Source organism: Globicephala melas, chromosome 8 (genome assembly GCF_963455315.2).
Source record: "Globicephala melas chromosome 8, mGloMel1.2, whole genome shotgun sequence".
Lineage (NCBI taxonomy): Eukaryota > Metazoa > Chordata > Mammalia > Artiodactyla > Delphinidae > Globicephala > Globicephala melas.
In genome coordinates, this window is record NC_083321.1 from 11,108,632 (window position 1) to 11,180,720 (window position 72,089).

Below are 72,089 nucleotides of genomic sequence, written 5' to 3' on the forward strand. Positions count from 1 at the left end.
CTAACACCCAACTTTTTGCCTAGTGCAAGGTCCACATGACAAGCCTCGGCTCGGCAATTTGTGAAGAAAACGTACCTAAAAGCGCTCTGCAAGACCTGCTTAACTGTCTACACCAGAGGGAAATTTCATGATCTAAAGGTCGCTCCCCTTCATTTGTTCCTGCAAAGCTCGGTGTGAAGACAGCTTTCCAGGTGAGAACTCATGCCAAAAAAAAAAAAAAAAGATAATCATTGCTTTATGACATCCTCTCCACTTAACATGAGACAAATCAAAATGCTCGTATTTTGTTCTGTTCAGAATACGATGACAAATACACCTAAGGAAAAGGAATAACTTCAACGTAAGAAACGTGTATCTGGCACCTGTTCTGTAAAAGGCAACTCGTTAGGTACTATGAAAAATTCTTGCAGTTTTTGGATCTGAACTAATACAGGAATGAGGAAAGACCTGGGCATTTTCTGGCACTAGGGGTGCTGAATGGAGCACTTAATGTGTGAAAACACTCTGAACGGCACCCTGCTGAATCCTCCTGGTTATATTTTAAAGTAGGCAGTTTTTTGTCTCCATGAAGGTTGCTGTACATAAAGTCAGAGAGGAAATGAGTAGCTGAGTAAGGACAAGAATACAGACCAGACCTATTGTTTATTTAAATCGTATAATAAACAAACTTACTTGAAAGCTTTCGCCTATATTGCTACTACCACAATCTATCTTTTTATTTGTCTGTGTCCTCTTATAAATGTATGCTTATGTATGTGGTATGTGAACTGTTTTAGGCCCTACATTTTCTCATTTTATTTCAACCCTTTCCCATGTGTCCATATGTATAGGAATTATGCTAATATCATGGAGTCGCACCATAGTTTATATTTCCTTACCCTATTGTTGAACATTGGGATTTTGTTCAGTCCTTGCTTATCTTTGTGTAGCTTTATCGGATTCTGCTGGGAGCTTTTTTCTTCTTTTGAATTGTTTTCTTTGGATTAATTTCTTCTTCTGGGAATAACTAGGTCCAAAGTTCTGAATTCACTCCCAAGGACACTGCCTGTTGTCCAGTTCTGCCAGCTCACAGTGAGTGTGTCCAATGCCCTGGAGAATCACAGTCTCAGTAGTTTTCAATCTACCTTATTTATGAGACACCAGGATTGGTTGTTGGTTGGTGTGTGCATCCTTGGAGGGTGGTTCCAAACCCTATACTTTTCAGGAAATATGGTAATATTACACCCCACAGATATTTTAATTTTGTTGAAGTATAGTTGATTTACAATGTTGTGTTAATTTCTACTGTACAGCAAAATGATCCAGTCATATATACATATATATATGTTTTATAAATATATATATATTCCTTTTCATATTCTTTTCCATTATGGTTTATCACAGGATATTGAATACAGTTCTGTGTGCTATACAGTAAGACCTTGTTGTTTATCCATCCTATATATAATAGTTTGCATCTGCTAATTCCAAACTTGCATTCTATCCCTCCACTACCCCCCTCCCGCCTTGGCAACCACAAATCTGTTCTCTGTGTCTGTGAGTCTGTTTCTCTTTCGTAGATATGTTCATTTGTGTCGTATTTCAGATTGCACACGTGGGCGATATCACATGGCATTTGTCTTTCTCTTTCTGACTTACTTCACTTAGTATGAGAATTTCTACGTCCATCCATGTTGCTGCAAATGGTATTATTTCATTCTTTTTTATGACTGAGTAATATTCCTTTGTATAATATATACATATATATGTATGTATATATATATACGTATATATGTATGTATAACTATATGTCACATCTTCTTTATCCATTCATCTGTCGATGGACATTTAGGTTGTTTCCATATTTTGGCTATTTTAAATAGTGCTGCTATGAACATAAGGGTGCATGTATCTTTTCAAATTACAATTTTGTCTGGGTATGTGCCCAGGAGTGGGATTGCTGGATCATATGACAACTCTATTTTTAGTTTTTTGGGGAACCTCCATACTGTTTTCCATAGTGGCTGCACCAGTTTACCAACAGTGTAGGATGGTTCCCTTTTCTCCACACCCTCTGCAACATTTATTATTTGTAGACGTTTTAACGATGGCTGTTCTGACTTCACCCCACAGATTTTTTTTTTCTTTTTTTTTTTTTTGCGGTAAGCGGGCCTCTCACTGTTGTGGCCTCTTCCGTTGCGGAGCACAGGCTCCGGACGTGCAGGCTCAGCGGCCATGGCTCACGGGCCCAGCCGCTCCGCGGCATGTGGGATCTTCCCAGACCGGGGCACGAACCCGTGTGCCCTGCATCAGCAGGTGGACTCTCAACCACTGGGCCACCAGGAAAGTCCCACCCCACAGATTTGACATTCATCTTTATGTTGCATCTTATACTCCTTGTGAGTTGCCTCTAGATAAAAGATAAGATTGGCCTTCAGGAATGCTATACTTTTTACAGTCTTAAGAGCCTCTGGATTCAATTCTATCTACTCTCTTGAATAAACAATCCAGTGATGTCTGGGTAGTAGCTCTTTTTTTTCTTATCATAGATGACACGGTAGCACTGGATTGCATTCTGAACGGCTGCTGCAACTTTCGTGTACCGTTCTACGTTCGGGACCCGTGCCTCAAAAACTAGCAGCACCCCCTCAAATAAAGAAAATCCCCTTGCCGTTTCCTACGTCGTGAATCTCTTCAGTTCTCCAGTTACTTCTTCTTCCTCTTGTGTCTCTTCGTCCTTTCTCTGGGCCTCCAGTTCCGTCAGGTCTTCATCAGTAAGCTCCTTATGTGGCACAGCACGGAGTTCAGTGAAGTCGTCTTATTGCAGATCTAGCTCCAGCTTCTCGCTGAGGGTCACTAAGTGGCTGGAGACCTCTTTGGACTCCTCATCCACCTTCTCAAATCCACAAAAGTGCACAAAAACTGCAGGTAAATGTTCTTCCCAACCCCATTCATGGTGACGGCTGTAACCTCACGACAAGCAAAGTCAATGTTTTTTATGGCTTTGTAGATGTTATCATCCTTCCAAAATTGTTGCAAGATTGTTCCTGATTCATCACTCACCTTTACTGCCAGGCGAAAAGTGTGAAATAAATAATATTTCTTCAAAGTCACTATAATTGAGACTTCCCAGGTGGTCCAGTGGTTAAGACTCTGCATTCTAATGCAGGGGGCCCAGTTTCGATCCCTGGTCGGGGAACTAGATCCCACATGCCGCAATGAAGATCCCGCACTCGGCAATGAAGATCCCACGTGCTGCAACTAAGACCCAGCGCAGCCAAATAAATAAATATTAAAAAACAAAAGTCATTATAACTCCTTGATCCATAGGTTGGATGAGCGACGCATGTTCGCATCTCTTAAAGTTCAAAACTTGAAATTTCGTATATAAGGGACTTATTGTATTCCACCTTGGCCAAAAACAGAAGTGCCCTTGCTATTCTAAAAGCACAAATTTACCCAGTTCTGGCCTGGAGCATGTCATCTCAGGCATGGTGGGTTTTAATACAACATCTTCTCAGAATACCTCTTCGGCGCCTTCATTAAAAAGTAACTTAGGGGCTTCCCTAGTGGCGCAGTGGTTGAGAGTCCGCCTGCCGATGCAGGGGACGCGGGTTCGTGCCCCGGTCCGGGAAGATCCCACATGCCGCGGAGCGGCTGGGCCTGTGAGCCATGGCCGCTGAGCCTGCGCGTCTGGAGCCTGTGCTCCGCAACGGGAGAGGCCACAACGGTGAGAGGCCCGCATACTGCAAAAAAAAAAAAAAAAAAAAAAAAAAAAATTCATGCAGTATACAGCACGTTAACTCAAGTGGGGAGAAGGAAGGGGGGGAGAAGAGGAGGGGAAAGAAAAGACAGTAAGGAAGAGGAGTGGTAGTAGTAATAACATAACATATGTTCAGTGTTTACTATGTGACAGATATTCTTTAAGCACTTATTTACTCTTTTAACGTATTAGCTCATTTAATTCTCACAACAATTCTATGAGTCAGGTAACACTATTATCCCATCTACTTTGAAGAAACCAGGGTAGGATTAGCTCATTTAATTCTGACAACAATTCTATGAGTCAGGTAATACTATTATCCCATCTACTTTGAAGAAACCAAGGTAGGATTAGCTCATTTAATCCTCACAACAATTCTATAAGTCAGGTAATACTATTATCCCATCTACTTTGAAGAAACCAAGGTAGGATTAGCTCATTTAATTCTGACAATTCTATAAGTCAGGTAATACTATTATCCCATCTACTTTGAAGAAACCAAGGTACAGAGAAGCTAAGTAACTTTCCAAGGTTGCACAGCTTATTACTGGTAGAGTCAGAAAAATCACTGATAGCAACTAAATTTCAAAAAAAAATGTTATATATACTTTAGAATGTGCTTGTTAATGTAAAGTGAAGTTAATGACTAGAATTCATCAAAGTTTTAAGAAGGTGAGCTGAAAAATTCAGAAGGCAGGCTCTGCACTTTCTGCCAGTCTCATCCTTCCTTGGAATGGCTGATGACTTTAGTGAAGAGGATGCCAATAAAGAGAGATGGAAGAGGGCTCTGGCAATTAGCAGAGAACTTGCTGCTTTTGTTTCTGAATCTCCTCCTGCTCTTCTCATTCCAGGCTGTTTCCTGGTTGTCTCTCCAGAACAGGCTGTCTTGCACGATGTTCCCATTGCAAGGTGCCCAGATGCTGCAGATGCTGGAGAAATCCTTGAGGAAGAGCCTTCCTACATCCTTAAAGGTGACAATGGAAAATTCTGAGGGGAGTAGGAATAGAAAGTTCCTGTGATGAAGGGAAAGAGAGACTAATATTTATTTATTTATTTTTTGCGGTATGCGGGCCTCTCACTGCTGTGGCCTCTCCCACCGCGGAGCACAGGCTCTGGACGTGCAGGCTCAGCGGCCATGGCTCACGGGCCCAGCCGCTCCGCGGCATGTGGGATCTTCCCGGACTGGGGCACGAACCTGCGTCCCCTGCATCGGCAGGCGGACTCTCAACCACTGCGCCACCAGGGAAGCCCAAGAGACTAATCTTTATTGAGCACCTATTCTGTGCCAGGCACTGGTGCACATTTTCTCTCATTTAATTTGCATAATCTCTCTACAAGGCATTTGCTGTTATGCCCATGTCACTGATGTGAAGGTGGAGGCTCAGTGAAGTGCTTCGCCCAATACCCCACAAATAGTGAGCTGCAGTGCTATGGTATAGACGTAGGAATGCCTGAGACCTGGCATTGCTTTTTGCTCCAAGCTGACTCAAAAAGTATTCCCTTGCTCCTTTCCAAGAAACGTTCCATAATAGCACTGGAAACTTGCCCAGAGTTCTCCTACAAAGTTAGCTGAGACTACATGTTAATTTTTAAATTTGTTCTCCTTAAAAGAACACTTGCCAGGTGAGAGGTTAACCGTCATGAGCCTTCTTTAAAATTAATGATAAGTCAATTTCTATTTCACTTAGATTTTCCAATTGCTCCGAACTTACGGCATATCAAGCTATTTTGTGCCTGACTCTGAGGACCTCTGTTAACCAAGTACAATTGATCAGAAATCTCAGGATTAAATAGACCATATACATAGATGCCCACATCCAGAACTGTTCGAGAGCAACTCTAATGATGGTCTGGGGTCCTCACCTGTGTTTTTCTTTAGCAACCAAAGGGATGGGGCCCATTCCAGTGGAATTTAAGTACAACCGTGTGTGTGTGAATGTGTGTGTGTGTGTGTGTGTGTGTGTGTGTGTGTATTTGGAGAACAACTTGTTTCCCTGAAAGTTTTTTGTAGAAAGAGAACTAGATTTCTACTGTTTTATAAGACACTCCTATAAGATGCATACATTTTAGATAAGATAAATGCATTCATCTGCCTCACCCCCAATAGATATGTTACTCCATCTTTCTGTATAAAGGAGAAAAATGTTAGCATTATTTTATTTGTGGATCATATGGCTTCATTTTCATTTATTAGAAATAGACTAATGAAACAACTCGCCCTGTTCTTTAACTACTGCCGAAAATGCTTTCAAATCCACTAATTTAATACTAAAATGTCACCCACTTTGGTGGATCTCACTAATATTAATCTCTGTTACCTAATATTTAACTACTTTCACTTGATAATCCTTAAGATCCAGGCAACCTCTCAAAGAGACAGTCAATTTTTCTTAGAGGTTACATCAGTTATACATGTTATGAATGCTTGCCTAAGGTATTTTTATGGTAAGTAGCTATTTTTGAAAATTCTTCAACCTAAAAGTTTTTCTTCCATGCTCTGTAGTATAGAATTTTGTGATTTAAATTTCTCTTTGGTCCTTGGGTTAAGTGGACCCCAAACATCTTGAGGAAACTCTTGGTGGTTCCCAAGTGTCCTTACTTGGAGCACCTCTGTGGTAAGATAAGGCGGCCCTCTTGGGTCCACAACTTTCATGAAGAAACAGCATTGGTTGTATATGAAAGATATACATTCTTACCCTAGTTGAAATCTAGAATAGCTGTTTGCCAGGTACCTTTAATGGAGGTATAACCTAGAACTCAATACTTGCTTGAGTCTCGTTGACAAAACGTCCATCTGTTCTTCTAAGTGTTGGATATTAAGTACATTTTATTGCATGTGTCAACTCCAGCTGAGTTCATGTAGAGTAGCTGCCTGGCTCACTACGTTCTGAGTTCAGCAGAAAAAAAAAAAGAAAAGAGTTTTAATTAATTCAGCCCGGAGAATAAGAAAGAGGAAGAACTACACATATTTTCAGATCCTGTAATGGATAATGTATTAATCTAAAGCAATTTTACACACCCCCAAATGCAAAGGCATAAAAAGAAACATCTATATTTTGCCAAACTATACGGAATTTCTATATCAAGCCTCCATTCATGGCTGAAAACAATGATTTCAGATAAGCTCAGGCAACTTAGATTTTTTTCCCCTTCTCTTTCTCCATAGTGTAACATCAATAGTCCACGTCGGGTGGAGGGTGGTAGGAGGGAAGGATGTTGGTACAGTCTTTGGTCATCATCTACCCATGGTAGAAGCCATTAAACTGCATACATTGTTTTTTGACCTTTGGTCGTTGGCACGTTTCCATGCTGGTATCTGCAGAGGCTTCATGTTCACAATAGTCATGTGGCCCATGGTGGTATCCACCGCTGCATTCCCCCACCCCCAAACCACCAGGACACTTAATGTCCACAGGCTATCTCATTCATCCTCTCCCTGCTTTCCCCTCTCTCTCAACAACCTATGCAAAAAGGCGGGGCTGGGGACTCAAGACTGGACCGAGACTGTGGGCTTCCGCAGCCCATTCTCTTGAGCATTTTGCTTTAGCCTTTGCTTATTGTGGGAGGAAATTACCTTTCCAGAGGGTACTGTGGAATACATGTTAAAGAGTTTTAAACATGTCCATATCCTTTGAACCAGCAGTTACCTGATGGATAATCTAAGAAAATATCAGGTGTCCATGCAAAGATTTCTGTGCAAGCATGCTCTGCAAAGAATTAGTTGTTAAAATGAAAATTTGGAAACAGCTGAAATGACCCTCAGTAGACAAATGCACAAATGAACCATGATACAACCATATAATGGAATCCTATCATTAGAACATAATTGAAAAATTTTGTATTTATGAACATAGAGATACACCCACAATTTATTCAGTGGTGAAAAATACCATGTATCAGATCATTTTACATTTGTAAAATTGTGTATCTCTACGAGTATGAATGGAAGAAAGTCTGGGAAAAGATAATATTAAATCCTACAAAAAAAAGAATGGTGTTCTTATGATCATTAACTTTATTTGTCCCAATATTTTACCATATACATATTTGATTTATATTAGATGGGAAGAAAAAGCTCTCATCTGAGGTTAAAAAAAGAAAGTAGCGTGTGGAGATTTTAGACACAGATGCCCTATTTGTCCCTTTACCGCTGTAAAATTTCACAATTTCATAGACATAAACCTGTCCTGGTCAAACAAGACACTTTGCCATCCCTTCCTAATAAGCTGACCCTCTCACTTTGTCCGGATACTGCAGGTTTATGGGACTGTCTTCCACATGAACCAGGGGAACCCTTTCAAACTAAAGGCCCTGGTGGACAGGTGGCCTGATTTTAATACAGTGGTTATCCGCCCTCAGGAGCAGGTAAGTTGCCAGATGTGGAATGAATTTGCATCTATGTTTGTATTTGCTATGTGCCTACCGTGTGCCCGGCAATGTGGTAGACCCTGGGGCTACAGAAATGAATTGCAGTGATAGTGAACAAGTCCTTGCCTTTAAGAACCCCACAGCCTGGAGGAGAATACAGGTAAGTAAATAAATTACAACTTAGTGTAAAATGTTCAAAAACAGAAAATGTACAATATATGGAGATAGCACAGGCAAAAGCTGATTAAACTATGGAGTTTGGAGATGGAGGTTACAGGATCAGATTAGATATACTTCTTAGTGGATGTTTCATCTGAACTGGGTTTTGTAGCTAAATATGTCTTTGTTAGGCTGACAAAGAAAGGAGGACAGTCTAACCAGAGAAAGTAACAAGGACAAAGATAGGAAGGTATGAAACAGGACAGTTCGTTGGCTGATTATAAAAAAATTTTTTATAATATTAGAATTTCCATATACATTTTGGGGAAACATTTAGAAATTAGTGAAACTAAATAGTTAATACATTTCAAAGACAAAAAACCCTAAGTTTATTTTAAAACATCCAGTAAAATTATAACTTTATAAAAATACAAATATATCTTTCCTACAAATAATAAGTTATTTAAAATCCATGGAATTAAACAGTATATAAAATGAAGAAATTTATATTAATAATTAAAACTGAACTGCAATAAAATTATTTGACCTTTTATCTTAAATGGGATCTTAAGAAACAAAATGTGTTAGTGGTATCATTGCTGACTTGTGAGTGTATTTTTGTGCAACAATTCCAACTATTTTTGAAAAGGTTTCGAATTCTGCACTCAAAATAATATTTTCCTGTTTCTTCTTCCAAATAATCACATCTCTTATTTAATAATTTGAGGGGATCTTTCTAAATAAGTGGTTTCTTTGTTTTTCTGTAATTACAATTTGTTCAACTCTTGTATTATTTTATGAAAGCATTTCTAATTGGTTTTCATCTTCTTTGTCTTAATTTAGTATAGATGGAAATGTCAATCCAGAAATGTCAATAACCAAATTTAATACTGTCATCTTCATAGCTTCTGTATTCTGCAAGTGTTTGAAATATAGAAACATTTATTCTTGCAACAGAAGCTTTTCCTTGTCAATTGCTTTTCTCTTCTTCCTGTTGAGGAAGATGAAAATATAGAAGAATCCTTTCTAAATAGTTGTGTCTTTGCTTGAGTTGAAATTTTAATACAATATATGGGTAGAGAATAGTATTGTTCTGTAGTTTTTCATCATAATTTGAACACCTGAATCTCCCATCTTGATCTCATGATTTAAATGATTCAGAAAAATTTCTAAAGCACCAATACAAACACCAATATTTTAGTACTTAAAAATACCACAGTATAGTAGAATTTAGAAAAAAGTATTACAATCATGAAAAATAAGACATTTGTTTTGCCCCCCTTTTCTCAATGATAACAGGACATGACAGATGACCTTGATCACTACACCAATACTTACCATATCTACTCCAAAGACCTCAAAAATTGTCAGGAATTCCTCAGCTTACCAGAAGTCATCAACTGGAAACAGCATTTGCAGATCCAAAGTAAGTATAAAAGGAATGGAATCTGTGCTGAACCACATCTCCATCCTGAACAATTTCTCCTATGACATATATCTCCTTTCTCCAAGCCCCAGACCCTCAGCCTGCTGTCAGTTTTTTTTACTCAGCTGCAACTATACCTGTAAAGGGGGAAAAACACCCTCAAAGCTTATACCTAATGGGCTTCATATAGAGGACTGTAATGTAATCCCCTGAGAGCTAAGGATTTATGGCATATTTTGTGGACATATCCAGCATGCCTTAGGGTGGTTGGGTATCAGAGCAGAGCTTTCCCCAGGGACTTTCATTCTCAGAATTGGAATGACAACTCATGTCACAGAACACCTCCTAGGTCATAAAGAGCAACTTATATGGTTATGAGCGTGGTCTCCAGAGTCAGACTACCTAGGATGGCATTTGCCTGTTACTTTGCCATGTGATCCTCGCCAGGGACCTGTCCTATCTGAGATCCTGACTTTCATATATAAAAATGAGGGTAATAATTGTACCTAGGACTTCCCGGGTGGTGCAGTGGTGAAGCATCCGCCTGCCGATGCAGGGGACACGGGTTTGAGCCCTGGTCCAGGAAGATCCCACATGCCATGGAGCAGCTAAGCCCGTGAGCCACAACTACTGAGCCCGCATGCCACAACTACTGAGGCTGTGGGCCACAACTACCGAAGCCCACGTGCTCTAAGGCCCGTACTCCGCAACAAAGAGTAACCCTCACACGCCACAACTAGAGAAAGCCCGTGCGCAGCAATGAAGACCCAACGCAGCCAAAAATAAATAAATAAATGAATGAATTTACTAAAAAAATAAATGATGGTACCTAAAACACAGCAGTGTTGAAAAGATTAAATGAAATCTTAGCTAGGAATTGCTTAGTGCAATACCTGAATGTTTCAGTTAACTTTCACTGCATAGCAAACCTCATAATTCTGTGAACCAACAATTGGACTGGGCTTTGCAAGGCAGTTGTTCTGCTGGTCTCCTCTGGGTGTAGCTATGCATCTACAGTCAATTGATGGGTGACTGTGTGCTGGTTACTCTAAGATGGCCTAACTTACAAGTCTGAATGATGGTCTGACTGTCAGTGCTGGCTAGGCCCTGGTGACGTCATGATAAGAGCACATGTCTTCGGCAGGCTAGCCGAGGCCTTTTCATGTGGTGTTGGCCTCAAGTTAACCAGAAGCACAAAGACATGGTGAGCTCCAATGTGCAAGCATTTTTAAGCCTCTCTCTGCATCAAATTTACTCTTTCCCATTGGTAACACAAGTCATATGGCCAAGGTCAGATGCAGTGCAGGAGGGGACTATTCCAGGGAATGGGTACAAGGAGATGTGGGCAAACTGTGGGCCATTACTGCAACAATCTACCGCATTGGGAACATAGTAAGTACTCCAGAGATGTTGGCAACTATAATTATTATTATTTTTAAAAATTTTATTTATTTTTGGCTGTGTTGGGTCTTTGTTGCTGTGCGTGGGCTTTCTCCTGTTGCGCTGAGTGGGGGCCACTCTTCGCTGCAGTTACGCAGGTCCCCCATCGCGGTGGCCTCTCCCATTGCAGAGCAGGGGCTCCAGGTGCGCAGGCCCCAGTAGTTGCAGCTCGTGGGCTCAGCAGCTGCGGTACATGGGCTCTAGAGCTCAGGCTCAGCAGTTGTGGCTCACGGGCCTAGTTGCTCCACAGCATGTGGGATCTTCCCAGACCAGGGATTGAACCCGTGTCCCCTGCACTGGCAGGTGGATTCCCAACCACTGCTCCCCCAGGGAAGTCCCGGAAACTATAATTATTATAACTCACTTTCTTTGATCATCAAAATTGCATGATTGGGCTTCCCTGGTGGTGTAGTCGTTGAGAGTCCGCCTGCCGATGCAGGGGACACGGGTTCGTGCCCCGGTCCGGGAAGATCCCACATGCCGCGGAGCGGCTGTGCCCGTGAGCCATGGCTGCTGAGCCTGTGCGTCCGGAGCCTGTGCTCTGCAACGGGAGAGGCCACAACAGTGAGAGGCCTGTGTACCACAAAAAACAAACAAACAAACAAAAAAACTGCATGATTATGTAGCCCAGAAAACTTAGTTCCAGTCCTGGTATTGCCTCTAATGGCATGACCATGGCTGAATGAATTTCTAGGCATGCTTTTGCTTTTCCAAAACAAGGAAAATTGCACAAATCCTGATTACATGAGCCCAGTCATACAGTAGCAGCACCGAGCCCATCACCAAAATTCTCTGACTAGAAATCCTCAGACACTTCTTACTCCACTGGAGAGCTTCTCCCTAGAATGGGCATAAATCATTGCATTTCTCCTTATAATCCCATCCAGGTTCACAGTCCAGCCTGAATGAAGTAATACAAAGTCTTGCAGCCACTAAATCCTTCAAAGTCAAGCAATCACAAAACATTCTCTATATGGCGATTGAGGCAATAAGGGAACTGGCTCCTTCCCTGCTGGATGTAAAGAACTTATCACTTAGCCATGGCAAACCCAAGGCCATGTGAGTTTGATAAAAGCTCTCTACGCTACTTACGCCTCTCACTGACAGAGCAGCCTCCCAACTTCTCTTTCTGCTTTTACTCTGTCTGCCCACAATCGATCTTCTTCAAAGCGGCCAGAAGAATCTTTTTTAAAAACGTAATTCAAACCGTGTTTCTCCCCTGCTTAAAATACCCCACCATTTCTTGTCTCACCTGGAGTACATCAGGCCTATGTCAACTTCTTTGACCTGTCTTGTCCTTCTAGCTCACTCAGTCCGACAACATCGGCCTTCTTTCTGTCCCTCTGTCATTACAAGCTCACTTATACTCCAGACTTTGCGTTCGCTGTTTCCTCTGCCTACTCTGTCTCTCAAGATACTAGAGGTAAGAACAAATATAAACCTCTAAACTCATGGACTTTGCTTTTCTCTTGGAACATCCATAGTGACCAAGAGATGTTTAAACTCTCATCGTTGGATCCTACCCACGCTGCCGTGGTGAATAAATTCTGGCATTTCGGTGGCAATGAGTGGAGCCAGAGATTCATCGAGCGCTGTATCCGGACCTTCCCCACCTTCTGCCTGCTGGGGCCCGAGGGGACCCCTGTGTCCTGGTCCCTGATGGACCAGACAGGAGAGATGCGGATGGGGGGCACCCTGCCTGAGTACCGGGGCCATGGTCTCGTCACCTACGTCATCTATTACCAGACCCAGGCTCTGATCAAACGTGGCTTCCCCGTGTATTCTCATGTAGACAAGAATAACAAAATTATGCAGAAAATGAGTCGCAGTCTGAATCATATCCCTGTGCCCTGTGACTGGAACCAGTGGAACTGTGTGCCTCTGTGAAGCAGCCCTGAATCCAAGACAGTTCGGGATGGGCCTGAGGATGCAGCTGGAGGAGCCGACGGGTGGGTGGAGGGAAAGAACCAATTGTAACTGTAATCGTAGGTAAAGGAGTGGACATCGTGTGGGTCCCGGGGCAGCAGTGTGAATGGTCGACAGGACCACCACCGTCGATGGGCTTGCCTTAGATACCTCAGCAGAAGCAGCATCCGGTCCTCCTGCAGTGGTTTCATACTTCTGGTCCCCAAGCTTCCAGTATCTCCACCATGCTTCTTCATCCGCTACATGTTGCCCCAAATGGCTTCCCCTGGGACTCTTAGGGCATGGGTTGGTAGACCCTTGCCAGTTTTTCCAGGGAGGGCTAACACTTCCTGGGCATTATGACTTATTCCTCTCTTTCTATGGCTTTTCCCTTAGTGAGGAGCAAGTGGACTCTACTCTTTAGGTCTGTAGACATTATCCTCTCCTCTGATTGCTGCTTTATAGGTATATTAAATATGTTATATACAAATATATATGGTATATTATGTTAAATATGTTATGCATGATATAGCAGGGAGAGTTATTAAGAAAAAGACTAACTTATGTTAGCCTGTACCCCCCCACCCTTCCACTCTGGGGAAAATGATTCAATATTGCTCCTAAAAGCTGAGCTTCCTAAAGTCACCTGAAACCCTCAAACAATAAAGAGATTTTGTGTTTGATTGTATAAGCTGAAGCTAAGTGGTTCGTGATGAGGAAACATGGTGTGAGTTAACGGGGAGAGGAAAGTGGGAACACCCAGCCTCAGGAAGGTGGGGCTTGAGAAGAGATGGAAGTTGAGGGGGTGGGGGTTATAGCATGGATGCCTACTGTTCCGCTTGACCTTGGCATATTACTTCAAGATGCCAGAACTCTGTGCGGTTCAGACCATTGTCTCATGGGAGAATCTGGTTGCTGGTGTGGAAAGATATTCTTCCTGGTTGGGACAGATTAGGTGGGAGAGTTTCCTGCCCCAGCCCTTCGAGAGAAACAGCACTAAACACCAGTACCGGGCAGCAAACAGAGCACCTGAATGAAGGTGATCACCTGGATTAAGAACTCGTTCCCTCTGGTCCACCTAAGCCTGAAATTAAGCTGTGGAATTGGGGATGAAGACCCCCACAAATATACATGCACGCGCACACCCACACACACGCACGCGCGCACACACACACCCACCCACCCACACACACACACACACACAGACACACTCAACTGAGGTTTAATTTCTTCGCCAGTTGAGAGAGAGAAGGCTCAGTTTAGAGCAGGTTTCTCGACTTTGGCGCAACAGACATTTTAGACTGGACAACTCTTTGCTGTAGGTCCGTCCTGTGCATTTGTAGAATGTTTAGCAGAATCCCCCACCTCTACCCACTAGATGTCATTAGCACCCTCCATCCCAATTATGACAACTAAAAATGTCTCCAGATATTAGTAAATGTCCCCTGGAGGCAAAGTCACCTCAGGTTGACATTTAGTTTAGTGGTTCTCAAAGTTGAGCCTGCATCAGAATCGCTTATCAGGCTTGTTCAAACAGGTTGCAGGGCCTCACCCCCAGATTTTCTGATTCAGTAGATCTTGGGGAGAGTTCCAGAATTCACATGTCTAGCAAGTTTCCAGGTGATGTTGATGCTGCTGGCCCAGCGACCATGCTTTGAGAACCACTGGTTTAGTGAAATAATAGAATACGTCTTATTCCCTAGACTATAGATGAGAATTCTGTTGCCATACTACTTTCCTTTCTGTATGAGTACAAGGTGATATCCCCTCCAAGAATTCCCTGTAGTCGTCAGGGAGAGAGAGGCTTTGTGGTTCTGAAACAGGGAGAAGGAATTCAGGCTTTGGTAAAGGAAAACACACTGGTGGCAGCGTATAGCGGGACGTTGTTGATAGCTAACATCTTGCCTCATTAGCTCCAAGACCTGGCCCCCCAACAGCCTGTAGGCTCCAGTGCTGGAACACCTCAGGCCAAACAACTAACTAGGCAAGGAACACATCCACCCCCATCTGCAGACAGGCTGCCTAAAGACTAAAGAGCCCACAGCCACCTCTGGGCTTGCCTCTAGACACGCCTAGCCCACCAGAGGGCCAAGACCCAGCTCTGCCCACCAGTGGACCGGCCCTTCCCTCCAGGAAGCTAGACCATGCCTCTAGACCAGCCCCGCCCACCAGAGGGCAGACACAAGAAGCTAGAAAACTACAATCCCACACTGCAGGCCAGATCCCACACTGGCACTGGCTGGGCCCTGGCCCAGCCCACTAGCTGGCCAACGCAACCTTTAGGACACCCTGGACCCCATACCCAACTGAGTCAAGAACCACCCCCCACCAATAATATTAAATGAGCTCTGGGATTCCAGAGCCAGACTCTAGGAACCAGCTGTGCCTACCAGTAGTCTGGCACTAACCCCAAGATCTGACTTAACCAGCCGGTGGGTGGGCAACAATCCCAGAGTCTTTGGGACCCTGACTCCGCCCACCAGTGAGCCAGCACTAGCTCCAGGGACCCCCTAGGATTCTGCAACTAGTCACCTCAGGACCAGACCCCACTATATAGCAGCCAGTTACATCCACACAAGGCAGGGCCTGGCAACCGACCAGCTGGGGGCCTACCTGACTGCCCACACACTTAGCCCAGCCCAACAGAGAAACCCACGTAGCGTTCTTAGGGGGAACGCCTAGAGCACATAGCTTGGGCGTCGAGAGGGGAGTGCACTGCTGGGACACAGGATGCCTCCTACAGAGGGCCACTTCCCCAAGGCCAAGAAATGTAACTAACCTACCACATACATAAAAATACAAATAGCAACTTAGAGAAAATGAGGCAGCAGAGGAATATGTTTCAGGTGAAGGAACAAGATAAAACCCCAGAAGAGCTAAGTGAAGTGGAGATAGGCAACCTACCTGAGAAAGAGTTCGGAGTAGTGATCACAAAGGTGATCAAGGAACTTGGGAGGATAGTGGATATACAGAGCAAGACGTTATAGTAAGTCCCCTACATATGAATGAGTTCCATTCCAAGAGTGTGTTTGTAAGTCCAATTTGTTCGTTAAGTCCAACAAAGTGAGCCTAGGCACCCAACTAACACAATCAGCTATATAGTACTGGACTGTAATAGGTTTATAATACTTTTCACACAAATAATACATAAAAAACAAACAGACACAAAAATAAAGAAAACATGTTTAATCTTACAGTGCAGTACCTTGAAAAGTTCAATAGTACAGTACAACAGCTGGCATGCAGGGGCTGGCATTGAGGGAAGAGGCGAGAAGAGTTACTGACTGGAGGAGGGAGAGGAGGGAGGAGATGGTAGAGCTGAAGGATCATCAGAAATAGGAGATGAAGGGCGAGGTGTCTTTTCCCCTCACTCCAGTCTCTCAATTGTTTTCACTTTTGTTTCCATTGTTATTGCTTGGCGTTTCTTAGCAGTACCGGCTACGTCACTGCTGCTTTTATGCTTGCTTCCAGACATCCTGGGCTTGAAAAAAGATACTGCACTACTGTACTCTATACAGTCCTGTACAGTACACAAAAGCACAGCCACTTGTAGAGGATGCACACACGTGACAATGTACGCCAGACATGTGACCTAACTTACGTGATTAGACATGGGACCATATGTTTGCATCTTTTGAAAGTTCGAAACGTTAAAGTTCATACGTAGGGGACTTACTGTAGAAAATTTTAACAAAGAGTTAGAAAATATAAAGAACAACCAAAGAGAGGTGAAGAATATAATAACTGAAATGAAAAATACACTGGAAGGAATCAGTAGTAGACTAAATGAGGTAGAAGAATGGATCAGTGAGCCGGAAGACAGAGTACTGGAAATTACTGCCACTGAACATAAAAAAAGAAAAAAAAAAGGAATGAAAAGGAGCAATCCAGTGTCCTTAAAGATGAAGAGAAGATATTTTATGGGAAACAAGACTTCCCAGCCTTTGGTGGGTTTATTTGGATATCCTTTTAACGTGTTGATTGCCTTATCGTTTGAGGTAGGTGGCAAAGAAATATCTGGGATACCCCAAGGTTTATGCCCGTGCCTGTCTAGAGACTTGAAGTCTCCAGACCCCGAGTGTCATCGCTCAATTGTCTTGGTAACTTTCTTATTTGTTTTAATTGCAGGATTTCCTGTCTAGGATAAATAATAATGCTATATCAAGGACTTTCATGAGGAAAAGATAACACAATGCATGTGAAAGTGCTTTACAACTGCTACGTGTTGTATAGTTACAGACTATTGCTTTAATACGCCTAAATCTAGTACCCTGGGTAATGGGGTAAAAACATGGGATTGGGGTCAGGAATGTATCTGAATTACGAGTATGGTTCAGCCACTCAGTGTATGATACTGGGCAAATCCCATCAACACTGTAGATCTTGTTTTCCCATTTTTTTTAAATGCAGATAAAAATACATGCACTTGTAAAACTAGATATGAAAAGGATTGCATAAATGCAAGTTAGAGAATTGGCTCAAGATTGCAGATGGAGCCCAGTTATCGTTTGCTGAATTCTCATCAAGTGATTGAATTAACATCAATAGGAGTCAGGGAAGAGAAAAAAGAATTTATTGATGCTCCAGGTGTGCTGGGTAATTCCTATAAGCTGGAGAATGAAAAGGAGTAAGACTATGGTGAAATAAAAGTGTAAGAAACCGGCACCTATAATACATGTGTGAAATGTCCACTAGAAGACCATGCAAGGCAGATCGGCCCCCAGTCAACAGAAGAACAAACTAGGATAAACCTAACTCAGGCCTGTTATTGGTCAGAGCTAGATTATGCAAGCGTGGCTGGTTGGCCTTTGATTCCATCCTGATTTTTGCTAAGCATTTTGCAAATGTGAGTGTTACCAGAGGAGAAGGCAGTGGGGGGTAGGGGAGGGGCTTTGGGGGCTGGAAGCTACAGAGAGCTCTGACCCTTGGAAGAGGGGTGGGCCTCACACAAAGAGGGCAAATTACCGCCACAACTTGTAAAGTTCCAGGCCCATCCTCCAAAATACCAGGGACGTGGAGCAGTAGCTCTTTTAACATTGTGACTAGGAACCCTCAAACTCAAAGATAAAAAGAAAACCAGGAATGACCAAAGAATTGACAAGGAAAGAAAGGCATCAAACTTGACCTGTGGATGAATTCACACCTGCTGAAAGAGAAATAGAGCAATTAGGAGACTTTAGAAAAGTATAGTTGTGGATATTTTATGTTACATTCTTAAAAAGGAATCCACTAGAGATTTCGGAACTTAAATACTGGAACTTTGAATAAAAATCTCAACGGATGGACTGAGTAGCAAAATGGACATGGTTGAAAGATAATTAGAAAGCTGAGAAGTTCTGGTAGAAGGTATATCTCAGAATATCACATAGAATGAAAATGGGATGGAAAATATGAAAGAAGATATAAGGGAACTGAACAACATTGACAAGTTTAAAGACCCATCTAAATGGCATTCCAAAAAATGAGAACAGAGCAAATGGAATGATGAAAATAATGTAAAAGGAAGAAAAAGAAGAGGTGGCAGGTGCACCAGAAGAAGCAGATTTTCCAAAAGTGAGGAATGATTTAAGATTGAAATAACTTACTTAAGACTGAGCGTGAAAAGAACTCATTAGATATATTACCGTAAAATTTCTGAGCACCAGGGCTCTCCTGGTGGCGCAGTTGTTGAGAGTCCTTCTGCCGATGCAGGGGACGCGGGTTCGTGCACCAGTCCGGGAAGATCCCACATGCCGCGGAGCGGCTGGGCCCGTGAGCCATGGCTGCTGAGCCTGCGCATCCGGAGCCTGTGCTCCGCAACGGGAGAGGCCACAACAGTGAGAGGCCCACGTACCGCCAAAAAAAAATTTCTGAGCACCAAAGATGAAGACAAGATCATACAAGGTTCCAGAGAGAGGGGATAAACTGAGGGGTTTTGATAAGAAGAATAAGAATCTTACTGACTTCAGACTTCTCCTTGACAGCCCCAGATACTTAGCAAACAGAGAAGTGATGCCATCAAGTTTCTCTGAAAGGTCTTAAACCTACAATCATAGAGACAGGCAAAATAGTATCTAATTAAAAGGACAAATTAAAGAAGTGTTTGGACATACAACAACGCAACAGGTTTAATACACAGAGAATCTCTCTCTCTCTTTGAAAATGAGAGAGAGAGTAGTTCTGTGGGGTTGAAACAAGCTTACTTACGCTCAGGAAACCTGCATTCTTTTCAAAAAATAGAGCAATTTTGTCACGTCTAAAAATTCTTTCATACCCTTTGCCAATCTACAGCCCTACCAGAGGCAAGGGCTGGTTAAGATCTCTTTAGTGATTAATTTTTCAGGTTCTTGAACTCTGTAAAATTAGCATCATATATTGAGTACCCTTTTATGCCTGGATTTTCCATTCACCAAACGTCTATGAGACTTAAGCCATGTTGTGTGTGTTGGTATTTCATTCATTTTATTGCTGAGTACTATCCCATTACGTCCCATCCTATATGGGTATGATCAGCTCATTGGCAGGCCCACGTCACAGGAAATAGCTCCGTCAATACGAAATTCCAATATTTTACAATCTGATCTAGGCAAATGTTGAAAAAGACTAGTTTAGTACATTCAATGCTACCTTCAATAGGAGCAGGCTGCCTTTCCTCACCAATTACATGATCAATCCTTACATGATCTAAAAGCAGGTGATTCTGGAAAAGAAATCTGAGAAAGACCTCCTTGGAGCCTCCCTGGAAGGGACTTTGTAGGTATTCTTTTTTTTTTTTTTAATAACTTTATTGGAATATAATTGCTTTACAATGTTGTGTTAGTTTCTGCTGTATAACAAAGTGAATCAGCTATACGTATACATATATCCCCATATCCCCTCCCTCTTGTGTCTCCCTCCCTCCCACCCTCCCTATCCCACCCCTCTAGGTGGTCACAAAGCACCGAGCTGATCTCCCTGTGCTACATGGCTGCTTCCCACTAGCTATCTATTTTACATTTGGTGGTGTATATATGTCAATGCTACTCTCTCACTTCGTCCCAGCTTTCCCTTCCCCCTCCCCATGTCCTCAAGTCCGTTTTCTATGTCTGCATCTTTATTCCTGTCCTGCCTCTAGGTTTTTCAGAACCATTTGTTTTTTTAATTTTCAGATTCCATATATATGTGTTAGCATACAGTATTTGTTTTTCTCTTTCTAACTTACTTCACTCTGTATGACAGACTCTAGGTCCATCCACCTCACTACAAATAACTCAATTTCGTTTCTTTTTATGGCTGAGTAATATTCCATTGTATATATGTTTCCCTTCACTGCAAATAATAACTTGTTTAGGTTATAAGGACAATCCCACCCTGACTCTATAATTTACTTCTTCCAAGTTATTGCTGGTTCAGTCAACTTAAAGAATCTCTAGGGCTTCCCTGGTGGCGCAGTGGTTGAGAGTCCGCCTGCCGATGCAGCGGACACGGGTTCGTGCCCGGGTCCGGGATGATCCCACATGCCGCGGAGCAGCTGGACCCGTGAGCCATGGCCGCTGAGCCTGCACATCCGGAGCCAGTGCTCTGCAATGGGAGAGGCCACAACAGTGAGAGGCCCGTGTACCGCAAAAAAAAAAAAAAAAAAAGAATCTCTACACATAGTGGCACCTTAAAAAAAATCCACAAATAATGGATATATATTCAACTGATGCTTTTATATGTGATTTTGAAGAATGATATTCAGAGTATCATATATGTCCATTATTTGTAGATTTTTTTTAAGGTGCCACCATGTGCAGAGATTCTTTAAGTTGACAACAAAAGAAAGTTTCATTAAAATAATTTCTCATCTTTAATCTCTAATGTCTTTAATCTCTACTTTAAAAATCTCTTTATTTTATTCTACACGCAGCTTACCCTGTTTGTAAAGCATCCACCAGTGCAGATTATAAAAACTATGTTTCAACAAGGGACATGCTGGACTTCCCTGGTGGTGCAGTGGTTAAGAATCTGCCTGCCAGTGCAGGGGACACTGGTTCGATCCCTGGTCCAGGAAGGTCCCACGTGCTGCAGAGCAACTAAGCCCGCGGGCCACAACTACTGAGCCTGCGCTCTAGAGCCTGCAAGCCACAACTATGGAGCCCACGTGCCACAACTAATGAAGCCCGCCTGCCTAGAGCCTGTGCTCCGCAACAAGAGAAGCCACCGCAATGAGAAGCCCGCACACCACAAGGAAAAGTAGCCCCCGCTCGCCGCAACTAGAGAAAGCCCACACGCAGCAACGGAGACCCAACGCAGCCAAAAAATAAATAAATAAATAAAATCTATGTTTTAAAAAAAAACAAGGGACATGCCACTGAATGTCATGACTATTCATGTGCTGGTGCTAGTGCTTTCAAACAAATTTGTTTTGTGGGACTTCCCTAGTGGCACAGTGGATAAGAATCCACCTGCCAATGCAGGGTACACGGGTTTGAGGACTGGTCCGGGAAGATCCCACATGCCGCAGAGCAACTAAGCCCGTGCGCAACAACTACTGAGCCTGCGCTCTAGAGCCTGTGAGCCACACCTATTGAGCCCAAGTGCCACAACTACTGAAGTCCATGCACCTAGAGCCCGTGCTCCACAACAAAGAGAAGCCACCGCAATGAGAAGCCCGTGCACCACAACAAAGAGTAGCCCTTGCTCGCCACAAATAGAGAAAGCCCACACGCAGCAACGAAGACCCAATGCAGCCAAAAATAAATGAATAATTTTTTAAAAAATTTGTTTTATGGTGCCCACTCTATTGCATTTTTGAGTAGGTTATAAATCTTGTTAAAACCAATAAAAATATGATTTCAGAATGTTTTAAAAAAATGATACTCTGATCAACTACTAGCCTTTAGGAATATTAGTAAGATACTATGAATAAACATTCATGGAATGTTTGCTGGAAAAATACTTTTGGAAAGTCTTGTTGATAAGAATCGACCAAACTTGATCAAGATTATAAAATACTGTCATTCAACCTAATCATTTGAATCACTCCAACCCTCAGGCAGACTAGCCCTTTATCAATGTTCAGAGGTATTTCCTTTGCAGTAATACTACAAATTAAGTTCCAAACACTCAGACATTTGAAACCTTGAGTTATTCCTAATGAAATGATAAAAGGTTAAAATTTCTCAGACATAAAAAAAAAGTGAGGATTGTACTAAACTGTATTACATTAATTTTATCAATGATGATACACTTTTTGGACAATACTATGAAAAGAAAATTCCTTGTGCTGTAAAGACAGACATACAAATATTCCTGAGAATCAGGAAGTGTTCTTCATGATATAACCCAGATATGGAACACCTACAGAAATAATAAATGTAACCACACCTTATGAGAGGCTCCTGGCTTCTTATCCTATGAGGGAATCAGGTTCTTCTCTTCTAAGCCAGGACTGTGGGAATCTTAGTTAAGACCATCCCAGTGTATTTCCTCCCCGACTCCCCCAGTGTACTATGGGTCCTTTCAAAGAGCCTGGAACTGTCAAGTACACCTGGAGTTATACCTGTTAGCTGATGGGACACCTCTAGCTGCACGTGGTCATCTGTGACTGTCCTTCATAATGACTATCATAATAAAGGACACACTTCAATCTATGCAGCCATCTCAAACTAGTTGATGTTCTTCAGCCCACAGAGTTAAGGATAATGGAACAGTCTTGAGTTTTCTTTGGCTGACTGGTAAGAATCTGTGCCATTGCAAACACAGTGGATTAACACCAAAGGAAAGCTGGAACAATCTATGTGTAAGATAAATAAAATTCTCCCTGGCTTTCTATGCTTATACAACAGGAAACTGTTTCTTTTCCTAAGTTAGTTCCCTGATACTGTAAAAGTAATTTGCCTCCATACTTCTGTCTCCGTTTGCAAGATACATTCTGTATGCTATCTGACTACAGACAATGTTTTAACATGAATTTGTTTTCCTTGGATACCAGGAATCCCAAATTAAGGCAAAACCTTATCTAACATTGTGACGTGTGCATCTTCGCTTATATATAATGAGCTAGTTAGGAACGGCCGCCTTGAGTCAACATAAATGAGGAATTTGGTGAGGAAGCTTCTAGGAAAATCTCACACTGTGTATAACTGTGTAGGATGGTGTAGTAGGACAACATGTCACCTGTTTCTGACATTCTTCTCTTCATTGTGTCACATTAGAATGATCATATCAAAAGGGGCTGGATCCATAACCACAGGGAAAAAGTATTTCACTAAATATTTTGAGAGATATTTACATATGCAGCTTACCCTACATGACGGTAATTTTGTTTTGCTTTGTTTCATTTAAGAGACATTAATATACATTTTATATTTGTCAGGCACTTACCTAAGCATTTCACAAATGTTAGCCCATTTAACTTAAAAAAACAAAAACCTAGGGAGGGATAAATTGGGAGATTAGGATTGACATACACACACTATTTTATATAAGATAGATAACTAATAAGGACCTGCTGTATAGCACAGGGAACTCTGCTCAGTACTCCGTAATGACCTATATGGGAAAAGAATCTATAAAAGAGTAAGTATATATATATATGAAAACCGATTCACTTTGCTGTACACCTGAAACTAACACAACATTGTAAATCAACTATACTCCAATAAAAAATAAAGTAAATAAATAAATAACAAAATAAAATTTATAAGAAAATTGGAAAAAAAAACCCCACAACCTAGTGAGAGTAGGTAGTATTATTTACCTCACCTATAGATGAGGAAACAGAGGCACAGAGAGATTAGACGACTTGGTCAAAGACACACAGCTGGTAAATGGTAGGATGAGAATACAAACCCTTAGTTACAATCAGACTCCCAAATTTGCAGAGGCAGCAGAACATGTGACCCAGAGGGAGGGACCAGGTGCCGCTGGATTCCACACCAGCTAACAGTTGAAGCTTCTCCTCGCTGCTTTTAAATAGACAAGGTCTACTTCAACAGCTTCAATTTAGCTATTTCTGTAGAAAAATTACCTAAACACACTTTGCAGTTCCTGGCTGTACTTGCCAGGGTAAAGGGAAGTTCATATTCTGGAAAAGTCTGCTGCTTCTCATTTGTTCCTGGGGACCTTTTTTCGTGGAGACAAGGTGAGGACTCATCTCATTGGAGAGAATCGCTGCTTTGTGACACCTGCCTCCTCATTTTCCTCTCACGACAAGGTGGGAAAAATCAAATGCTCTTGCTGGTTTCCAAATGAAGGGCCGAGCTTACTTATTGACACTTAGGTTGAAGAAAAGGGAGTCTATTCAATTTGAGAAATAATGCATTGCAGGTACTCTGTATACAGCAGGTGTACTGTGGAAAAAATTCTTGGAAGGATTAAACCAGGGTTCGTTCTAAGCAGATAAATGATATGGAGGGATTTGGGAAGCTGGTGGGTGAGTGGAAAAGTAATAACATTTGCAAGGAAGAATGCTGATCCAAGTAACATTTATCTAGCACCTAATGTGCCGAGATACTAAGCAAACATCGTTCTATTTAGTCCTTTAGGAAACTTTCTAAAGGAGGTAGCTTTTTCTTTAGATAAAGGTTAACCAGGAAAGTGAAGTCGTCTGTTCAAAGTCAAAGAGGAAATATGCAGAGGAATGTGGACTAGAATGCAGGCCAGATTTACAGTTAATTAAAATCATGTGAAGAAGAAAGTTAATTTAAAAGATTTTATCAATAATGCTACGGCCATAAAATGTCTTTTTATTTTTAAATTTATTTTTGGCTCTGTTGGGTCTTCGTTGCTGCGCGCAGGCTTTCTCTAGCTGTGGCCAGCAGGGGCTATTCTCCGTTGCAGTGCCCGAGCTTCTTATTGCGGTGGCTTCTCTTGTTGCGGAGCACGGGCTCTAGGCTCACAGGCGTCAGTAGTTGTGGCTTGCGGGCTCCAGAGCGTCAGTAGTTGTGGCTTGCGGGCTCCAGAGTGCAAGCTCAGTAGTTGTGGCTCACGGGCTTAGTTGCTTTGCGGCATGTGGGATCTTACTGGACCAGGGCTCGAACCCATGTCCCCTGCATTGGCAGGTAGATTCTTAACCACTGCACCACCAGGGAAGCCCCCATAAAATGTCTTTCAATATTTTGTTTTCTCTTCCAAATTTATCTTTCTACATCCTTAAAATTCTCGTATATGTTGCATATAGAATATGTGTAAGCAAAGATTTACCTATTATAATCAGGAATTATGTACTGTTTTATGTTCTACATTTTCTCCTTTTATTTTAGTATTCTCCTGTGTATATGTGTGTGTGTGTGTCATAGTTACTATGTTAATGGTTCCTAGAGTTGCAGCATACTAAGAGATCATAATTTATGTAATCTTATCCTAGTGCTAGACATCAAGATTGTGTCTTGTTTGTTCCTATTTGTTAATGTTGTTTTATAAAACTATTCTTTAGAACTCGTTTTCTCTGTTTGAATTGTTCAACATTTTACAAACATTTCCAATAAGGCAAAGGCTGGGTCTGAACTGTGGACTTTGCCCTTTGCCAAAGCTAAAAGCTCACCCTGACTGTACAGTGTTCTAGAGCCTCTTCAGTTTCAGTCTACCCTATTAACTGGACAATATGTTTGTTGGTGGCGGTGGTGGTACTTTCCACTGTGTGTATGTGTGCATGACTATATGCAGAGCAGTCTCACGTTATGTGATTTGCAGGTATTATAACAATGTTACAACCCCAGAAATTTGGCATCAAGCTCATTTTGCTTCTGCTTCATTTTACCTCTTACAAGATGCTTCTGGATAAAAGGTCACATTTGCCTCTCGGAATGTTAGACTTCCAATATCCTGAGGCTCTCAAGGAGATGGAGCCAATGTCTGGAGACATTTTTGTTTTTCACAATTGAGAGTGGAGGTGTTACTACTGATGGCTAGTGGGTAGAGGCCAGGGACATTACTGTATGTTCTACAGTACACAGAATTGCTTCCCACAGCGAAGAACTGTCTGGACTGAAATAGAAGTAGTGCTAAATATAAGGAACCCTGCTCTAAACTGATCAAGAAGTTTTTTTAAAAGAACATGAATTACCAGTAAAGTGTCATCATGAAAAGGTAAATTAAAACCACAATGAGACAACTCTTCACATCCATAGTTTAGCTAAAATTTAAGAGACCAGCAGTCCGAAAATGATACAAAAGAACTTATTTACAAAACAGAAACAGACTCACAGACTTAGAAAACAAATTTATGGTTACCCAAGGGGAAAGGTGTGGGCGAGGGATAAATTAGAAGTTTGGGATTAGCAGATACACACTACTACGTATAAAACAGATAATCAACAAGGACCTACTGTATAGCATAGGGAACTCTACTCAATATTCTGTAATAATTTATGTGGGAAAAGAATCTGAATAAGAATAAATATATGTATATGTATAACTGAGTCAGTTTGCTGTACACCTGAAAGCAACACAACACTGTAAGTCAAATACATTCCAATATAAAATAAACTTTTAAAAAATAATAATAAATTAAAAGATAAAAAGACCAACAGTCCAAAGCATTGTTGAAGTGTGGAGTAATTGGAACTCTCATGATTTGCTGGTAGGAATGTAAAATGAAACAACTACTTAGAAAACACTGTTTAGCCGTTTCTTATATAGTTAAACATATACTTTCCATTCAATCCAGCTATTCCACTCCTAGGTATTTACCTGAGATAAGTGAAAACATATAACCACTACAAAGCTTTTACATGAATATCCATTGTAGTTCTACTTATTATATCCAAAAAAGGAAAGAAAAGAAACAACCCAAACACCTAACAACAGACGGATGGATAAATAAATTGTAGTATATTTCTACAATGAAATAATACTCAGAAATAAAAATTAACAAACAACTGTTACGTGATCAAATTGTTTTAATCTTAACATCATTATACCACATGAAAAGTACGTAGTATGATTACATTATATTCAATATAAGGCAAACTAATCCATAGTGATAGCTGATCAGTTCCTGAGTAGGCTAGCAGTGGGGAGCAAGTGACTACAAAGAGAAATCAAGAAACACAGGGGATGAAAGGTGGTGATGGTTTCATAGGCATGCACATGTGTCAAACCCATAGAATTGTACCCTACATATGCTTTTAATTATGCCCATTTAAATTATTCAACAATAAATGTATTTTTAAAAGATATAACCACAGCTATAGTAATGCTGTCAAAGACTTTCCCCTCGTCAAACCAATAAGTGAACATAGGGAACAAAATGGCCTGTTGGTCCCCAAAGAACTGGAGAGCACCTGGGAGTGTGGGGCAGGATATACACATGGAAAAGTCAAGAATATTCACTCATTCAAGCAATCTCAAATCTGTTCACACAGCAGGTTCCAAAAGGTAAATGAGATCTTTGGAACCATAAGCATTTTCCCATTGAAAGTAAGCAACACTGGTTCCATCTCTACAAGTCTGTATCTTAACTGACCATGCCAAAGGGCATATGTTCCTAAAAAGAAGAAAGCCAAGAACATGCTGGACAGAGATCTGGAAAGGTGAAGTGCCTCAGCACAAAAGGACTAAGTACATCAATCTACATTTTTCCTGCTTCCTTCAGGGAATGATAATAATAATGACGTATTAATATTATTCTCTGCTAGGCACTCTGCTAAGAGTTTTACATGCACTTTTTCATTCATTTGGTGCCAGTGCGTGGATTACTTCATTTAATCCTCACGTCTATGATTCTTCCCAGGGCACTATTCTAACTGAAGATGTTCGTATCGTGGTCTGTGTTTAAGTTACATCCCATTCCTTCAATACAGAAGAACAACCCAATGGAATGATTTGAATTACTGTGTATTAACGGCCAGGGACAATATTAATAATAACAATAATAAAAATAATAATATTTTGAGTTAATATATGCTGGAAATTTTTCTATGCACTTAATATGTATTCATTCATTTAATTCTCATAGCAATTTTCTAAGATAGGATCTCCTTCCAGAGGATTTATTAATGAGGAAACCAAGGAACAAGGAAGTCAAGTAACTTTTTGAAGATTACATAGCTTGTTAATGGTGACATTGGGATAATCATGGACAAAGATGCACTTGCATATTTAAAGAATCTGTTTGTTCGATGTGACCGACGGGGTTTAATTTCCAAAATATACAAACAGCTCATACAACTCTATAACAACAACAACCAAAAAAAAAACCCAATCGAAAAATGGGCAGAAAACCTAAATAGACAATTCTCCAAAGAAGAAATACAAATGGTCAACAGGCACATGAAAAGATGCTCAACATCACTAATCATTAGAGAAATGCAAATCAAAACTACAATGAGATATCACCTCACACCAGTCAGAATGGCCACCATTAAAAACTTTACAAATAACAAATGCTGGAGAGAATGTGGAGAAAAGGCAACCCTTGTACACTGTTGGTGGGAATGTAAGTTGGTACAGCCACTATGGAAAACAGTATGGAGGTTCCTTAGAAAACTAAAAATAGAATTACCATATGATCCAACAATCCCACTCCTGGGCATATATCCAGAGAAAGCTCTAATTCAAAAAGATACAGGCAGCCCTATGTTCATAGCAGCACTATTCACAATAGCCAAGGCAGGGAAACAACCTAAATGTCCATCAACAGATGAATGGATAAAGAAGATGTGGTATATATACAATGGAATATTACTCAGCCATAAAAAAGAATGAAATAATGCCATTCACAGCAACATAGGTGTAAATAGAGATTATTATACTAAGTGAAGTAAGTCAGAAAGAGAAAGACAAATACCATATGATATCACTTCTATGTGGAATCTAAAATATGACACAAATGAACCTATTTATGAAACAGAAACAGACTCACAGACATAGAGAACAGACTTGTGGTTGCCAAGGGGGACGGGGCAAAGGGAGGGATGGAGTGGGAGGTTGGGGTTAGCAGATGTAAACTATTATATACAGAATGGATAAACAACAAGGTCCTACTGTATAGCACAGGGAACTATATTCAATATCCTATGATAAACCACAATGGAAAAGAATATTTTTAAATATATATATATATATATATATATATATCTGAATCACTTTGCTGTACAGCAGAAATTAACACAGCATTGTAAATCAACTATACTTCAATTTAAAAAAAGCATATGTTTGTTAAAATATATGTGTCTTTAATGACTAAAATTCAGGGTAGTATAAGAAAGTGAAGTGAAAATGATCAGAAAGAGAATCCTGTGCTTTCTGTCCGTCTCATCCTTCCTTGGAGTTGGTGAGGACTTTAATGACAGTGACACCAATAAAAGGCACTGAAGGAGGGCTTGGACGTAGGTATTAGGATAGAATCTTCAGTGCTTGTTTCTTTGTGTCTTCTATGAGGTGGCCCTTTCAGGACCTTTATGATGCCCTTCTAAACTCCTGTCCTTCATAGTAAGGCTAGAAATCTATGGTGACTATACTTTCTCCCCCTCTCCCAAAGCAGTTTTCTAGGCAAATTTATCTCACCTGTTATCTTCTAAGGTTCAGGTAAATGTGTGCCAATCTATTTCTATTGGTTCAGTATCTTCTCATTCCTGGCTGTTTCTTGGTCTTCTCTCTAGGCTAAGGTACCTGCGAAGATGCTCCACTTACAGGGTCCACAGATGCTGCAGATGCTAGAAAAATACTTAAGGAAGAGCCTCCCTGAGTCCTTAAAGGTGAGCATGGGACATTCTTAGGGAACCAAATGGTTGCGTCTTCTTGTAATAGAGGTGAGAAAGAGAATGAGCTTTTACTGAGCACCCATTCTGTGGCAGGAACTCACTCATGCTGCATCTCACATAGCACCTCTTGGCAAGGGAGGTCTATTATACTCATGTCCCAGAAGAGGAAACAGGTCTCAGTAATATGACTTGTCTGATACTTTTAAGTGGCCAAAAAAACGCTCCCTGCAGACTCAAAAACATTTCCTTGATTTCTCTTTAAAAGGTTGATCTAAGTACATATTAATTTTTAAACATTTGTGCCCAAGGCAAGGTTAACCACCATGTACCTTCTTGGAACATTTAATAGGTCAACTCTTATTTCTTTGAAATCCAAAAGATTATGCTCTATCCATGGAGGAGACCTAGAAATTATTATATACTATTCATTTTTTTATTGCAGCAATATTTGTTACAAAGTGGCTGGATTTATGCACGTTTTATTTATATTTTTATTTTTAACATTCAGAGGATTGATGAAACGAGTAAAATGCTTTTCTTTCATTTTTTATTTTTTGGCCATGCATCTTTGTGGAATCTTAGTTCCCCGACCCAGGATTGAACCCAAGCCCTTGGCAGTGAAAGCATGGAGTCCTAACCACTGGGCCGCCAGGGAAGTCCCTAAACTGCTTTTTAAAAGCTCCTTTTACACCTAAAGATAGAATCTTAAGTCACATGCAACCACTGCCCAGCACCGGCACCAATGGGGACCTCGAGGTCAGAACAACGCCAGTGCAGTTCATTAGTGGCAATAAAAAGCACTTATAGCCCTTACCTCATCCCAGCCACTGGGCTTTATCTGTGAACTCATATAAACTTCAAAACTCCCATATGAGGAGGGTGTCACTCTTCTCCCTATGTTGTAGATGATGCATCTGACGAAGGAAACTTAAATAACTTGCCCAACTGGTGACTGTTGAGGCCAGAAATATAATCCATTTACCCAATTTCAACTCACCTGAGCCTACCTGTATGCTGTGAGCAAAATAGGTCCTCCACTTCAGATGCTGTTAAGAATGAGGAGAAACTGGATCTCTCATGTATTGTTGGTGGGAATGTGAGACGGTACAGCCACGCTTGAAAAGCAATTTGTAAGTTTCTAACTAATCTTGCAACCAGCACACAACCAGCAATTACAGTCCTGCGCATTTGCCCCAGACAAATACCAGTTTATTTTCACACAAAACTATGCACATGAATGTCTATAACAACCTTATCCATAATAGTGAAAACAACTCAGATGTCCTTCCATAGGCGAATGGCTAAATGAACGGTGGTACATCCATACTGTGGAATGCTACTAAACGACAAAGAAGAAACGACCTATTGATACCTGCCACAATCTGGACGACGCTCCAGAAAATTATGCTGAGTAAAAAAAAAGCCAATCCCAAGGGATGACATGCTACATGAGTCCATTAATATAAAATTCTTGAAATAACAAAATTATAGAAGTGGAGAAGAGATTGATGGTTGCTGGAGGTGAAGGAGGACGTGAGCAGTGGAGGGTAACGGGTGTGACTCTGAAGAGCAATACGAGTGATGTTCGTGGTGATGAAACTGTTCCACATCTTGACCGTATCAATGTCAAAACCCTGGTTGTGGTATTCTACCGGCACAGAGACACTAGGTCTCTGCACTTTACCAAGTTCACACAGTAAGTGGCCAGGGTTTTATTCCAGGCAGGTTAACCCTTGAAGCCAAGTACTAACCATTATGGCTCATCCACTGGGCATAACGCCTTGGACATTGGTCGATAAAGTTACATATTTCAATTTCTATTATTAGTTTTGTCAAGAACATGCACCCTAATCCTACCATGGGAGTTAGGTTGATGACAGTGACATCGCATTGGTTCTGTGGCTAAAAGGGCAGACTCAGCGTCCAGCCTGTCTGGGTCTGTGCCTGCCTCTTCCACCGTCAAGCTGTATGTCGACACCACATCACTTAACTTTTACATGCTTTTGTTTTCTCATACAAAAAGGGAGTAATGAGGGACTTCCCTGGTGACCCATGGTTAGGACTTGGTGCTTTCACTGCCCAGGGCCTGGGTTCGATCCCTGGTGGGGGAACTAAGATCCCACAAGGCACACAGCCAAAATAAAAAGAAGGGAGTAATGAGAGCTCTAACCTCTTGGGGTTATTGTCAGGATGAGAAGACTTTTTGTTGAACAGGTGGAACTGTGCCTTGCACACAGAGAAGATATGCAAATATTAGCCACTGTTATTACAGATCAGACCATAAATTTACAGTGGGGTGAATTGTGGATGCATCTTAGGTGAGGCTAATGCTTTGAAAGGCCTGGCATAATTTGGGGTGAGTTGAATCTATTCACTTTTCTCAATCTTAACCATTTGTAAACCATCCTTTTACTCTGGGAAAGAGAAAGGTAAGCATTCTTCTACGGGTAGACTATCTGGCTTTATTTTTATTTGCTATAAAAGGACCAAAGAGACAATTGTCCCTGACCTTTAATTACTATAGCCTCCACTTATTGGTAGGAAATATTTACCTTTACCAGAGGATAATTTAAAAATATATGTTAAAAAGCCTTAAACATGTAGATAACTTTAGGCCCAGCAATCTCCCTTCTAAAAACCTTCCCTAAGCAAATATCAGGTACATATGCAAAGATTTCTACAAAAAGATATTCTTTGAAGGGTCATTGTTTACACTGAAAAGTTGGAAACACCTGGAGTGGAGTGTATCTGATATTTTTCATTTTTTGTGAAGTTTGTTGTGTGTGTACATGAATAGAAGGAAATTTATTAAAGATTTTATTAAATTCTACAATGGGAGAGTTCATAACTTTTATTCATAAGTTTCATTGGTCTGAATATTTTCTATATGAATATATATATATATATATATATATAAAATTTCTTTTTTTTTGCGGTACACGGGCCTCTCACTGCTGTGGCCCCTCCCGCTGCGGAGCACAGGCTCCGGACGCGCAGGCTCAGTGGCCATGGCTCACGGGCCCAGCAGCTCCGCAGCATGTGGGATCTTCCCGGACCGGGGCACGAACCCGTGTCCCCTGCATCGGCAGGCGGTCTCCCAACCACTGCGCCACCAGGGAAGCCCTATATGAATATTTTTTAAAGATATATTTATTGGGGCAAAAATTAGAACCTAAAAAACGGTCTGCAGAAATTCTCATTAGGTGCCTTCCAATCAAAAAATTTCATTATTTCATAGAAATAAACCTTGTCCTGATCAAACAAGGCACTTTGCCATCTCTTCCTAATAAGCTGACCCTCTCACTTTGTCCGGATACTGCAGGTTTATGGGACCACCTTCCACATGAACCAGGGAAACCCTTTCAAGCTACAGGCCCTGGTGGACAGGTGGCCTGATTTTAATACAGTGGTTATCCGCCCTCAGGAGCAGGTAAGGTGCCAGATGTGGAATGAATATGCATGTATGTTCGTATTTGCTATGTGCTTACCATGCACCTGGCAATGTGGTAGACCCTGGGATTATAGAAATGAATCGAGGTGTTGGTTAACAAGTCCTTGTCCTCAAAAAGCCCACAGCCTGGAGGAGATTATAGATAAATACACAGATAAATTACAGCGTCGTGTGAAACAGGCAGGATCAAAACACAGATAGCATCCTGCTGCTGCTTAAGACCAAACACACTTTGTTATTTCTTGCACCCAGTTTGTGGGAATAGAGGCAACCAGTGGGAGGTTGTGGTAATGTAGGATTATGTAGATGGTCACTTTTGTTAAAGGTATCAAAGGAGCATTTCCCAGGCTAGAATTTTGCATTGTAATAAATGAAACCCATTTTAAACCCTTAACCCAAGGGGAAAAAAATATTTCCTACCTTTTAAAAACACCAGTTTTGAAACCACACCGACTCATTCATGCTAACTCAAAACTTCTCATTGTGATACTGTCTTCCCATTGAGATACTGCAGGGTGTTATAACCTACTGTCATCAATAAAGCAAATAAAACAGGGCAGGAAAAAGCCTATATGTGGTAGAGGTTGCAGGGAGAGGATCAGAAATGCTTCTTAGTAGAAATTTTACCAAAACTGGATGTTGAAGGCAAATAAGATTTTTTACATGGTGTCGGGGAAGGACTGCCCTCAAAGCAGAGGAAATAGTAGTTGCAAGCCATAAGGTCTGAAATAACAGAGTGAACTAAGGAAAACTGAGGAGCAAATGACATAGTTGGAACTGTCGTTTACATATTGTATGATAATTTTTTAATTAGTGAAATTGAATAGCTAAGACATTTCAAAAATAAAACATATAATGATATTTTAAAATATCAAGTAAAAATCTAAAATGTTAATGTAAATGTATTTTATAGAACTTATATAGCAGTGAAATTGGTAAGAAATATTATTCAAAATAACCAAATTAAATAATCTGAAAATGAAGACTTTTAATTATTGATAGAAACCTGAGCTACTTTCAAAAATACAGTCTTAAAAATAAGAGTTGTCCAGCTTTACGAGCGATTGTTGACATATAAGATTTTGTAAGTATAAAATGTACAATGTGTAGATTTGATACACATATATCATTAAACGATTCCCACCATAGCTTTAGCTAACACTCCATCAGGTCACATAATTACCATTTCTTTTTTTTGGTGAAAACATTCAAGATCTACTTTCTTAGAGACTTTCAAGTACAGTTGACCCTTGAACAACATGGGCTTGAACTGCACGAGTCCACTTATATGCGGATTCTTTTCAATAATTACATGCTACAGTACGACACCACCTGAGGACGGTTTAATCTGTGGATGCAGAACAGCAGATACAAGGGCTGACTGTAAAGCTATATGTGCGGATTTTCAATTGCATGGAGCGTTGGGGTCCATAACCCCTGCATTGTTCAAGGGTCAACTGTATATAATACAGCCTTGTTAACTATAATCCCCATACTGTATATTAGATCCTCAGAATTTATTTATCTATCTGGCACAAACTAGAAGTTTGTACCTTTTGATATCTCCGCGTTTCCCCCACCTAAGCCTCCCCAGCCTCTAGTAACCACCATCCAACTCTCTGTATCTATGATTCAGCTTTTTAAGATTCCACACATAAAGAAGGTCATACAGTATTTGTCTTCCTCTGTCTGACTGATTTCACTTAGCATAACGCCTACAAGGTCTATCCATGTTGGCACAAATGGCAGGAGTTAATTCTTTCTTGTGGCTGACTGAAATTCCATTGTAAAGATATGCCACATTTTCTTTATCCAATCATTTTTTTCCCCATATTTTGGCTATTGTGAATAATGTTGCAATGAACATGGAGTGCAGGTATCTCTTTGAGATCCTGTTTTCATTTGCTTTGGCTATATACCCAGATGGGATTCCTGATTCATAGGACAGTTCTATTTTTAATTTTTGGAGGAATCTCCATACTGTTTACATAGTGGCTACACCAATTTACATTCCCACCAACAGTGCACAGGGCTCCCTTTTCTCCAGAGCTTCCCCAGTACTTGTTATCTCTTGTCCTTTTCTTTCTTTTTTTTTTTTTTAAAAATTAATTAATTTATTTGTATGTTTATTTTTGGCTGTGTTGGGTCTTCGTTTCCGTGTGAGGGCTTTCTCTAGTTGTGGCAAGCGGGGGCCACTCTTCATCGCGGTGCACGGGCCTCTCACTATCGTGACCTCTCTTGTTGCGGAGCACAGGCTCCAGCCGCGCAGGCTCAGTAGTTGTGACTCACGGGCCCAGTTGCTCTGCAGCATGTGGGATCCTTCCAGACCAGGGCTCGAACCCATGTCCCCCACACCGGCAGGCAGACCCCCAACCACTGCGCCGCCAGGGAAGCCCATCTCTTGTCCTTTAGATGATAACCATTCTGGTATGTATGTGGTCTTGATTTGCATTTACCTGATAATTAGTGATGTAAAGCACTTTTTCATGTATCTGTTGGCCATTTGTATGTCAATTCCTCTGCCCATTTTTAATGGGATTGTTTGGGGTTTTTTATATTATATTGTATGAGTTTTTAAAATATGTTTTGGGTACTAACCCCTTGTCTGATATGTGATTTGAAAGTATTTTCTCCCATTTGATAGGTGTCTCTTCATTTTGTTGATTTTTTCTTTGGCTGTGCAGAAGCTTTTTAGTTTGATGTAGTCCCCATTGTTGATTTTTTGCCTTCTTTTCTTGTGCTTTTGGTGTCATATCCAAAACATCATTGCTAAGACCAATGTCAAGGAGATTTATCTCTATATTTTCTTCTAGGTTTTTAAAGTTTCAGTACTTATGTTTAAGGCTTCAGTCCATTTTGAGTTAACTTTTTGAGTGGTGTAAGATTGGTTCTTCTGCAAGTGATTATTAAGCTTTCCCAATACCATTTATTAAAGAGACTATTCTTTCCTGATTGAGTGTTCTTGGCTCCCTTGTCAAATATTAGTTGATCATATATGTGAGAGCTTATTTCTGGGCTCTCAATTCCATTCCATTTGTCTATGTGTCTATTTTCATGCCAATACCTTACTGTTTTGATTTCTACAGCTTTGTAGTATAGTTTGAAATCAGAAAGTATGAAGCCTCCATATTTGTTCTTATTTCTCAGGATTGCTTTGTCTAGTCAATCTTTTGTGGTTCCATATAAGTTTTAGGATTTTTTTTCTATTTCTGTGAAAATGCTATTGGAATTTTAATAGAGGTTGCATTGAATCTACAGATGGCTTTGGGTAATATGATTATTTTAACAAAATTAATTCTTTCAATCCATGAAACCTTAACCAATTCATTAACCATAAATCCAAATGTATGTCTTTCCATTTGTTTATGTCTTCTTCAATTTCTTTCATCAAAGTTCTATAATAGGGCTTCCCTGGTGGCGCAGTGGTTGAGAGTCTGCCTGCCGATGCAGGGGACACGGGTTCGTGCCCCGGTCTGGGAAGATCCCACATGCCACGGAGCGGCTGGGCCCGTGAGCCATGGCCACTGGGCCTGCGCATCTGGAGCCTGTGCTCCGCAACGGGAGAGGCCACACCAGTGAGAGGCCCGCATACCGAAAAAAAAAAAAAAAGTTCTGTAATAGCCTTCTTTTTTCTCTTGTTATCATTCTTGGCTTAAAGTCTATATTGTCTGATACAAGTGTAGCTATTCCTGCTGTCTTTTGGTTTCTATTTGTATGGTATGCCGTTTTCATCCCTTCACTTTGAGCCTATGTGTTTCCTTAAAGCTTAAAGTCTCGTAGGCAACACAGAGTTGATCTTTTTTTTTTTAATCCATCTAGCTACTCTATATATTTTGATTGGAGAATTGAATCAATTTACACTTAGAGTACTTATTGACAGGTAAGAACTTATTAATGCCACCCTATTGTTTTCTGCTGTTTTGTAGTCCTCTTGTTCCTTTCTTCCTCTTGCAACTTTCCTTTGTGAACTGATGCTTTTCTGTGGCGGTAAACTTTGATTCTTTTCTCTTATCTTTTGTAAATCTACTGTAGGTTTTTGCTTTGTGATACCATGAGGCTTATGTAAAACATATTATAAATATAAGAGTCTATTTTACTCTGATAACAATTTAACTTTGATTGCATACAAAAACTCTATCCTTTTGCTCTCCATTTTATGTTTTTTTAATGTCACTATTTATATTTTTTATATTGGATATCCATTAACAAATTATTGTAGCTATAGATATTTTAATATTTTGTCCTTTAATCTTTATACTAGAGTTAAGTGGCTAAAAACCATAACATTACTATATGAGAATATTCTGAATCTGACTATATGCTTACTTTTACCAGTATGCTGTATATTTTCATATGTTTTTATGTTACTAATTAGCATCCTTTCCTTTCAATGTGAAGAACTCCTTTTGGCATTTCTTTTTTTTTTTTTTTTTCAGAAGGAATCGGAACATTTTATTCAAGCCAAATTTGAGGATTATAACCTGGGAAGAGCATCTCAGAAAGCTCTGAGAACTGTTCCCCTTTCAGTATTTCTTATAAGTCAGGTCTTTTGGTGATGAACTTCCTCAGTTTTTGTTTGTTCGTGAAAGTTAGTGAAACATCGAAAAAAATGTTCCAATTCTTTCTTAAAAAAAAAAAAAAAGAAACGCTAAAAGGAGTTCTTCAAGCTGAAAGGAAAGGATGCTAATTAGTAACATAAAAACATATGAAAATATACAGCATACTGGTAAAAGTAAGCATATAGTCAGATTCAGAATACTCTCATATAGTAATATGGTTTTTAGCCACTTAACTCAAGTATAAAGATTAAAGGACAAAATATTAAAATATCTATAGCTACAATAATTTGTTAATAGATGTCCAATAAAAAAACAAATATCACAAACAAATAGTGATAGCAAGATATTAAAAATGATATCTTGCTATCTTTTCTGAAGAACAACTTTGCTGGGTAAAGTATTTTTGGTTGGCAGTTTATTTCTTTCAGCACTTTGAATATATTGCCCCCATCTTCTCATGGCTTGCAAGGTCTCTGAGAAATCTGCTGATAGCCTTTTGGGGGGGTTTGACAGTTTTATTATAATGTGTCTAAGAGAGGTTCTCTTTAAGTTGACTGTTTGGTGACCTACGAGCTTCATAAACTTGTGTATCCAAATTTCTCTCAAGATTTGGGAAGTTCTCAGCCATTATTTCTTTAAATAAACTTTCTTCCCCCTTGGAAGTTTTTATTATTATTATTATTTTGCGGTACGCGGGCCTCTCACAGTTGTGGCCTCTCCCGTTGCGGAGCACAGGCTCCGGATGCGCAGGCCCAGCGGCTATGGCTCACGGGCCCAGCCGCTGCACGGCACGCAGGATCCTCCCGGACCGGGGCACGAACCCGCGTCCCCTGCATCGGCAGGCGGACTCTCAACCACTGCGCCACCAGGGAAGCCCGTTCTTCAAGCTTCTTAATGAGTTTTATGGAGGGATAGAGAAATAATTTTAAATGGATCATTTTTGCTTGGTTTGAAAATTTAAAGCAATAACTGAGTTAGGAGTAGTTTTGTTCAGGACATTTTTCATTGTTAATTGAATCAGGGAGTCCTTGACTTGATCTCATAATGTAAATAATCCTTCAATAAAATCAATACAATGAAAAAGCTAATATTTTAGTATTTAAAAGTGTCATAAGATAATGGAACCCTGAAAACGAATATGGCAATCACTAAATACAAGCATTTTGGTTGATTCTACTTTTCCCAACCCAAACAGGAGATGACAGATGACCTTGATCACTACACCAATACTTACCAAGTCTACTCCAAGGACCCTAAGAAATGTCAGGAATTCCTTGGTTTGCCAGAAGTCATCAACTGGAAGCAACATTTGCAGATTCAAAGTAAGGGAACTGGGATGTGTGCTGGCTACTGAGATCTCCCATGTCTGTATCTGTAGTGTCACTTTTCATTTTGGATGACAGCCCTACATCCTCTATATCTTTACTCCAAGTCCTAGACACTCAGCCTGCTGTCCATTCTTTCTCTCAGCTGCCACCACTACCTCCATAGTTGTTAGTTCACAAACTTATTTGGGAGCTTCCCAGGTGAAATCTGAAACCAGCCCCCATGTACATGTATGGCAAGGAGAGGCCTAAGAAAGGGGCAAACCACTTCCGATTGGTAGGTGGCAAGTTTAATAAGCAGGGGAACTTCCAGGCTTGTTTCCCACAGAAGACTGCAGGATGAGTATATCACCTCACCCACCTGCCAAAATCTTAAACATTTATATAGTGGCCTTAACTGGGTTCAGTCATGTACCCAATCCAGATATCTCAACACCACATTTCAATCTCAAGGCTGTGTCCTTGAAGCAGCTTCTGGGAGCTGGGAAGGCAAGTGGGAAGCACCTTCCAAGGAGGGGAGGGAGTGGGGAACCTCCAATTGCCTGGGTCCAGCTCATGAGTCAACAGGTAGCACGTCTTCTTGATGAGCTCCTCCAACAATAGTGAATTAGAACTTGAAGACTGCAGTACATGGGGTTTACATAGGAAATCATGAATAACATAATTTCTGAATAGCTAAGGATTCGTGGTTTATTCCAGGATCTATTAGGGAGATTGAATATGGGAGCAGAGCTTTCCTTCTGTCTCATCTCCGTTTTATCATTGTCTTATTTACGAAGGAGGAATTTAGTAGTTAAGAATGTATTTGGGAATTCCCTGGTGGTCCAGTGGTTAGGACTCTATGCTCTCACTGCCAGAGGCCTGGCCCAGGTTCGATCCCTGGTCGGGGAACTAAGATTCCACAACAAAGATCTCCCAAGCTATTGTGCGGCCAGAAAAAAAAAAAAAAGTATTCTCTGGAGTCAGACTACCTAAAATTGTGACCTTGTTGGGCCTGTTAGTAGTTATGTGATCTAAGGCAAGGAACAAACTCTCTGTGGATCAGTTTCCTTATATATAAAAATAAGGATTAGGGCTTCCCTGGTGGCGCAGTGGTTGAGAGTCCACCTGCCGATGCAGGGGACACTGGTTCGTGCCCCAGTCCGGGAAGATCCCACATGCCGCGGAGTGGCTGGGCCTGTGAGCCATGGCCGCTGAGCCTGCGCGTCCGGAGCCTGTGCTCCACAACGGGAGAGGCCACAACAGTGAGAGGCCCGTGTACTGAAAAAAAAAAAATGAGGATTAGAATAGTACCCAAAACATAAGCCATTTAAAGATTGAATAAGATCTTGAATGAGAAGTGCTCAGCATCATGGCTGATTTTATCAGTTAGGTTTTCAAACCATCCCCAGAGAGTGACTGCAAACCACAGTCATTTATTAGCTCATGATTTTGTGGGTCAGCAATTTGGACTAGGCTCAGCTGGGTGATTCTTCTGCTGGTCTCTCCTAGATTCACCCATGTAGCTGCAGTCAGCTGGGGGTTTTCAGTGAGCTGGTAGGACTAAGTTAGCCATAATCTCAAGTTTGGCTGTTAATGCTGGCTTTGTGTGTGCTGGCTACTGGCTGTGCTGATCAAGTGGCTTGGGCGGTGTATAGAAGTCACAGGTTCTCAAGAGCAGAGAGAAAAGGCAAACCTCCATGCATAGTCACTTTTCAAGCTTTTTACTGATTCATATTTGCTATTTTTCTATTGGCCAAAGCAAGTTTCATGGTCAAGCCCATAGTCAGTTAAGGAGAAAAAAATCAAGATAGTGAAGAGGAACAAACTCAGACCACTGTAGCAGCCATCTACTATACTGAGTGCATAGAATTTTTCAATCAATTTTGGTTATTATCTTTATACCTCATCTTCTTTGATGGTCATAACTGTACTGTGATGTATTCAGGAATTGTAGTATTATCCCAATTTTGAATTATTTTTAAATATGAGAGTGATTTGCCATTATCCCATAGAAGTCTTTTCATGATGGGACACGAGTTTTAATAATTCGAAACCTGCAAACTTTGCAGCCGTTGGACAGCTTTTTCCTGACACTTAAAGGAACAGTGATATCTCATATAATTCATTTCCTCCATCTAGGTTCACAGTCCAGCCTGGATGATGTGATAAACAATCTTGCGGCTATTAAATTGGGCAAGGTGAAGCGAACACAGTGCTTTCTCTATATGGTCTCTGAGACAACAAAGAAATTGGCTACTTCCTTGCTGGATGCAAAAAACGTATCACCCAATGGTGATAAATACAAGTCCATGTAAGTCTGAAAGAAGTTGCTCTGGGGAATTCCCTGGTGGTCCAGTGGTTAGGACTCTGCACTTTCACTGCCTGCCGAGGGCAGAGGTTCAATCCCTCTGGTCTGGGAACTAATTAAGATCCCGCCCGCAGGCTGCGCGGTGCGGCAAAAAACAAAAACAAAACAAAACAAAAAAGGAAGAAGCCTCATATCTGTCACCACTGAATTAGCCAGCACATTCTAGGACAGTCGCAGAAAAGCACAACGAACTGGAGCGCCTTTAAACAGCAGAAATTTATTCTCACAGTTCTGGAGGCCAGAAGTGCCAAGTCCATGGGTTGGCGAGCCTCTGTTCCCTTCAAAGCCTCTGGGAGGGAATCCTTCTTTGCCTCTTCCAGATTCTGGTGGCTCTAGGCATTCCTTGGCTTGTGGCTTTGATACCAACCAGGGTTCTTGGCCTTCCCCAATCAATAGAAACTGATTAGAGGCCAGACAAGAAGTTCAGGTAAGGCTTTATTGGGGCCCCTGCTGCAGCAGTGGGGAGAGAGAACAAACCACAGGGTCCCTGGTTGAGGCAGGGGGTCGAGCTGGCTCCTTATATGGGGTGAGGGTAGGGGTGTGTCCAGGGGTCGGGCCAGAGGGGTGGCTTAGGTGTTTTGCCCACCCCTCTGGTGGTATTGTGTGCAGGGGGCACGCGCAGTACCCAGCTTTTGCTCCCGACACCCTGTTTTTTGCTCCTGGCTCTTCAGAAGTGGGAATTGGGCGTTTTGGGTCTTTTTGTCCCTTTGTCCATAATTTGCCCCAAGTGCACATGCACACAGTTATTTTTAGTTTCTTTGTATTTTGTTGCCCGAGGAGAAGTTTGTCCAGGTGCAAGCCTTGTAGCACTGCAGCAAAGGGTTCCAGGTCCCAGCCTGTCTCAGCTTCATCTCTCTCATTTCTGAATTTGCCTTCACATGGGCTTCTCTGTGTGTGTCTGTGTCTTTTCTTCTGTCTATTATAAGGACACTTTTGATTGGATTAAAGGCCCACTAGATAATCCAGGATGATTTCATGTTGGGATTCTCAATGTACTTACACCTGCAAGGATGCCTTTTCTGAATAAGGTCACATTTTCCGGTTCCAGGTGGGCACACCTTTCGAGTGGACACACCATTCAACCCACTATACCTCTTACCTTCTCTTCCAGCTTTTGCTTTGGTCTCCTAACCATCCATTTTCTGCCAAGCAGCCAGAGTAATCTTTTTTTTAAAAAAATGCACATTAGACCATGTTCTTCCCCTGCTTAAAAGACTCGAGTACTTCCCATCTCACTTGGAAATAATTCGGAACTCCAACGTGACCCTATAAGAGCCAACACCCATCTACTTTTTAGACCTCATCTCCTCTCTTGCTTACTGCCCCCAACAACACTGGTCTTCCTCCTGCCATCGATCATTGTAAGCTCAGGCTTTTTTTTTTTATTTTTTTTTATTTTATTTTATTTTTTAGACAGCACGTTCTTATTAGTTATCTATCTTATATGTATTAGTGTATATATGTCAATCCCAATCTCCCACTTCATCCCACCCCCCCATCCCCCTTTCCCCCACTGCTGTCCATATGTTTGTTCTCCACATCTGTGTCTCTATTTCTGCCTTGCAAACAGGTTCATCTGTACAATTTTTCTAGATTCCACATATATGCATTAATATACGATATTTGTTTTTCTCTTTCTGACTTACTTCACTCTATATGACAGACTCTAGGTCCATCCACATCTCTACAAATGACCCATTTTCTTTCCTTTTTATGGCTGATTAATATTCCATTGTATATATGTACCACATCTTCTTTATCCATTCATCTGTTGATGGGCATTTAGGTTGCTTCCATAACCCGGCTATTGTAAATAGTGCTGCAATGAACATTGGGGTGTGTGTGTCTTTTTGAATTATGGTTTTCTCTGGGTATATGCCCAGTAGTGGGATTGCTGGGTCATATGATAATTTTATTTTTAGTTTTTTAAGGAACCTCCATACTGTTTTCCATAGTGCTTGTATCAATTTACATTCCCACCAGCAGTGCAAGAGGGTCCCCTTTTCTCCACACCCTCTCCAGCATTTGCTGTTTCTAGATTTTCTGATGATGCCCATTCTGACTGGTGTGAAGTGATACCTCATTGTGGTTTTGATTTGCATTTCTCTAATATTTAGTGATGTTGAGCAGCTTTTCATGTGCCTCTTGGCCATCTGTATGTCTTCTTTGGAGAAATGTCTATTTAGGTCTTCTGCCCATTTTTTGATTGGGTTGTTTGTAAGCTCAGGCCTTTTGAGTCAGCTTTTCCCTCTGCCCCCACCCTACCCAATCCTGACACACATGACTTCTTTTGCTGTTCAGAACTGCTCAAATGTCACCTTCCAGAGAGTCCAGGCTAGACCACTCCACCTAAAATCACTTCCCAGTTATTTTCCACACATGACCCACTTTTATTTTCTTTGTAGCACTTATGATTATTTGAAATTAGGTAATTTAGTTAACGATCTTACTTACTGGATGTTTGAACTCTCCCCAACAACGTTGCAAACCCACGAGAGAGAGCAGGTACCTTCCCTGTCTTGTTCACTGATAGATCTTCCACAGCTAAAACAGTGCCTGGTATATAGTAGGTATTTAATAAATGTGTTCAGTAAATTCACTTGACAAACAAATTTTTCCAATAAAGAGAATTTCAACAAATAATATATTTTCCCCCATTGATGTCCAGTCTAACACTGAATAGAACTGAACACTGACGGTGGAGATTTGAGCTAAAGATGCCCAGTCCCATGGCCTTCCGTCTGTACTGCTGGGAGAGTTTTATTCACTTTGTATCAAAGAACCTCTCTGGATCCCCTTGTCTGCACTGTAGGATAAACAGGATGGGAGATATTATCCCCATTTTCCCGACAGAAAACAGACTCAGATGATGAAATAGCTTGTTCAGGTCCCATGGATGGTTAAGGGCATAGTGGGCTTGAGTCTAGATCTCCTAGTTTCACCTTGTGGGCTCTTTCCAGGACACCCCCCAAAGCCCCTTTACAGCCTGCAGATGCCATCAGATTCAGTGTTCTGTGCCTTGGGGGCTGCCTGCACTTCATGTCACTGCCCCTTTCTGGACTTCAACCTCCCCACTTGTTCAACATGGTAGCCAAGGACCTTCGGACATCAACATTTTAAGCTCTGGCTTCACTGCTTGCTAGCATGTGCTTTGGGGCACTTGTTTATATCTCTGCAACGTTTTCCTTCTGTGTAAAATAAGGATAAGAACACCCGCCCTATCTAGGTTGGAAAGTTGCAGCGGAGGCCAAATGAAACAATTGTAGCTAATTTCTGTAGAGGATTTATTATCTGCCAGGTGCTTGTTCTAAGCCCCTACATCCATTGACTCATTTAAGCCTCACAATGATTCTATAAAGGAGTTGTGATTATCATCCTTATTTATTAGATGAAGAAATAGAGGAAGTGGGAAATGAAGTAATCAGCCCCAAATCACCCAAGGAGTCAGATTATGAATCTAGATAGCCTGGCTACAGAGCACTTATGCTTAAATATGCTCCTAATCCCCTCTCAGAACAATTGGGGCAGGGGACAAATAAAATACTCCACAGTACATGTGATATTGTTACCGAGCCAAACTTGGGTCCACTTGCAGTAAAGCCAATCTACTGACACCAGGTTGTGGTGAAGGAAAGTACAGCATTTATTGCAGGGTACCAAGCAAGGAGAATGGGCAGCTCATGCTCAAAGGACTCGAACTCCCCAATGGCTTTCAGGGAAGGGGTTTTAAAGTCAGTGTGAGGGAGGTTGCTGCAGGGTTGTGGTCAGCTTGTGCACAATTCTTGGATTGGTTGGCATCAAGGTGAAGTTTCAAGCATCATCAAACTCCTGGTTTCAACCAGTCTAGGGTCTATGTTCTTGAGATGAGCAGTTTTCATCTGGTGGGGATCTGCTTCCTATAAAAACAACTTAGAAATGTGTGTCAGGCCCTTATCAATATCTTGCAGAGAACTGTGAGTTCAGTGATTCTGCCATGTGGCAGATTTATAGTCTAAATTGTTGCCAGTTTCTCAGCCCAACAGCTCTTCTGTTTCTAGATCTTCACATTTTCTAATCATTAACTCTGTTAGCCTTTTGACACTGAAGGGAGGTCTGGGAGACTAAAGCAAAAGTTTTTATTTCAAAGGACAGGGATAAACAGGCTTGTATACAGTTTCAATATTATGAGCTATTCTTTCCCCTTGTTCCCAATAGCCATCAAAATGTGTTGAAACTCTCATCCCTGGATCCTACCCATGCTGCCTTGGTGAATAAATTCTGGCATTTTGGTGGCAATGAGAGGAGCCAGCGGTTCATCGAGCGCTGTATCCGGACCTTCCCCACCTTCTGCCTGCTGGGGCCTGAGGGGACCCCTGTATCCTGGGCCCTAATGGACCAGACAGGAGAGCTGCGGATGGCAGGCACCATACCTGAGTACCGGGCCCAGGGCCTCATCACCTACCTCATCTATGTCCAGGTTCAGGCTCTAGACAAACTTGGCTTCCCCATGTATTCCCATGTAGATAGGGCCAATCACATCATGCAAAAACTGAACTTCAAGCTGCAGAATATCTCTGTGTCCAGTGACTGGAACCAGTGGAACTTTGTGCCTCTGTGAAGCAGACCTGAACACAAGACAGTGTTGAATGGACAGGGCATGTGGCTGGAGGAGCTGATGGGTGATGGAGAGAGGAGAGAGGGAATAAAATGTAATCAATGGTAATGAAGGGTCCTGAGCTCTGAGGAAGCAGTGATGGGTAGTGAACAGGATAGCCTCAGTCTCTGTGCTCAAATACCTCCCAGGATTCCCTTAATTTCCTCAGTAGGAAACAGGCCAGGCACCCCAGCTGTCTGGCTGGTACAGCTCCTACACTTCCAGCATCCTAGTCATGCTTTATATTTAGTTGCATGCTTTTCTGCATTGTTCTTCCTGGAACTACTAGCTCACTGACCCTTTCCAATTTGCCAGAAGGATTGTAATAATTTGTGGGTTCTAGGACTTTTTCCCTCTGGCTTTCTATGTGTTGTTTTTAATTGACTATAGAGTCACATGTCTTCTGAGTAGCTCTTTGAATATCCTCCTTTCCCAGGTCACTTCTTAAGCCTTGTATTATAATCACATGAAATATACTATACACACATACCACACATTTCTATATCTATAGATAATGATGGTGTGTGTGTGTGTGTATAATGCAGCAGAGATAATTAAAACAAAAAGACTGACTGGCATTAATATCTTCTTTTGCAACTCCTACTTCAGGAAAGAGATACTAACGTTGTTTCTGTCCTCTGAAATTGCACAAGGTGAGAGCTGGGAGTTTCAGATTTACTGGGGGCTTACTGAGGACTAGCCTGGGAAACAGTTTCTCAGATAGCTCTAAGGAACTCCTCCAAAGAGGTAAGGGGGAAAAGAATGGTACAAATGAACTTATTTACAAAATAGAAACAGACTCACAGATTTAGAGAAGGAATTTATGGTTACTGGGGTGGGGTGGGGTGGGGGAGGGGGAAAAGTGGGAGAGGGGATGTTTAGGGAGCTTGGGATTGACATGTACACACCGCTATATTTAAAATGGATAATCAGTCCTAGCCATGGCAATCAGAGAAGAAAAAGCAATAAAAGTAATAAAAATTGGAAATGAAGAAGTAAAACTGGCACTATTTGCCAGTGACATGATACTATACATAGAAAATCCTAAAGATGCCACCAGAAAACTACTAGAACTAATCAATGAATTTGGTAAGGTTGCAGGATACAAAATTAATGCACAGAAATCTCTGGCATTCCTACACACCAACAACAAAAAATCAGAAAGAGAAATTAAGAAATCACTCCCATTTACCATTGCAAGAAAAAGGATAAAATATCTAGGAATAAACCTGCTTAAGGAGGTGAAAGACTTGTACTCAGAAAACTATAAAACACTGATGAAAGAAATCAAAGATGACATAAACAGATGGAGAAATATACAATGTTGTTGGATTGGAAGAATCAATATTGTGAAAATGACTTACTGCCCAAAGCAATCTACAGACTCAGTGCAATCCCTATCAAACTACCAATGGTATTCGTCACAGAATTAGAACAAAAAATCTTATAATTCGTATGGAAACACAAAAGACCCCGAATAGCCAAAGCAATCTTGAGAAAGAAAAACGGAGTTGGAGAAATCAGGCTCCCTGACTTCAGACTATACCACAAAGCTACAGTAATCAAGACAATATGGTACTGGCACAAAAACAGAAATACAGGCCAATGGTACAGGATAGAATGCCAAGAGATAAACCCACGCACATATGGGCACCTAATTTATGACAAAGGAGGCAAGAACATACAATGGAGAAAAAACAGCCTCTTCAATAAGTGGTGCTGGGAAAACCAGACAGCTACATGTAAAAGAATGAAATTAGAACACTCCCTAACATCATACACAAAAATAAACTCAGAATGGATTAAAGACTTAAATTTAAGATCAGACACTATAAAACTTTTAAAGGAAAACATAGGAAAAACACACACTCTTTGACATAAACCACAGCAAGAGCTTTTTTGACCCACCTCCTAGAGTAACAGAAATAAAAACAAAAATAAACAAGTGGAACTTAATTAAACTTAAAAGCTTTTGCACAGCAAAGGAAACCATAAACAAGACAAAAAGACAACCCTCAGAATGGGAGAAAATATTTGCAAATGAAACAACAAAGGATTAATCTCCAAAGTATACAAACAGCTCATGGAGCTCAATATCAGAAAAACAAACAATCCAGTTAAAAAATGGGCAGAAGACCTAAATAGACATTTCACCAAGGAAGACATACAGATGGCCAAGAGGCACATGAAAAGATGCTCAACATCACTAATTATTAGAGAAATGCAAATTAAAACAACAATGAGGTATCACCACACGCCAATCAGAATGGTCATTATAAAAAAGCTAGAAACAATAATTACTGGAAAGGGTGTGGTGAAAAGGGAACCCTCCTACACTGTTGGTGGGAATGTAAATTGATACAAGCACTATGGAAAACAGTATGAAGGATCCTTAAAAAACTAAAAATAGAACTACCACATGACCCAACAATCCCATTACTGGGCATATACCCTGAGAAAACCATAATTCAAAAAGAGACATGCACCCCAATGCTCATTGCAGCACCTTTTCCAATAGCTAGGACATGAAATCAATCTAAATGTCCATTGACAGATGAATGGATAAAGAAGATGTGGCACATATATACAATGGAATATTACTCAGCCATAAAAAGAAATGAAATTGAGTCATTTGTAGTGAGGTGGATGGACCTAGAGTCTGTCATACAGAGTGAAGTAAGTCAGAAAGAGAAAAACAAATACCATATGATAACGCATATTTATGGAATCTAAAAAAAAATGGTATTGATGAACCTAGTTGCAGGGCAGGAATAAAGAGGTAGACGTAGAGAATGGTCTTGATGACATGGGGTGGGAGGGCAAAGCTGGGGTGAAGTGAGAGTAGCATCGACGTATATACACTACTGAATGTAAAATAGTTGGCTGGTGGGAAGCAGCAGCATAGCACAGGGAGATCGGCTCGGTGCTTTGCAATGACCTAGAGGGGTGGGATACGGAGGATGGGAGGGAGGCTGAAGAGGGAGGGGATATGGGAACATGTGTATGCATATGGCTGATTCACTTTGTTGTGCAACAGAAACTAACACAATATTGTGAAGCAATTATACTCCAATAAAGATGTATTAAAAAAGAATAAGAAGGAAATTTGATAATACTTATAAAAAATAAAAAATAAAATAAAATAAAATGTATAACCAACCAGGACATACTGTATAGCACAGGGAACTCTGCTCAATATTATGTAACAACCTAATTGGGAAAAGAATTTGAAAAAGAATAGATACATGTATATGTATAACTGAATCACTGTGTTGACAACTGAAAATAACACAACATTGTTAATCAACTGTATTCCAACATAAAATAAAAAGTTTAAAAAAAAGAGGTAAGGGGGGAGGTCAGCATATATGTAATTTTGGAGAAGGGGGATGTGCAATCAAACAGACTTTTTTTTTTTCTTTTTTTCAGATCTTTATTGGAGTATAAATGCTTTACAATGTTGTGTTAGTTTCTGCTATACAACAAAGTGAATCGGCTATATGTATACATATATCCCCTTATCCCCTCCCTCTTGAGCTTCCCTCTCACCCTCCCTATCCATCCCTCTAGGTCATCACAAAGCATTGAGTTGATCTTGTGCTATGCAGCAGCTTCCCATTAACCATCCATTTTACATTTGGTAGTGTATATATGTCAATGCTACTGTCTCACTTCATCCCCAGCTTCCCCTTCCCCACCATGCCCTCAAGTCCATTCTCTACATCTGCTTGTTTATTCCTGCCCTGCCACTAGGTTCATCAGTACTGCTTTTTAAAATTCCATATATACGTGTTAGCATACGGTATTTATTTTTCTTCTCATGACTTACTTGACTCTGTATGACACACTCTAGGTCCATTCACCTCACTACAAATAATTCAGTTTTGTTCCTTTTTATGGTTGAGTAATATTCCATTGTATATATGTGCCACATATTCTTTATCCATTCATCCTTGATGGACATTTAGGTTGCTTCCAGGTCCTGGCTATTGTAAATAGTGCTGCAATGAACATTGGGGTGCATGTATCTTTTTGAATTATGGTTTTCTCAGGGTATATGCCCGGTAGTGGGATAAGCACACTTCTTGGTAAGTCACTGTTAGTCACAAGGAACAGATACCTCCGTGAATGATTTTAGTGCTTTTCTAAATATGGGAAGACATAAGAATTGGGGTTCATAAAAGTTTCTCTTGAAAATATCTAACTATCTGAAGACCTGTTCTGCCAGTTTTGCCAGAGCACAAGTGTCTCATTACTGACCTCTGCCCTGAATTATTTTCAGGGGGTGTGTTGAAGGTCAACAACTGCAGTGGCTAATGACTGGATCCTTGTAGAACCAGATGGCTAGTGACATTCTTTAGCTGGGATTTCTAAAAGCTGAGCTTCCTTAATCCCCCTCCTCCAGTCTGCATGTAATAAAGAGGTTCCTTGTGTGGTTGTGGAAGCTTAATCTATATGGTCCATGAAGGGAAATGAGTATAGGGAAAGGAGGAAGTGGGGGCACTCAGATCCAGAACAGGGAGTATCCATTATCAGGGACAGGGGTAGGGGAGGCTCTGTGGAGGGAGGAGACCAAGCAGCAGCACATTACTTTGAGATCCTTGCTCCCTCTGTGGTGTGACTAAGAGTCTTCTGAGAGATTCATTGGTGAGGCCACCAGAGAATTCATCTCTGAGTCTCCCTGGGAAGACTGTCCCAACACTGCCAGAGGAAGAGCACCTACTTGAAGGAGAAAAGAAAGAAAGAGAATGACACCAGTTTGAGACTTGGGACCACCACAGCCCAATTCCTTAACACATCAAAATAACAGCTGTGCCCTTTATACTTGAGTATCAGCTAAAGCACCACCCCCAGGATGGCCCTGACATCCGCAAAGGAGAGCGGCTTTGTGACCCTGGAGTAGGGAGAGGAGACCTCCTGACACTCAATAGAGAAAAAAGACCTCATCATACCAGACAGAGAAAGAGAGAGGATAAATGTCATGCTCCTCAGGCTATAGGGGGATTGATTACTACCTCTTGATGTGCAGCTGGGGAGAGAAAGGTTGATTTTGCATTTATCAGTTAGCTCACTTCAAATGAAATTATCTGAGAGGAGTGCTAATAACACACATTTGAAAGGGTTCACAGGTACATGAAAGGGGAGAGAAGGAAAAGCCTGCTGTAGTAGACATTACTCTGTTAGCTCTTCCAGCCCAAACCACAAATCTTGACGGTATTTGTTCTGCAGTTCCAAAGAGTTCTTTGAGTCCTTCAGGTCATATTTACTTTCCCCTCTAGGCTAAAGCTGCCACCAGATGATGAAAACATAGGGGTTCTCATCTACTCTTTTAAATTCACTCCATGAATTTTATTATTCTGTTTACTCGTCAGTTATGGCTCCAATTTTTAACAATTCCTTTTTAGTAGCCTGTAAGTTACATGTAGATCCATTTCTAAAGTTATTTATATATTAGATACTTTAAAACATCCTAAACTGTCTTTATAAATTCCATTTTCTTTTTAAAGACTTCAATCGTCTGGCAACAAATAGAACCATCCTAAATAGCATAATTGTCATAAATCTAATATTCAAAATTTATGAATACAATAAATTCAGTGAATCTAAGGTTATCTTAGATTTTTCAAATGTTTACATGAATTTAGTAATAGTCTAACTTAAAATCATAACTCTAAATAAATTACCAAGATACACATTTCTAGTTAAACTTAAAGGCAATCACTCTAATAGGTCAAATTCTCTCACAAGTAACAAGTATATAAAATATTAAATATGCAGAGCTTCCTTCCTAGCTAAAAATATTAGTACTGTGCATCTGATTCTACTAAACATCTGTATATTAATTCTAATTCTTATAAGAGTGGAAAGATGCATACTTATTAAGGAAGATCTTACCACCTTGGGTTATTGAAACTTTGACTACCAGCCAGACAGGAGAATGGCAGGATTGTGTTTGTCACCATAATGGGACACAATAAATATGATATATAGACATTATATCAGTAATATCATAACTTCAAGAAGAGAGTGGTCACTAAACTTACACCCCAGGAATGGAGTTATAAACATTATCCAGTTCTTCTGTCTACTCATATAATTCTTCATCTCCATCTAGACTGATCAACTGACTGGGTTTTAAATATTTCAGATATATAAATATATTTCTCAATTTAAATATACAGCCCCTTGAATTTGATGGATTCTTAAGAAATGCAAATATAACAGAGCTTTGTAGCTAATAAAATCTTTCATTCTTTCATATTCTTAGGACCATACAACTACTAAGGATGTTTAAAATGAACAGAATTTTGCATATTTCACATGGTTTTATCAGCTTGAGGCAATGTCCATCAAGGTCATTCTACTGTCATCCCTCTTGGAGCTAGAAAACACATTCTATCTAGATGGACACCTTCATCCAAGCAATCAAAATTACCACCAACACCATGTATCTTCATGTGATATACTGAGGAAAACACAGTCTCATTCATGTAGTATATCTTGCATAAACTTAATCAATTAATGAGGAAACAACCACTCAAATCCAAATTGGGGATATTCTGAAAAACACTGGCCTATACATGTATTTTCCAAAAAATATCAACGTCAGGAATGAAAAAAATCGAAACAACTCTTTCAGATTAAAGAAGACTAAAGAGAGCCTCATCCACCAGAGGGGAGAGAGCAGGAGCAAGAGCTACAATACTGCAGCCTGTGGAATGAAAACCACATTCACAGAAAGATAGACAAAGTGAAAAGGCAGAGGACTATGTACCTGATGAAGGAACAAGACAAAACCCCAGAAAACAACTAAATGAAGTGGAGATACGCAACCTTCCAGAAAAAGAATTCAGAATAATGATAGTGAAGATGACCCAGGACCTCGGAAAAAGAATGGAGGCAAAGATTGAGAAGATGCAAGAAATGTTTAACAAAGATCTAGAAGAATTAAAGAACAAACAAACAGAGATGAACAATACAATAACTGAAATGAAAACTACACTAGAAGGAATCAATAGCAGAATAACTGAGGCAGAAAAATGGATAAGTGACCTGGAAGACAGAATGGTGGAATTCACTACCATGGAACAGAATAAAGAAAAAAGAATGAAAAGAAATGAAGACACCCAAAGAGACTTCTGGGACAACATTAAATGCAACAACATTCACATTATAGGGGTCCCAGAAGGAGAATAGAGAGAGAAAGGACCTGAGAAAATATTTGAAGAGATTAGAGTTGAAAACTTCCCTAACATGGGAAAGGAAATAGCCACCCAAGTCCAAGAAATGCAGAGAGTCTCAGGTGGGTTAAACCCAAGGAGAAACACGCTGAGACAAATAGTAATCAAATTGGCAAAAATTAAAGACAAAGAAAAATTATTAAAAACAAGGGGAAAACAACAAATAACATACAAGGGAACTCCCATAAGGTTAACAGTTGATTTCTCAGCAGAAACTCTACAAGCCAGGAGGGAGTGGCACGATATATTTCAGGTGATGAAAGGGAAGAACCTACAGCCAAGATTACACTACCCGGCAAGGATCTCATTCAGATTTGATGGAGAAATCAAAAGTTTTACAGACAAGCAAAAGCTAAGAGAATTCAGCACCACCAAACCAGCTCTACAACAAATGCTAAGGGAACTTCTCTAAGTGGGAAACACAAGAGAAGAAAAGGACATACAAAAACAAACCCCAAACAATTAAGAAAATGGTAATAGGAACATACATATCGATACTTACCTTAAACATGAATGGATTAAATGTTCTAAGCAAAAGATACAGGCTCACTGAATGGATACAAAAACAAGACCCACATCTATGCTGTCTACAAGAGACCCACTTCAGACCTAGGGACACATACAGACTGAAAGTGAGGGGATGGAAAAAGATATCCCATGCAAATGGAAATCAAAAGAAAGCTGGAGTAGCAATACTCATATAAGATAAAATAGATTTTATAATGAAGAATGTTACAAGAGACAAGGAAGGACACTACATAATGATCAAGAGATCAATCAAGAAGAAGACATAACAATTATAAATATATATGCACCTAACATAGGAACACCTCAATACATAAGGCAAATGCTAACAGCTATAAAAGAGCAAAACGACAGTAACACAATAATAGTGGGGGACTTTAACACTTCACTTACACCGATGGACACATCAGACAGACAATGAATAAGGAAACACAAGCTTTAAATGACACATTAGACCAGATAGATTCAATTGGTATTTATAAGACATTCCATCAGAAAACAGCAGATTACATTTTCTTCTCAAGTTCACATGGAACATTCTCCAGGATAGATCACATCTTGGGTCATAAATCAAGCCTCAGTAAATTTAAGAAAATTGAAATCATATAAAACATCTTTTCCAACCACAATGCTATGAGATTAGAAATCAATTACAGAGAAAAAAACGTAAAAAACCCAAAAACATGGAGGCTAAACAATTTGTTACTAAATAACCAAGAGTTCACTGAAGAAATCAAAGAGGAAATCAAAACGCATCTAGAGACAAATGACAACAAAAACACGATGACCCAAAACCTATGGGATGCAGCAAAAGCAGTTCTAAGTGAGAAGTTTTATAGCAATATAATCCTACTTCAAGAAACAAGAAAAATCACAAATAAACAATCTAACCTTACACCTAAAGGAACTAGAGAAAGAAGAACAAACAAAACCCAAAGTTAGCAGAAGGAAAGAAATCATAAAGATCAGAGCAGAAATAAATGATATAGAAACAAAGAAAACAATAGCAAAGATCAATAAAACTAAAAGCTGGTTCTTTGAGAAGATAAACAAAATTGACAAACCTTTAGCCAGGCTCATCAAGAAAAAGAGGGAGTGGATTCAAATCAATATAATTAGAAATGAAAAAGGAGAAGTTATAATGGACACCACAGAAATACAAAGCATCCTAAGAGACTACTACAAGCAACTCCATGCCAATAAAATGGACAACCTGGAAAAAATAGTTCCAAGACTAAACCAGGAAGAAATAGAAAATATGAACAGACTAATCACAAGTAATGAAATTGAAACTGTGATGAAAAATCTTCAACAAACAAAAGTCCAGGACCAGATGGCTTCACAGGTGAATCCTATCAAACATTTAGAGAAGAGCTAACACCCATCCTTCTCAAACTCTTCCAAAAAATTGCAGAGGAAGGAACACTCCCAAACTCATTCTATGAGGCCACCATCACCCTGATACCAAAACGAGACAAAGATACTACAAAAAAGAAAATTACAGACCAATATCACTGATGAATATGGAGGCAAAAATCCTCAACAAATTATTAGCAAACAAAATCCAATAACACATTAAAAGGATCATACACCATGATCAAGCAGGATTTATCCAGGGATGCAAGGATTCTTCAATATATGCAAATCAATCAATGTGATACTCCATATTAACAAACTGAAGAATAAAAAACCATATGATCATCTCAACAGATGCAGAAAAAGCTTTTGACAAAATTCAACACCCATTTATGATAAAAAAAAAAAGACTCTCCAGAAAGTGAGCATAGGCGGAACCTACCTCAACATAATAAAGGCAATATATGACAAACCCACAGCAAACATCATTCTCAGTGGTGCAAACTGAAAGCATTTCCTCTAAGATCAGGAACAAGGATGTCCACTCTCCCCACTATTATTCAACATAGTTTTGGAAGTCCTGGCCATGGCAATCAGAGAAGAAAAAGAAATAAAAGGAATATAAATTGGAAAAGAAGAAGTAAAACTGTCACCGTTTGCCAATGACGTGATACTATACATAGATAATCCTAAAGATTCCACCAGAAAACTACTAGAGCTAATCAATGAATGTGGTAAAGTTGTAGGATACAAAATTAATGCACAGAAATCTCTTGCATTCCTATACACTAACGATGAAAGATCAGAAAGAGAAATTAAGGAAACAATCCCATTCACCATTGCAACAAAAAGAATAAAATGCCTAGGAATAAACATACTTAAGGAGGTAAAAGACCTGTACTCAGAAAACTATAAGACACTGATGAAAGTAGTCAAAGATGACACGAACAGATGGAGAGATATACCATGTTCTTGGATTGGAAGAATCAATATTGTGAAAATGCCTATACTATGCAAAGCAATCTACAGATTCAATGCAAATTACCAATGGCATTTTTTACAGAACTAGAACAAAATATCTTAAAATTTGTATGGAGTCACAAAAGACCCCGAATAGCCAAAGCAAACTTGAGGGGAAAAAACGGAGCTAGAGGAATCAAACTCCCTGACTTCAGACTATACTACAAAGCTACAGTAATCAAGACAATATGGTACTGGCACAAACACATAAATATAGATCAATGGAACAGGATAGAAAGCCCAGAGATATACCCACACACCTATTGTCAACTAATCTATGACAAAGGAGGCAAGGATATACAATGGAGAAAAGACAGTCTCTTCAATAAGTGGTGGTGGGAAAACTGAACAACTACAAGTAAAAGAATGAAATTAGAACACTCCCTAACACCATACACAAAAATAAACTCAAAATGGATTAAAGATCTAAACGTAAGACTGGATACTCTAAAACTCTTAGAGGAAAACATAGGAAGAACACTCTATGACATAAATCACAGCAAGATCTTTTTTGACCCACCTCCTAGAGTAACAGAAATAAAAACAAAAATAAAGAAATGGGACCTAATGAAACTTAAAAGCTTTTGCACAGCAAAGGAAACTATAAACAAGATAAAAAGACAACCCTCAGAATTGGAGAAAATATTTGCAAATGAATCAATGGACAAATGATTAATCTCCAAAATATACAAGCAGCTCATGGAGCTCAATATCAAAAAAGTAAACAATGCAATCAAAAAATAGGCAGAAGATCTAAATAGATATTTCTCCAAAGAAGACATACAGATGGCCAACACGCCCATGAAAAGATGCTCAACATCACTAATTATGAGATAAATGCAAATCAAAACAACAATGAGGTATCACCTCACACTGGTTAGAATGGGCATCATCAGAAAATTCATAAACAACAAATGCTGGAGAGGGTGTGGAGAAAAGGAAGCCCTCTTGCACTGCTGGTGGGAATGTAAATTGATACAGTCACTATGGAGAACAGTATGGAGGTTCCTTAAAAAACTAAAAATAGAACTACCATATGACACAGCAATCCCACTACTGGGCATATACCCAGAAAAAACCATAATTCAAAAAAACACATGCACCCCAATGTTCACTGCAGCACTATTTACAATAGGCAGGTCATGGAAGCAACCTAAATGTCCATCAACAGAGGAATGGATAAAGATGTGGTACATGTATACAGTGGAATATTATTCAGCCATAAAAAAGAATTAAATTGGGTCATTTGTAGAGATGTGGATGGACTTAGAGTCTGTTATACAGAGTGAAGTAAGTCAGAAAGAGAAAAACAAATATCATATAGTAATGCATATATGTGGAATCTAGAAAAATTGTACAGATGAACCTGTTTGCAAGCCAGAAATAGAGACACAGACGTAGAGAACAAATGTATGGACACGAAGGGGGGAAAGCAAGGGTAGGGGGGATGAATTGGGAGATTGGGATTGACATATATACACTAGTATGTATAAAATAGATACTAATAAGAACCTGCTGTATAAAAAAATAATAAAATTCAAAAAAAAATTTTAAAAAGAAAATGAGGTAGTATACCCCCTACACACCCAACACACACCATCAACTACTGGATTATTTCTAAACAAATTCCATATATCCTAATATTTTACCTGGAAATATTTCATTATGTATCTCTAAAAGATGACTTTAAAAAATATACTCAGTGCAATTAACATAGATAAAATAATTAACAATTTCTTTCTGTTGTAGAACATCTAGACAGCATTCAATTTCCCTACAAGCATCTCTTTATTGTTGATTTGTTTGAATAAAGATTCAAACAAGATCTGCCACTCTTTTTTTTTTTTCTTTTAATCTCTGTTCAATATATGTGTTGAAAAAATGTTGGGTTGTGGGCTTCCCTGGTGGCGCAGTGGTTGAGAGTCCGCCTGCCGATGCAGGGGACACGGATTCATGCCCCGGTCCGGGAAGATCCCACATGCCGCAGAGCGGCTGGGCCTGTGAGCCATGGCCTCTGAGCCTGCGCGTCCGGAGCCTGTGCTCTGCAACGGGAGAGGCCACACAGTGAGAGGTCCACGTACCGCAAAAAAAACCAAAACAAAACCCTGAGCTCCCCGAAAAGTTTCAGCCAAGCATTTTTAAAAGGCAGGTGAGGGGGGATCTCCCTGGTGGTCCAGTGGTTAGAATTCTGCACTTTCAGTGTTGAGGGCCTGGGTTCAATCCCTGATCAGGGAACTAAGATCCCACAAGCTGCCTGGTGTAGCCAAAAAAGAAAGAAAGAAAAAAAAAAAGCCAGGCGCAGTGGGCAGGGTGTGGTCACAGGGTGTGTGATCAGCTCGTGCACAGTTCCCTGACTGGTTGATAGTGAGGGAATAGGATGGTGTCACAGGGGTTAACATTATCGGTCTTTAGGCTCCAGGAGGCCTGGACCTAGGTGTTCATGGTCATCACGTGGTTAACATCTTCCATTTGGAGGGGGGTTTTCACACCTGTAAAATAACTCAGGAAATGTGCATCAAATACTGTTATCTAGGTACTTCAGAGAGGAGCTAAAGCAGAGGATATGGGGGAAGGCCCCATAGGGTCCTGCTCGGTTACACTATGACCACGAGAGCTACTAAAATAGTGTCATAACTTCCAGTACTTAGGTACACAATAGGCCTTCAATAAATACTTGAAGGCAGCTATAGGAATCAACTACATTTACATAGTTTAAATAACCTCTCTAACAACTAAATCAAGTGCTTTAACAGTCTGATTTTTCTTCACCAGTGGGCATTTCAAACAGCAAAGCCAACACCAGCAGTTTTGATATCAAAGGGAAAATTCCCTTATAATCAATTACACCTGAATATTCAATTTTTGCCAGTTAACAATCTAAATCGTCACCTCAAAATAATTTGCTCATGAAAAACATGATTCGTTTACAATTCTCAGGCCTCATAAGAGACCTCTGAGTTATAACCCTTGAAAACAGTAAGTTCTTTGTCAATATCAAATTGGCCATTTATTGGGGATTTTTCAGTGGGACCCCTTGGCAATCCCAATTCCCATTATCCTCCTCCTGCAATTCCACAAAACAATGCCCAAAATAGAATTCAGTGTCTGTAGCTACTGTATCTTGTCTTAATAATAATAATATGTATCTAATTCCACATGGGATGAGAGGAAATTTCAGGGAGCTCTCACGGCATAAGTGGCCTCATAGGCAAGTAGGTTTTGCAGACGTGCTGAGATGTGTGAAGAGAGGGCCAGACAGGATAGTAGCAGGAGCACAGAATCAGGAACTTAAGTGTGGGGCAGGCAGAAGGGACAGTGACTGGCTGATTTCAGTGGAAGAATGGAGCTGAAGCGGCAGGAGAAGTTAGAGATAACATTGGATGGGTAAGACAGGCCCTTTAAACCCTCTCTTCAGATGTCTGAAATTTAGTATGCAGAGGATTGACGAATGTTAAGCAGAGGATGGAATTAACAGAACTTGCTTCAAGGCAATTGATTTCAGTGGCAAGGAGAAGGAAGCAAGGTAGACAAAGTCTAAAAAGGAGAATGACAGTGAGGTGCTTCTCATGGTATTTAAAGTCAGAGCTTCTCAAATGATGCCTTGATTGGGCTATAGGTAGACTTTTCACACCACTGTGCAGAACAAATATAAATTTTCTGTGTCCATGATTTGAAAAACATTAGGAGTGACTGGATCTTAGCTCTTCCTGATGAGGATTTCACAGGGTGGGCCCTGGAGTCTGAACATTTTATGTTTCAGACTTAAAGTTGTGGGTAAGGGAATGAGTGAAACGTAAAATGAAAATGAACTTGTTTTTTAAAAGGAAGAAGCAATTATAAACATGATGTGCGAGGGATTGTTGAAAGAAAGAAAGTAAAAAAGGGAGAGACAGAGGGAGAGAGGAAGGGAGGGGGAGGGAGGGAGGGAGGAAGAAAGAAAGAGGGAAAAGGAAAAAGAAAGAAAGAAAGAAAAGGAAAGAGAGGGAGAGAGGAAGGGAGGGGGAGGGAGGGAGGGAGGAAGAAAGAAAGGGAAAAGGAAAAAGAAAGAAAGAAAAGAAAGAAAGAAAGAAAGAAAAGGAAAGAAAGAAAGAGAAAGAAAGGAAAGAAAGAAAGAGAAAGAAAGAAGGAAGGGAAGGGAGGTGGGGGGAGGGAGGAAGAGAGGAAGAAAGACAGAAAGGGAAAAAAGGAAGAAAAAGGAGAAATGGGACAAGAAATATCTGTTCCAATAACTAGAAAGTCTCACTGGCAACACTGAGGGGCCAGGGACTCAGGAGGGAAAGACAGAAATTCTCAGAAGTCTAAGCACTCCAAACATCTGAGAGAGTCAGGCATGGACAAGTAAATCAGATTATACGAACTGAGAATTTATTATCTGTTTCTGCCTCTAAATTCCTGTGTGATTTTGGGCAACTTATCTACCTAACTGTTGCTCAGCTTCCAACTATGTAACATGGGGATCATAATAATCCCTCCCTCATATGGTTATTTTTCAGATTAAATTAAATAATCCACGTAAAGCACCTGGAACAGGCCTTGAGCATAATTTTTACGTAATAAATGTTGACCAGTATTATTTTCATTTTCTTGATCATTATTGTCCTGTAGAAACAAAATCACAGAGAGATAAATGTCCTGTGTCCAAACCTGCTTATCCATCTCTAGGAACGGTAGAGCCTGAAAAGCCATTGGATGTAAATTCCCATTTCTCTTCCGGCTCTGCTTCCCGCTTCCCTGAATTAGTCCAGATGATACATTTTCTCACTATCCTACCATAGTCTCCCTGTCCTGCACCACTTCTTGGGAACTCAGTCCCTTTGCTTGATTTTCATACATTAAAAATTAAGAAGGACACAAGAGCTTTTGGTGTATAGCAGACTTCCTGATATCTGAGGTAGCAAAGCAAACATCAAGTGGTTGACCAAGAGCCATCCCTTATCTAAATTTTTTTTTTAAGAAGTTGTTGGCGGTAGGAGTTTAGTAAATTAATTAATTTATTTTTGCTGTGTTGGGTCTTCGTTTCTGTGCGAGGGCTTTCTCTAGTTGTGGCAAGCGGGGGCCACTCTTTACCGCGGTGTGCGGGCCTCTCGCTATCGTGGCCTCTCTTGTTGCGGGGCACAGGCTCCAGACCCACAGGTTCAGTAGTTGTGGCTCATGGGTCTAGTTGCTCTGCGGCATGTGGGATCCTCCCAGACCAGGGCTCGAACCCGTGTCCCCTGCATTAGCAGGCAGATTCTCAACCACTGTGCCACCAGGGAAGCCTCCTTATCTAAGTTTTTAACAACCTGAGTACCTGTACATTTCACCCATCGGGATTCCTCTTTCCCATCTCATCTCTCTTCCACACTTTAACCCTTCTGGATCACCTAGTAGAACTCCAAGTCCTTCTCTCTCTATTGTGCAGAGAAGTTGGCTCTTGTGTGTCACTAACTCAAGTTAAGTCCCATCATTTTGCCTTTCCAGCAGCTATTAGGATACACAGCTTAAAAAAACAAAGGATTTGCAGAGACATTGCAATTTCTCCTAAAAATTTCTCCTCTTTAGATAGCGATTGTAGTTTAAGAGGGAAATTTTTCCATCAGTTACACTTTTTTTTAATGTTCACATTTATTTCAAATGAAAAAAAAATTATTGCAGTACAGTTGATCTACAATATTGTGTTAGTTTCAGGTGTACGACATAGCGATCCAAACGTTTTACAGATTATACTCCATTTAAAGTTGTTACAAAAGAAGAGCTGCATTCCCTTGGCTGTACGGTACATCCTCGCAACTTATTTATTTTATACACGGTAGTTTGTACCTCTTCATCCCCTACCTCTATTTTGCCCCTTCCCCCTTTCCCTCTCCCCACTGGTAACCACCAGTCTGTTCTCTATATCTGGGAGTCTGCTTCCGTTTTGTAATATCAGTTCCTTTGCTTTATTTTTCAGGTTCCACATATAAGTGATATCATACAGTATTTGTCTTTCTCTATCTGACTTACTTCACGAAGCATAACACACTCCAGGTCCATCCATGTTGTTGTAAATGGCAAAATTTCATTATTTTTATGGCTGAATATTATTCTACACCTGTTACACTTTTATTAAAGTTGTTGCCCTTATCTTATGTCACTACTACGCCATGAGCTCCTTGAGGTCAGCAAGCTGTGTCCCGTCCCTGTGGGTCTTCCTTCCTTTCCTGCAGCCCCACACCACCCGTAACCTAGCACACTCAGCAGAAACGTGCAAAGAGAAGGTGCTTAGCAACAAGTGACGGGGTGGTGGAGAGGAAAGAGACTCATCCTCCAAAGCTCTCTGATACGTCTGTTGATTGAGGCACATATGGCGATTCAAGAAATAATTGGGGGCTTCCCTGGTGGCGCAGTGGTTGAGAGTCCGCCTGCCGATGCAGGGGACGCGGGTTCGTGCCCCGGTCCGGGAAGATCCCACATGCCGCGGAGCGGCTGGGCCCGTGAGCCATGGCCGCTGAGCTTGCGCGTCCGGAGCCTGTGCTCCGCAACGAGAGAGGCCACAGCAGTGAGAGGCCCGCGTACCGCAAAATAAAATAAAATAAAATAAAATAAAAAAAGAAATAATTGGTTCAGATGCTAACATTAAAAAAGAAAAAAAAGGTCATTTTGATAATCACATTCACATTTCTCTTGAAATCTCAGATCTGGCCAAACGAGACCTTCTGCCCACAAGGCAACAATCAGAGCTCAATACGTTGCCGTCCCCTTGAGTGTGTCACATACTCTCCCGAATGCCATTGAGTGAAAGCCAGCCCGCCATACCCGCAACACTATTTACATCAGCTGCTTGTCACCAGGAGGTATGTGAATTTCCTCCACTCCTGCCCTGGAGGAAAATCTGACATGAGTCCAGTTGAAGTCTTCTAAATTTACCTGCCTTTTTTTTTTTTTTTAGTTTTCTGCCCCTGTCAGGTTTTCTCCTGGTCATGACATTTTTGCAATACATTATGCATTACTGTTTTATTATTTGCTCACTAGACAAGGTCAGTTTGCCCTTTCAGTTGCTCTTCTTTTGGAAATATCAGCCTAAAACAGAGCAAAGGGCAATTTTAGGTAAGCAAAAAAAAAAAAAAAAAAGAGTTTATTTGGGAATAGCAGAAGAATTGCATTTCAGGACAAGCAAACTATGGTTAAAACATAGACAAGTCCAGGGGCTTCCCTGGTGGCACAGTGGTTAAGAGTCCACCTGCGATGCAGGGGACACGGGTTCGTGCCCTGGTCCGGGAGGATCCCACATGCCGCGGAGCGGCTGGGCCCGTGAGCCGTGGCCGATGAGCCTGCGCGTCCAGAGCCTGTGCTCCACAACGGGAGAGGCCGCAGCAGTGAGAGGCCCGCGTACCGCAAAAACAAACAAACAAAAAACATAGACAAGTCCAGAGAATAAAAGAGGAGAGCATTCTTTTATAGAGGAAAGGAGAAAGTTGGGAGGGGTTGTTCTAAACAAAAATTCATTGGAGGACAATGAGAGTTCGAAGTGGCGGAGGATCTTATTGGTTGCAGACCAGGGGAGCCTGCGTTGCTGGGTAAGAGGAAATCTTCCTTCTTCCTGCTGAACTATGCAAGCTGTAATGAGTAGCACGTGCATGAAAGCCCTCCCTTCATGGCTTCCCAACTCCAATTTTGAGTTCCCCTTAACATATTCTCACACTAATGACATGCCAGGTCAACTACAGTGACAGCATAATGACTGCATTTCCTACCTGGAGCAATTAGCCCTAACCCAGACCTACTGAGTTTGTGGTTCAATTTTCAATGCACATTTTTCCAAGAGAACAGGTTGCAAAAATCAGGTCTTGGCAGTAAAGCATCATTTATTTATTCTGCATCAGTGTTAAACAAGACTCAGCTCACCAGATTCTGCAGACTAAATGTACACCAACGAAATGCCTTTTACCTGGAAAATAACTACAAAGGCTGGAAAGCTGGACGCATAGGCCTTATGCAGTTTACCCAAATCATACTTGGCCAAAAGAAAAGGGAGTCTTCATGTGTGGTAACCTGAGATTTTCAGGAGAAGTGGAGCGGGGGAGGTGCGGATGCAATCTCTACAGAGGCTGTGATGCTGTGAATCTTTGCATAGGTCAGACTCATGGTGTTGCAGTCCTAATTTAGAAACATGCAAATTTATGCTTAGTCCCTCATCTCCTCCTCCTCTCTTTATGCTTCTCTCTCAAGGATCTCAGGATCCTTATGTTGCCCAATCTGCTAAGCGTGTGCAAAGTTACAAATTCCTCCCCAAAACAGTCACATTCCCTCGGAATAGCTTATTTGGGGACTATGAAGGGGAACACGGTAAAAAGAAGATTCTATCTTTTCAAATGCATGAGTAGTTAGTGGAAATAAGGGTAGTGCAATTACCAACAGAAGTGGAAAACTTCACCAGTGGAATCCTCCTTATCAATTTGGAGACCATCTTAATGGTCCCAGAGAACTCAGTGATGTTGCTGGAGCCCTGGACCATTACACGGGATGATTTTGAGTCTCCCTTCTCCCAGCTCTTCTCATTTCCTTAATGTTTCTTGGTCCTTTCTCTAGATTAATGTTTCAGCCAAAATGCTTGCCTTAGATGGTATCCAGATGCTTAGAACATTGGAGAAATCCCTGAGGGGGAAAAAAACCCTGAGTCCATGAAGGTAAAGATGGGAGCTTCTATGGGCGAGTATGAAGCTCAATCTCTATTGTGATACAGTCTATGGGGGCCAGCATCCCATGACTCATGCATGCCCTTTCACCTTAACCTCATAATATTCCTGGAAGGAGACACCAATATTCAAAGATTATGAATAGGGGGGGCTGAGGCCTGGGAAGGATGAGCAAAGACTAGCAAATAGTAGAGCTGAGGTTGGCCTGACTCACATTTATCTGACCCTGAAACACTCCAGTCTTTCCCAGATAAGATTTCATGGCAGAGGTGATTTTTACAGGTTATCTCCTCAAATCAAACAAGCGTGCAAACTTACGTCCAAAGTTAGCTTTGATTATTCTCTCAGACATTAGGGAGGATATGCTGACATGGTATTTATTTGAATAGTGTGACAAATCATATCCCGGAATTTTCCAAACAACATACATATGGACATCAGCTACAGTCAGTATTCTGTGGACTAAGGGGGTCACTGGTGGAGACTTCAGAACCATTGGTTCTCATTTGCTCCTCATTCAATGCCTACTAATAGCCAGGTTCTGTGCCAAGCACTAAGGAGGTAGGCGGAGATAAGACACAGATAGGCTGTACCCTCCAGAGTCCTCTAGTCAGAGGGGACAGGGAGGGGCTTCCCTGGTGGTGGTGGTTAAGAAGCCGCCTGCCAATGCAGGGGGCACGGGTTCGAGCCCTGATCCAGGAAGATCCGACATGCCGCGGAGCATCTAAGCCTGTGCGCCACAACTACCGAGCCCACGCGCCTAGAGCCCATGCTCCACAACAAGAGAAGCCCGTGCACCGCATCGAAGAGTAGCCCCCGCTCACCGCAACTAGAGAAAGCCCGCGTGCAGCAACAAAGGCCCAACACAGCCAAAAATAAATAAATTAATTAATTAATTAAAAAGAAAAGAAGGGGACAGGGATAATAAGGAAGTAACAACACTTGTCCATCAACAGATGCATGAATAAAGAAAATGTGGGATGTATATACAATAAAATACTACTCAGCCATAAGAAAGAATGAAATATTGCCATTTGCAATGGACAGACTTGGAGGGCATTATGCTAAGTGAAATAAGTTAGACAGAGAAAGACAAATACTCTACGATATCACTTATATGTGAAATCTACAAATACAACAAACTAGTGGATATAACAAAAAGGAAACATACTCACAGATATGGAGAACAAACTAGTGGTTACCTACCACTGGGGAAAGGAAGTGCAGAGGGGCAAAACAGGGGAAAGGAATTAAGAGGAATTAATTGGAATATAGCCAATGTATTATAACTACTCTAAATGGCATATAACCTTTAAAAACTGTGAATCACTATGTTATACACCAGTAGCTTATATAATATTGTACATCAACTATATCTCAGTATAAAAAGAAAAAGGAAATAACTATACAAATAACTATATAATTGTAACAAGAGCATGGGAGTATACATACAGGCGGCTAGGAGAACGTACAAGTGGCTCCTAATCTCCTCCAGCAGCTGGAGATCAGCACATCCTTTCCTGGGAAAGTTATTTTAAGCTGCCACCTGCAAGAGAAGTAGGGATTGCCTTTTAATTGGAGTGTTTAATATATTTACATATATTATAAGTTAATAATTATATATTAATTTAATAATTAATATATATTTAACTTGTATATATTATATATAATCCAATAATTAATCATTAAATTAATTTAATATATTAATATTAATATATTAAATATTTTAATATTTAATATAGTTACATGTCAGCATTCAAAATAAACAGAAATCAATGAAGGTATCAAACTTGAAGTCCCAGTGAGGTAGATTATTAAAGAATGCTAGAATTCACAAATTTATAGTAGATGAGAAGGACATTCCAAGGAATGTGAAGTTTTCAGGTAAAATTATACCTGTATCTATACCCATTTATCTATTTATCTGATTTATGATTTCTTTTAGACTTGTGCCCAAGATTCCTGAGGGAGCAAGGTGGGGAGACGGGGTGAGAGTGAAAAGTAAGGGAGCTGGCAGCAGAGACTCTCATGCTGCTATTAGTTTTCAAAATATCTGATCCTCACAAAATCCATGTGAGGTAGACAGGTGAGGTGATATTGTCCATCCCTACTGTACATATGTGGAAACTGAGAATCAGGGAAGTGAGGCAGCTCCTCCAATATCACACAGCTACTGGGTGAACTAAGACTTAAAGAATTAAGACTTTAAGTCAGCCTTTGGGGATCCAAAGTTCACTGCTCTTTCAACACAGTGGCTTATCCTGAGAATCTTGCTTCTCTGTCCTTCTCCTGTAGGTTTACAATCCAACTTGGATGAGGTTATAAAAAATGTTGCCTTCACCAAATCAGTTAAGGGCAAGCATGCAGACCATCTTATTTTTGTGAATGCTGAGCTACTGCAGGAACTGTCTTCCTCTCTGCTATATTTAAAGAATTCACCTCCCAGCACTTCCAAACCCAAGGACTCATGAGTTGGTTAATGAACATATGCGGCCATTTCTTTACAGTTTAGGTGACTGTCCAATCTGGTTAGGAAAATAGAACATTTCTGTAAAGTACCTTCTGGTTTCCTACGGATTTGTACTTTAAAAAAATGAAAAATTTCCTAGGGGACATGCAGTCCCAATATTTATTGGGTGTTATATTCCTGGAAGAGCTTTGATACTTTAAAATTTCACAGGCATTATTTTTCAGATGATGAAAGCAAAGATTCTGAAGGAGATGGTATCTAAGCTGAGAAAAGAGGGGACATTTAAGAGTTGACCAGATCAAAAGGGGATGAAGAGTATTCCAAAAGAAGGAATCATATTTTTCACTTATTCATCCATTCAAGCAGTATTTATTGAGCACTTACTATGTGCTCAGATGCTGGGGAAACAGTACTGAACAAGACAGGCAAAGGCTGTGTCACAATAATGCAGCTGCATTACAGGGAGGAGAGCTGTATACCACTTTGGTCCCTAAGTCTAAGTGGTGTTAGGAAAGACTTGAAGGATGAGTGGAAGCAAGCCAAGCAGAGAAAGATGGGGGAGAGAATGCTCTGAGCAAAGGTAATAGCAAGCAGTGTTCTAGGCCTGAAGCAAAACAGAGCTTAACATATGCACTGAACAGAAAGTACAGGATAATCTGGAGCACAGGTAGGAAGAAGGACATGGTGAGACATGAGGCTGACTAGCTAAGGAAGGAAAAAATTATATAAAGTCTTGTAAGTCATATCAAGGATGTCAGACTATGCTAAAGCTAATGGTTAATGAGAGGCTGTGGAAAGTTACTATGGAAGGTATATTAATCAAGATAGTCTGAATTATATTGCAGTGTCAACTCCAAAATCTCAGTGCCTTAAAAAGACAAAGATGAGGGACTTCCCTGATGGTCCAGTGGTTAAGACTCCACGCTCCCAATGCAGGGGCCCAGGTTCGATCCCTGGTCAGGGAACTAGATCCCACATGCATGCCGCAGCTAAGAGTTCACATGCCGCAACTAAAAAATCCTGCATCCTGCAACTAAGACCCGGCACAGCCAAATAAATATATATTTAAAAAAAAAAAACAGACAAAGATGATTTCTCTCTTACTCTTGATCACTTTTGCAATTCAGATGGAGGCTCTATCCCATGTATCCCCATTCTGGAACCATTTCAAATGTAGCTGCCCACCATGGCAGAAGGGAAAATCAAAAGGATGGTATATTGTGCATTGATTCTTAGGGCTTTCTACCCAGAAGTGACACACATAATTTCTGCACTATTTATAACAGCCAAGACATGGAAGCAACCTAAATGTCCATGAACAGATGAACGGATAAAGAAGATGTGAGATATATATATATATATATATATATATATATATATATATACACACACACACACACACACACATATACATGCCACTGTATTATACATGTATTCAATGGAATATTACTCAGCCATAAAAAAGAATGAAATAATGCCATTTGCAGCAACACGGATAGACCTAGAGATTATCATACTAAGTGAAGTAAGTCAGACAAAGACAAATATTATATGATATCTCTTATATGTGAATTTATATAAGAGAATTTATATAAGAGATGTTTAAACTTTCATCCCTGGATGTTACTCGCTGCCTTGGTGAATGAATTTTGGCATTTTTTTTTTTTTTTTTTTTTTGCGGTACGCAGGCCTCTCACTGCTGTGGTCTCTCCCATCGCGGACCACAGGCTCCGGAAGCGCAGGCTCCGCGGCCATGGCCCACGGGCCCAGCCGCTCCGCGGCATGCGGGATCCTCCCAGACCGGGGCACGAACCCGTGTCCCCCGCATCGGCAGGCGGACTCCCAACCACTGCGCCACCAGGGAAGCCCGAATTTTGGCATTTTTGTGGGAATGAGAGGAGCCTAAGATTTATGAAGCACAGTATCCAGACCCTCCCCAACTTCTGTCTGCTGGGACCTGATGGGAATCCTGAGACCTGGACCCTGAAGGACCAAATTGAGAGCTGTGATGGAGATGCCATGCCTGAGTACCAAGAACCTTGTCCCGTATCTTCTACTCTCAGATCCAGGCTCTGAATAAACTGAGTTTTCCTATGTATGCCCGTGTGGACCACGACTTCCCAGTTATACGAAAGGTCAGCCAAAGCCTGAAATGGATGGCCATGCCCTGTACATGGCACCTGTGGAAGTGTGTGCCCTTGGAAATTTCTCCAGGAAAAGAAATGATGTCAAATAAAGACGTGGGGGGAGTTCCATGGTGGTCCAGTGGTTAGGACTTGGTGCTTTCACTGCTGTGGCTTGGGTTCGGTCGCTGGTCGGGGAACTAAGATCCTGCAAGCCGCACGCCACAGCCAAAAAAATATAAAAAAGACCTGGGACTGTAGTTTAATGAATGGGTAAATAATGAAGACACTAAAGCTTCTTGCTTGCTTGTGTTTCTGGAGTGCCCAGTAGAGTGTTTTTCACATAGCTGTTGTTCAGTAAGTGTTCTTTAATAAAAAAGGAAAAACATATTTGATTAAAAGAAATATTTGCTTAATGTAATTTAAGAACCCTCTGAGCAGTTTGGATTCATGTAAAAGCAGTTTACGCAGAGTACACCGATTTCGTTGAACAAATAATATCTTGGGAACAAGACAGTGTGTGCACCGTACTTAAGCCAAGATGAGATTAAAACATCCCTGCAGGTGTAACCTGGACCCTGAGATTGAAATGTGAGATCATCAAGGAGACCAATTTCTACCATGCTTTCATGTACCACTCTAAATATTTTGAATGTGAATACTCTTTTCCTCCTTGAACCATTTCTTCTAAATGAATTCCCAGAATTCAGTGGAGACACTGAATCAAAGGCGGAGTATGAACAACGTCCTGGTTCTTATACGGATGGCCAGAATGCCCTCTGCGGGGATGGCCCGGTGAAACGTATCAGTTTTCCCGCTCCATCCTTCCGTGAACGCCACGTAGGTAGCACCAGGCTGTACAGTAAACACGTGTATGTGGGCGGCACAGGAAAGAATTGAAGGGAGACAGTGATGCCCCCGTTTACAAAGACATGACATACCCTGACGTGTTGAATCAAGGAGAGGAGACGTGCAAAAATAGTTGCTCCGAAAAGTGGAAGGAAATTCTGACACATGTTACAGCGCGAATAAACCTTGAAGACATGAAGCTAAGTGAAATAAGCCAGTCACAAAAAGACAAACACTGTACGGTTCCACTTCTCTGAGGTACCTAGAGTAATCAAATTCATCCAGACAGAAAGTAGAAAGGTGTTACCAGCGACTGGAGGGGAGGGGTGGGGGCGGGGGAATGGTGAGCTGTTTAATGAGCGCAGAGTTTCAGTTTTGCAAGAGGAAACATTCTGGACATTGGTTACACAACATTGTGAATATACTTAACACTACTGAACTATACAATTAGAAAAGGTAAGGTGGTAAATTTTATGTTACGTGTTTTTTACCGTAATTGAAGGAAAATAAAATTCATTATAGCTCATAAAAGAGCCTGCCAACTGATGTCTCTTGCTGTCTGCACTGCCCTCTGCTGGTCAACGATGCCCACGACGCAGGGAGGAGCTCTCCCGGCTTTCAGAATAAAATCAACTGCTCGCCACTAGGGGGAGCCTTTTATTTTATTGCTACTCGGCTTTTAAAACTGGCAGAAGCATGCTCAGAGGGTAAAACCTCGATCGAAAGCCTGCGCCATAAACCAAGAGCGTTGAAAGCCACCGCCATCCTTCACGTTTTTTCCCCTTACGCTCGCCCCTGTGGTTGTATGCCCACATCCTCTCAAAAGTTATTCCAGCCTCTATCAGATAAACCATAACCCGGTAACTTGAAAGATTAAAAGCTACGATTCCAGGAGAAGGGGGATGGGGAATAAATTAGGAGTTTGGGATTAAAATATACACAGTACTATATATAAAACAGATAACCAACAAGGACATACTGTATAGCACAGGGAACTATATTTAATATCTGTAATGACCTATAATGGAAAAGAATCTAAAAAAGAATATATATATAAAATGGAATCACTTTGCTGTACACCTGAAACTAACACAAGATTGTAAACCAACTATATTTCAATACAAAAAAATTTTTAATAATGAAAGTAATAAGACTAAAAAAAAATGTAAACGCTCTCAGGGGAATTTGCTGGTGGTCCAGTGGTTAGGGCTCCGCACCTTCACTGCAGGGGAACTAAGATCCCGCATGCCATGCGGCAGGGCAAAAAAAAAAAACCCCCAAAAAACAAAAACCTCTCAGGATATCAGGATGTATCAGGATAGAGATTTTATCAGCGTAACGCACATTTGATCTACTGGCTTGCAGTGCACATCACAGATTGTTCTGACCCTTGGTGGAGTTTTCCCTAAATTGCTAGTCTCACCTAAAAAGGCCCATTGGCCGCAAAACAGGTTGAATTCATGGAATACTCTTCAGGAGGAGACCAGAAAAAAATCAAAGTTTCCACTCAGGAAGCTGAATGTGTTCCTTTCGACTCCAGCAGGGAACTAGGTGATTTCTGCTTCCCACTGTGGAAATGGGAAGGCAGTTGAGTGAGACAATGCAAAAAGCCCATAAAGGAGTGGTTTTTGAGATAAGGCTTGAAAGTTCATATTTGGTTGACTACTGCTGTGTAACTAGCCACCACAAAATTTACTGGATTCAAACAATAATTCTTTATCATTCACTCTTCTGTGCTTTGACTGGGTTCAGCCGGGCACTTTTTCCTTCCATGGGAGGTTGGCTGGGAGCTCCTACATAGCCTCCATGGAGACGGCACGAAGGCTGAGCTAAACCAGGACACT

At 40.7% G+C, this 72,089-nt stretch overlaps 2 protein-coding genes and 1 non-coding gene across 3 annotated transcripts; all 3 read left to right on the top strand.

The window, feature by feature from the left end:
• The first annotated feature begins 4,635 nt into the window (after positions 1–4,635).
• LOC115848535 (glycine N-acyltransferase-like) lies at positions 4,636–13,022 on the top strand. Its single transcript, XM_030849316.2, has 5 exons — positions 4,636–4,713; positions 8,000–8,107; positions 9,569–9,695; positions 12,023–12,194; positions 12,620–13,022. The coding sequence occupies exons 1-5, from the start codon at positions 4,636–4,638 to the stop codon at positions 13,020–13,022; spliced, it is 888 nt and encodes a 295-aa protein (XP_030705176.2).
• Positions 13,023–29,605: 16,583 nt separating this feature from the next.
• Positions 29,606–45,971, top strand: LOC115848541 (glycine N-acyltransferase-like). Its single transcript, XM_030849327.1, has 5 exons — positions 29,606–29,683; positions 33,012–33,119; positions 38,895–39,021; positions 41,146–41,317; positions 45,569–45,971. The coding sequence occupies exons 1-5, from the start codon at positions 29,606–29,608 to the stop codon at positions 45,969–45,971; spliced, it is 888 nt and encodes a 295-aa protein (XP_030705187.1).
• A 22,195-nt stretch (positions 45,972–68,166) lies between these two features.
• TRNAW-CCA (transfer RNA tryptophan (anticodon CCA)) lies at positions 68,167–68,238 on the top strand. Its single transcript has one exon. It is a non-coding gene; the product is annotated as a tRNA-Trp (tRNA).
• The last annotated feature ends 3,851 nt before the right edge of the window (positions 68,239–72,089 follow it).

Bases quoted from the DNA above. Each gene is read 5' to 3' on its own strand.
- LOC115848535 (XM_030849316.2), top strand. From the start codon at position 4,636: ATGTTCCCATTGCAAGGTGCCCAGATGCTGCAGATGCTGGAGAAATCC. The intron at 4,714-7,999 runs GTGACAATGGAA...CGGATACTGCAG, and splicing joins GCCTTCCTACATCCTTAAAG to GTTTATGGGACTGTCTTCCA. The intron at 9,696-12,022 runs GTAAGTATAAAA...AATCCCATCCAG, and splicing joins ACAGCATTTGCAGATCCAAA to GTTCACAGTCCAGCCTGAAT.
- LOC115848541 (XM_030849327.1), top strand. From the start codon at position 29,606: ATGCTCCACTTACAGGGTCCACAGATGCTGCAGATGCTAGAAAAATAC. The intron at 29,684-33,011 runs GTGAGCATGGGA...CGGATACTGCAG, and splicing joins GCCTCCCTGAGTCCTTAAAG to GTTTATGGGACCACCTTCCA. The intron at 33,120-38,894 runs GTAAGGTGCCAG...CAACCCAAACAG, and splicing joins TTATCCGCCCTCAGGAGCAG to GAGATGACAGATGACCTTGA.